Source organism: Ammospiza nelsoni, chromosome W, assembly GCF_027579445.1.
Source record: "Ammospiza nelsoni isolate bAmmNel1 chromosome W, bAmmNel1.pri, whole genome shotgun sequence".
In the NCBI taxonomy this organism is placed as follows: Eukaryota; Metazoa; Chordata; class Aves; order Passeriformes; family Passerellidae; genus Ammospiza; species Ammospiza nelsoni.
The window spans coordinates 4,073,028-4,144,588 of NC_080668.1; the positions used below are offsets into that span (position 1 = coordinate 4,073,028).

At 43.7% G+C, this 71,561-nt stretch overlaps 2 protein-coding genes across 2 annotated transcripts in view; one reads left to right on the forward strand and one right to left on the reverse strand.

The window, feature by feature from the left end:
- The first annotated feature begins 2,658 nt into the window (after positions 1-2,658).
- On the forward strand, positions 2,659-41,252 carry LOC132086198 (acetyl-coenzyme A thioesterase-like). Its single transcript, XM_059491677.1, has 12 exons — positions 2,659-2,767; positions 5,343-5,412; positions 8,678-8,738; positions 9,710-9,809; positions 11,774-11,908; positions 14,377-14,527; positions 25,634-25,750; positions 26,362-26,512; positions 37,443-37,498; positions 37,860-37,920; positions 39,241-39,324; positions 41,115-41,252. Exons 1-12 carry the CDS (start codon positions 2,659-2,661, stop codon positions 41,250-41,252), a joined length of 1,233 nt encoding a protein of 410 aa, XP_059347660.1.
- Positions 41,253-53,243: 11,991 nt separating this feature from the next.
- The window catches only part of LOC132086098 (acetyl-coenzyme A thioesterase-like), a 20,765-nt gene continuing 2,447 nt past the window's right edge, over positions 53,244-71,561 (reverse strand). Inside the window, exons 2-7 of the mRNA XM_059491558.1 lie at positions 71,255-71,324; positions 67,929-67,989; positions 66,864-66,957; positions 65,518-65,525; positions 64,737-64,894; positions 53,244-53,334 (exon numbers count right to left, since the gene is read on the reverse strand). Of these exons, the coding sequence (XP_059347541.1) occupies positions 53,325-53,334; positions 64,737-64,894; positions 65,518-65,525; positions 66,864-66,957; positions 67,929-67,989; positions 71,255-71,324 (401 nt within the window). The 3' untranslated portion in view covers positions 53,244-53,324. The remainder of the gene's footprint in view (positions 53,335-64,736; positions 64,895-65,517; positions 65,526-66,863; positions 66,958-67,928; positions 67,990-71,254; positions 71,325-71,561) is intronic.

Here is a 71,561-nt window from a genome sequence, read left to right on the forward strand (position 1 = left end):
CCACTCAAGTTTATTCTTTTCACACCTCTCCCTTGCTCAGACCTTCATCTCATTTGCTCAGTTCCCTCTTCATCCTCCACTCCATCTCCCCTCCAGGAAAGGTCAATGCTCTGCAAAGTTTTCATTGTCCAAAAAGGGTTAAAAGCTCCTACAAGAGGCCAGACTCCTCTTCTCCCTGCATCGTGTCCCCCTCCCCCGTTCTCCACAGGCCGGGTAGTGCTGGCAGCTCATGATATAAAATTTCAAGGTAACAGTCCAGTCCCAGGCACTGGCCCTCTCTCTCTCTCTCTCTCTATCTCTCTCCCCATCTCCCAAAGAAGGGAGGGGGGGGGGGGGGGGCCGGGGGGGACGGAACTGCCCAATGGCTCTCGGTGTCTCTCTCTTCCACCCGTGGGCCAGGCCTACCTCCCATCTCTGTCCCAGGCCTGGCCAAGCTCACGGCCGCGTGGCTTTCCCCTCTCCTGCCCAGCAGCGGACAGCTGGGCAGGGGAGGTCTGACTGGCTCCCCTCGCAGAAATCCCAAGAGGGCTTCCCGGGGGGCAGCTCTGCTTTTAACCTCTGTGTTCTCAGAGGCGTATCCAAATCCCAGTGGCCAAACCAGGTGCCAATATTAAAATCAGAGCACCCATTGGTGGTGTGACCACAGCATCCGAGAATTCCTGTCAAACCACGTCATTGTTAGAGGTTAAAGCTGGATCTTTAACAATGTTTAAATGAACAAGTGTTCATGATGTAAACTCATAGATGTATGTTTCTGAGAAACATGGGGAACCCTCTCTGGAACAGTAACTACAAGGAGGAAAGGTTGTAAGGAAGGGCTACAGAAAACAGTCCTGGTGCTGCAGTGAAACCGCACAGCACAATCGTCAAATATAAGCCTTGCATTCTTTCCTGAAAACCATTTACAGTTTATACCCTCTGCTACATTGCAGTAAAACATCTGCCTCACCAAGACTAAAAAGCCCAGGCACTGAGCATCCCCAAAGCAGCTGAGCCTTCAGCAGCAATAACACTGTATCCATGGCAAAAGTAAAACCTTGACCCTCTCGACAGCTCAGAAGCTCTTCCTCAGCAGAGCTTGTATTTTCACAGTGTGCAGGGGCAGCAGTATCCTTATCAGCCGTGTGAGGAGGAGGAGGTAAGAGGAGGAGCTCTTTGTGGGCTCTCGAGCTGTTGACTCCTGCAGGAATATGTGACCAGGGCCATGGCCACAGAGGTGGGAATCCAAAAATCCATGCTGGTTCCGCTGCCTTTGGAATGGGAACGTGCCTGCCCTGGATGCATCTGTTGGGATGTCAAGTTGGTGACAGCACGAGAGGGCACGGCACCAAAAGAGAAATAAAAATGAAAATATGAGCCAGTTTTGAGGCATTTCAGTCACAGTGGAAAGACAAAACCTAGCTGTGGCTGCTGCCAGGAGGTGAGGTGACCTCAGGAGTCCTGGGGCAGGAGTGGAGGGAACATCCAGTCTCTGGTGCCCTGGCACCCCCTTCACTGGAGCTGCTCAGCCTGGAGAGGTGAAGGCTGCAGGGAGACCTGAGAGCACTCTCCAGTACCTAAAGTGTCTAAAGAGAGCTGGTGAGAGACTTTGTACCAGGGCAGGCAGTGGCAGAACAAGGGGGAAGGGCTTCAAACTGAGATAGTAGGTGAAGATGGGATATTGGGAATTAGGAATTGTCCCCTGGCAGGGCGGGCAGGCCCTGGAACAGGGCAGCCCCTGATCCCTGGCAGTGTCCAAGGCCAGGCTGGATATTGGGGGACAGTGGGAGGTGTCCCTGCCATGGCAGGGATGGCACTGTGTGGGCTTTAAGGTCCCTTCCAACCCAAACAAGTCCATGATTCCCCCAGCACTGGCATCCACCCTCTCATCTCCAACACCCCCTTACTCTCATCCTTTTCCCCTCACCCCTGCTACCTCTATCGCCTCAGCCCCAGACGCTCCTTTCCCCTCATCCCAGATACCCTCTTCCCCTCAGCACCTCACTCACCCTCGGCCCCGCATCCTTAAATGCCCTTTCCCCTCACCCCGGGCCCTCCTTTCCCCTCAGCCTGGGCTCCCTTTCCCCTCACCCCAGGCTCCCTTTCCCCTCAGCCCGGGCTCCCTTTCCCCCTGTTTTGCAGAGAAAAGAAGAAACCTCACAACTTTATAAAAGTTGTAAAGCCCGGTATGTTTATTTACGACACGCGCAGGACGCAAGTCCCCCAACAAGGCATGCGTGCCTCTGAAGACCTCGGGTCTTCTTTTATCCCCCTTCCAAATGCATATGCATACAGGTACACAATAAGTTCATACATATTCATTCCGTGTGACATTTAGCACCAGTTCTTCTTTATCAAAGGAATTTCTAAGTCGGGGGCAAATTGACCTTGTGGTCTTTTCTGTTTTTCTTTCTCTGTCTCCTTGCTGTCTCGGCATGCAAGTTCTTCCTTCAGCTTTGGCCTCACAGACTTTTCACCTCTCTTAGACACTTCACCTAATTCAGAATGGATCTTTACTCTGTCTCACCCTCACCACGGGCTCACCTTCCCCTCAGCCCGTCCCGCCTCCGCGGGGAGGCCGGTGGAGGCGATTCCGCCCTATGCCGCGGCGCCGGGCCGGCCGGTCCCCCCCATGGCTGAGGTGGCGGCGCTGCCGGCCGGAGCGGGCAGCGTTCCTCCATGGCTGTGTACATGTGCCGGGCCTTGCTGCCTGCCCACGCCGGGCCCTGCGGGGAGCTGGGCGCCGGGCCGCTGCTGCGATGGATGGACGCCGCCGCCTGCCTCGCAGGTACGGCCAGCGGGGCCCGGCCCCTGCTCGCCCGGGAGTGGGAGGGGACAGCCCTAGCCCTGCGGGAGGCTGGAAGGAAGGTGTCAGCCCGTGGAAGGGAGAGAGGGCATTGGAGGTAGCACCAGGTAGGGTGGAAGGGGCCACAGTGGTCATCCTGTCCTGCCTCAGAGTCACCCCAGAGCCCGGGACACGGGATTGTACAGACACTGCTGGGACGGGTCCGGTGAGCTCCGCTCCGCACCCTCTCTGGGCAGTGTGTTCAGTGTTCACTGGAAAAGTTCATCATAGAATCACAGAATCCCGCTGAGATGGAAGGGACCCACAGGATCACCCAGCGCCACCCCTGCCCTGCACACACATCCCAACAATCCTACCCTGGGCATCCGTGGGGTGCTGTCCAAACTCCCCTGGAGCTCTGGCAGAGCCTGTTCAGTGCCCCACCACCCTCTGGGGGAAGAACCTTTCCCTCATCTCCACCCTGACACAGCTCCATGTTCAGATGGAACTTCCAGGGCATCATTTTCTGCCCCTTGCCTCATGTCGCATTGCTGGGTACCACCAAGCAGAGCCTGATCCATGTTCTGACACCTTTTTTTGACATTTGTACATGTCCAAAAGGGATGAAGGGATGAAGGACCCTCTCACTCATCTCTTCCCGAGGCTGAGCAGATCCAGCTTCCCTTGAGAGGAGGATGCTCCAGTCCCCCAGTCATTCTGGTAGCCTGCACTGGACCCACTCCAGGAGCTCCACGTCTTTCTCGAAGAGCCCAGGAGATTTGGGGTGCAGTTAGGAACAGACACCACAAGGGTGAGGCGTCAGATGGCATGGGAGAGCGAGGAAGGTGGTGGGAATGTGAGGATGAGGAGAATTTTAAAAAGGAGCAGCAGAAGGGAAGAAAAGAGGTGGTAAAAGATAAGCAACAGAAGGAAGGAAAGTACTAATTTAAGATTATTTGCACTTGTGTGCCAAACAGAAGGACGGGTGCCACTGCCTTGGCAGGGGATTGGACTAAATGGTCTCCAGAGGACTCTTCCAGCCCTAACTATTCTGGGATTCCGTGGTTCTGTGAAACAACCACAAATCCAGCCAGCGTGCAGAGCCCTCCATGCCTGCATGTATCTCGGCTTCCAACGCTTCTAAACCACCCTCACCAGCTCGTACAAGTGACGGGTGAGCACTGTGAGCGCGGGGGAAGCACAGAGCGAGAGCCTGGCGGCGAGCAGCGATCCCGGTGCACGGATCAGCAGCCACTCCAGAGCCTGGCTGGCGGCGTTCCGGAGCCCCTGCCAGGGTGCGGGGTGCGGGATGCGGGGCCCGGGGTGCCGAGATGCGGGGCTGGCTGTCCCTGCTGCGGTGACACTGCAGTGCCGTGCCCGAGCAGGGGTCGCACCCACATCCCCCAAAAGGAGCACGCCTCTTCTCTCAGGTGTATGAGGGAGTGATTCCGTTCCAGCCCCTCAGTGTTTTAACCCTCAGAAGGGATTTTTTGAGCAGAGGCTGTGCTTTCCTCTCGTATTTTCAGAGGGAGGTCTTCAGATTTTGATATGAAACCTCTGATTTCTCTGAGCTCCTCATGTGATGCTCACTAAAAATACGGGGCTGCTTGGGAGTGAGAGCTCTTGCCTGTTGTGCAGTGCTGTTTTCCAGGCTTCCTGCTGGTCCCCTCTCTTGCCTCTGACACTCAGGACTTTGGAGCAGAGGTTCTCTGTGTTTATACAGCTCCTAGTACATTGCAGATCTACCTTTTGACTGGAAGCTCTAGGTGCTATGGTCAAATAAATAATATATCATATTACCTTGCTGAAAAAGTTAACTACCAGGTGATGAAATATTAACAGTAAATAAGATGTTTACCTCTTTTTCACAGCCAAATGTACCCCAGGGAGATGACTAACAGTTCAAATTTAGGTGAAAATATTTTACAGTAGGTGAATTCTGGTTTTGAATTTTCTAAATCTTGTTTGTCTTTGTTTTTATTTAATTCCTGCATTTTTGTTGCAGCACTAAGGACATGTACTTAGCTGCTTTCCACTGTTGTGACTGCACTTATAAGCTACTTTTTTTACCTACTAATAAGTAGGTTTTTCTCCTGTACCTCAGAATCCTCCGCTGACATAAAACTTTCCCATGGATTGCCCTAGCTGATGCTCTTGACATATTGTTTTGAGGGAGAATGATGAGCTTTCTGTGAGCTTGGTAATACTTTGTGACTCTTTCTGTCATTCAAAATGCTTGTTAAGGCTCTCTTACCAGAATGTTCATTTTTAGAAAAAGACCTTAGGTGTAAGTTTTCAAACTGAGTAAGTTAGTCACTATCATCTAGTCTCGTCTCCTGAGGTTGCCCATAAATACAAACACCCTTTACAACAGAATCATTACCAAAAAAATGTAGACTTTAATCTTATTTAGCTTCTCTTTTTCCTAAGGGGCGCACTGCAGAGTTGCATTTTGGTGCTCACAGGAAGAAGAGGGACCTGCTGCATGCAGTCCCTGCCTGTCAGGCACCAGCCCACGGGTGAGTAGCTGCCTGCAGGTGCAGAGTGGTAACCGTGTGCCCCTGTGTCTCTTTTGAAGCTGAGAAACATGCTGGGGTGTCCTGCGTGACAGCGTCCATGGATGACATTCAGTTTGAAGAGGCTGCCAGGTACAAACCAACTGACAACAGTCAGATGTTTCCGTTCTGCAGACTCTTATTTGGCAGAGATAAACTGAGGCATTATAAAATGGGAGAGAGCAGACCTGTGAACTCACCACAGCCACAGGGCTGAGTCTCAAAACTGCTCTTTTCTACCTGTGATAGCCTGACCCTTCCAGAGAGCAGATCCATCTCACAGGGCAGAAATAAACTCTTGTTAACTTCACTTGGCAGTTGAGATGCCTGGTGAGAAAATGATGGCCCAGTGGTCTCTGGCTCTGGGGAATGGCTGCAGGCCACTGCTTATCTCTTTTAAATAAGCAATATTACCTATAAAACTTACTGTTATCAGTGTTTTTATTGCTGCAAGGTCTCTTTCGGTTCATTTCTTAACATCTTTCTCTTTCAGCTATTTTATAAAAAAGATAAATGTTTTACATTCACTGAGCACTGAATTAACTGAGTCTACAAGATAACACAGGACTGAACTTGTTTTACCATTTCTCATGGTTTTCAATGGGATAAAAGACACTGTAAGAGGAAATGGGCCCTTTATTCCTAAACCACACCTTTACAGAAACCTAAAGGTTTCTTTGTGGGTTTTGTGTGGTTTCACACAGAGCAATCTGGGAATTAGGGAGTGGTTAGATGGGATAGACCTGGTTGCATAGAGCAGTGCACATGCAGTTTTTGTGGCTGTGAACACAGCAACACTGGCTGCCAGAGGTACAGATGATGGCAGTTAAAAACTGTTCATAAGTGTAAAATAAGCATCCACTCAGACTTGAGACTGTTAGGGCAGTGCCCATTAGAGCAAGAACTAACGCCAGTGACAAAAGACAACACAATCATACCAATTCTGGAACTCAAAAGAGAATTTCTTGGTGTGTTTCACAATATTGAAATGTTCGTACTGCCTGGAATTGCTCTGTGTTTTTAATTTTGTCTTTAGGAAAAAGTCCTGTTTGTGAAAACTGATCAAAGTTAGGGTAATGTTTCCCTTTCAGGTGTAATAGTTCAGGGTTAGTAGCTTCAGAGCCCTTTTCTGTCTTGTTTCATGAGAGCAGAACAGAGCTGCTGGAATATGATGAAAATACTTTTCCTTCCAAATTTGTTTCTGAATATTTCTCTTTTTTTTCTCCCTTGTAATACCAATGTTCCATTTGTAACAAGAATTTCAGGTACTGATCTTGTAACTGTGAAAGAAATTATTTAAGAAATTATTTTTCTCTGCCAGGTCATCCCTAACATCCTTCTTGTAGCTTAATGTGCAATTTCCTAAATTTTGCCAGATCTAGTTCATTATACAAACATTTTGCATAAATAAAGGAGTTCTTGCTTCTCTCTCTGGTAAATTAATAAGATAGTTTTTAAATAAGTGGCTTACTGTAAGGTTTATTTACCTAAACCAGGTGGCTAAATCTTCTGCAGGGATTAAGTCTTCTGTGTTTATTATGTAAAGAGAAATTGCCACACATCTATATAGTTCAAAACTTAGCCTTATACCATGATAACATCTTCCTTTTCTTGCAATACACAGCAGTTCAGTTGACACATCTGATTTTAAATTCCATTTATTTAAATTTTGTTAGTTTTCTGTCTGTGAATGATAGTCACTTCATTCTGGTAAATTTCTGACAGTTTTAAGTGGAAGTGTGGTGCTGTGTGACTTCTGCCCCTGCAAATCTGTAGCTCTGACCACTCTCCTTTCTGGGAGGGAGCTGGTGGCTCCCTCAGCTGTGCGGTTGGGAACAATTGCCTTAACAGTTCTGCTTTTTCTTTGCAATAAATAATGCAAAAACTTCTGAAATGATTTTGAGCATCTCCTGCAGAAGCTAATGAGGGCTGTGCACCTGCAGATGGTCTTGGTTCTTTGCACTGACCATTTCCCCTGCCCTGTCCACCCAAAGGATTCCACCTGTGTTCTTGGGTGAGTACAAGAAAGAAATTTGCTGTGTAAAAAATTGCTGCGTAGTTTGTTGTTCCTGTCAGGTCCTCTGCAGGAGCAGGTTTCCTATTTCCCATTTCCCATTCTACTTCTGCAGTGGAACAAGCAATTTAAGTAAGCCTTTACCTTTAAATGTCCCAACTTCATTCATTTAAATTAGTAAGCAGCTATTATTATTGTTGTTGTTGTTGTTGTTATTTTTAAATAAACTGGGGTGGCAAATGTGCAAAATCCTTTGCTGTGAATGTTTTGTCAGTACCCAAGTGCTCTGAGTTACATTTTACTTCAGTCTTGGCTGTAATTAGCTCCACTTTTCCTGCCCCAGGGCTGCTCTTCAGCATTTGTAGCTCAGTTTGAATTTCCTGGAGGCAGTGGCCTGACACCCTTCTGTTTTGGCCGTGGCTCTGGCTTACCCTGCACACTGTGTCCTTTTACTTACTGCTCACTGGGAAAACTTGAGGGCAAACTGCCTTCCTGCCACCCTCTCAGCACTGCTTAGGGCTGGGATTTGAGGGCTTTGGAAACAAGGCTTGCTCCTGTTTTCAACATGGAGCAGGTGCTTTAGGAATTCCAGAAGGAAAGAAAATACCTCCTCATTTAAATTTGTTTTGATGACACAATAAGGAGAATTTAAAAGGTAATATATAATAAAATAAATAATATAATAAAAATTAAAATATAGATAATATAATGAAATCACATTCGATAATTGTCTAATAATCCAGAATCTCTAGAATTTTTACCAGATAATAAAGTAAAAATTCTGTTTAGTTGTTTTATGTAGGTAAATGGGGAAGAGTGGTTTTCAGAGGGATGATGTTAGCACAGAAGGGAAAAGCAGTCCTGTTCTTGGCCAAGACTTGGAACACAAACTCTCTCCCCATCCAAGAGCACTTTTTCCCTGGGGTTATCTCCTCGTGTGCACATACCTGTGTGCCAGAGGTGCTTGTGGAGTGTATCTGAGTGCTCCTGCAGCTGTATGTACTCCGTGATTTCTGCAGGATGTGCTTGTGAGCAAAGCCAGAATTCCTGGGTGTACCTGAGCACACCCGCTGCCATTCAGACACCAGCAGAGAGAAGGAATGTTGCCATTAAGGTTGTGCAGTGGCTCTAATTTTATTGACCAAGTCTGACTGGAGAATAACAGTGTTGAATTGAACACAGTGAAAAATTCACTTTTTTTCAGTGAATTCTCAGTGCAGTGTGGAAGACACAGACTGATTAATGAGATGTTCTTTACCACTTTTAGAAGTACACAGAGAGGCAGGTTCAAGCCCTTATAAAGCTGCATGTTTGCCTTCTATAAGGTCTTACTCTTCTTAACAGGGTTGGACAAATTATTGCCATCAGAACAAAGGTGAACAGAGCATTCAAAACCAGCATGGAGGTAAGAGATCAGCACACTTTTTTTCTAAAGGTGTCGAAGGAATAGAGCAGAGGTGGGAGCAGCAGAGGAGCACAGCGTGGCTCCAGGTTTATTTGCTCCAGATATTTGCAGATATCTGAACAATAAAAACTGCCTAATGGCACTCCTTTCAGAGTGTTGCAGTTGTGTGTTTCCTGTGAAATAATCCATGTCAGAGTAGCAACTGGGCCCTGAAGAATTGAAGCTTTTGGCAGGTGTAGTGGGCAGGATGGGAGAGGTGGTGTTGGTCCAGGCCAGATCCACAGAACAGGTGAAGTTCAAATCATTTTAGAGACTTTTGATACAAATGTACATATGTCAGGTGTACACATGATCCTAATCTTCATACTGCAGTCAGTGTGCAATGCCTTGCCTGATCACTTCAAATCAGAACTGAACTTTGGGGATGCTTTTTGTGCATTGTGCCTGTGTTCAAATCCCATTATTATTAATGGGAGTGATGCATCTCACAGGTAATGTATTCCAAAAGTTTCTAAAAATTAGAAAAAACCTAATTTTGATGTGTGTCAGGCCTATGCCACAGGATCGAATCCAGTGTTTCATATTCAAGTGTTTCATTTTGCTTTGCACCCCTAAGCACACTTTTTTTGCATGTACAGATCTTAGGAACTCATTCAGATGGGGATTCCAAATGCCACAGAAGAAAATGGAAGAAAATATCCATAACACTACATCTAACTGTCTTTCCTGTTTTTATAATTCTACCCTACAAGTGATGCTAAACAAACATAAAATTTGTGCTACTAAAAAACCTTTCAGAGCTGACTGAATATTGTGATGACCAGAGATGTATCAGTGATTAGAGCAGGTTTTTTACCTTTATGCTTTAGGTGTAAGGGACTGATAAAAACTGCACTGTATTGTCTCAAATCAACTGACTATGATGTAAATACCTTTTTTGTCTCCTTCCTCCACCACCTTCTTCCTTGTAGGTTGGCATCAAGGTGACAGTACAGGATGTTTTGACTAATGCTGAAAAGATTGTGAGTGTGGCATATGCAACATATGAGGCCAAACCAGTTGGTGGTGGAAAAATATTTTTCCTGTTTTCTCCTAAGCTTGGAGCGACTGAGTTTCTGTGAAATAACCCAACTTTTCTGGTTGTGAAACACAGCAGAAACAATGTTTATTCTGATCAGTGATAGGAAAAAAGCATGAAGTTCAGACTTTATAAGATAGAGTCTGGGGGTTTATTTCTAATTTGCTTCTCTGAAATGCTTAGGTTGTTGTTATTACTACTACTACTACTACTATTATTATTATTATTATTATTATTATTATTATTATTATTTCCATTTCTATTTCCACGTCCTTTTGCACATTTGTTCATTATACAAGTGAGGTCTTTGTGAAGGCTACGGTATTGACAGAGGCAAGCAGTGAAAGGGAGATCCTTGTGAGTCTCTCTCCTTTTCAGAAGTTGATTGCAGGGTGGGCTTTTTTATCCTTCACTTCCCCTCTTGGGGAGGTTGTTCAGACATCACTGCTCAGACAGAAGACGTCATTATTTTTAAGCTCACTTCCAATCTAAATTGGTTCTTTGCCATTTATGTTGATTGGTTTTCACTTCAGAGCTGTTTTTCTCCCCAGTGTTTGGAAATCAGTCATGGTACCATTGGCCTTCACATCACTGTGCCAGACAGGCACAGTCTTTTTAGAATTTTCTTGTAGGGAAGGCCAGACACTCCTCAGACTCTCTTAACAAACTCCCTTTGCATGTAAAATTCTGCTTTCTTGAATGTCACATCATGGATCTGACTTTCCTGTCTCACTGCATGTGTTATGACAGCACATCTGGCTGTTAAACATCCACTGGAGATTGGCAGAGTCATCCCATGAGCAATTAATACATCCAATCACTACAGCTCTCTCTTCTGTGAGGATGTGCCACAGTTTGAAGAAACAGACTAGAGCAGTTTTACTAAAACTAAAGCCCAGCTCTTGTCTCTGAAGGGCTAATGGCTAAATTTCTACCCTGATAGCACAAAAATATTATCAAGAATTGTTTGTTACTAGTTTGATATCGTACTCAAACCATAAACCTGTTTACCTTTTGCCCAAATTTCTGGGGAGATTAATTCAGGATTAAATTGGAGATGATTAATTAAGATTAGGCTTAAGACAGGAATGTCCCAGAGGGAGTTTGAGAGTTCAGTTCAAATTCCATGACAAACTAAAATCTCAGAGAGACTGAAGAATATTTTTTTCAAATCCACTTTTCTGAACAACTGTTTCTAAGGTTGTACAGAGAGAATGTCAATATAACCACCATCTTAATTTTTTAACTTGGCCACGTGGGAAAATCTAGGAAGCTCTTGAAAAGGGCTGGAAAGGAGGCAATGAATCTGGAAGAGGGTTAGAGGCAAGAGGCAAAGGCTGAGAAACATTAGTGGCTGCACTGCAAGACACAAAATGTTGAATTTGTCTGTGGTGCGCTGCTTTGTGCATTATTTTAATGCTTCTGAGGCTAGGCCTTCTAGACAAATCTCACAAGTGATTGTTCAGATTATTCACCTGTGGTGTAATTACCCAAATGTAGTAATTTTCTTAAAATTACTACATTTGTTTTGGATGCAGCTTGTAATTGAACTGAAATACACAGGAATTTGCACTGACACCACTGACCGGTGCAACTGAATTTATTTTCTGGTTCAAAATTTCTATCCTCAAACCTTCATATTAAGTTCATATTTTCCTGTCCTTTTCATTTATTTTTTTTCTTAAATGAGAACTGTCTTAAACACTGTGTGCTCTCATCGATGCTTGTATTTAAAAGCTAAAAGCACTTTGTCATTGAGTTTTAATGAATGATTCTGAAAGGATAATGCAGAATCTCTTGAACTTTATACCCCATGTTAGTTGTATTATTAAACTTGTCATCTTGGACAGCTGATAGGAAGAAGTAGAAAATGCTGATGCCATTTTAAGTTCAAAGTGCGCTTTGTTACGATTGTGAAATTCGGAATTGCTGTATTTTTTTCCCTCTCCATTTGCACAGGTTGAGTTAAAACCTGTACAGCTTCTGTCTGCAGAAGACCACCTGGAGCACATCCTGGCTATTGAGAGGAGAATAATCCATCTGGGCTATGTCCAGGTCTTTCAGAAGCTGATGCAGGAGAGCAATAAGGAAGGTGTATTTTCTACTCAGCACAGAAGGTAAAACGGAAGGGAGGAAGGGAGGAAGGGAGGAAGGGAGGAAGGGAGGAAGGGAGGAAGGGAGGAAGGGAGGAAGGAAGGAAGGAAGGAAGGAAGGAAGGAAGGAAGGAAGGAAGGAAGGAAGGAAGGAAGGAAGGAAGGAAGGAAGGAAGGAAGGAAGGAAGGAAGGAAGGAAGGAAGGAAGGAAGGAAGGAAGGAAGGAAGGAAGGAAGGAAGGGAGGAAGGGAGGAAGGGAGGAAGGGAGGAAGGGAGGGAGGGAGGGAGGGAGGGAGGGAGGGAGGGAGGGAGGGAGGGAGGGAGGGAGGGAGGGAGGGAGGGAGGGAGGGAGGGAGGGAGGGAGGGGGGGAGGGGGGGAGGGGGGGAGGGGGGGAGGGGGGGAGGGGGGGAGGAAGGGAGGAAGGGAGGAAGGGAGGAAGGGAGGAAGGAAGGAAGGAAGGAAGGAAGGAAGGAAGGAAGGAAGGAATCTCCTTGTGGTTGGGGTGTCAGGTAGAAGAGTCTGTGCCACATTAGTGGATAGAGGTGTGTTAGGCAGTTATTCAGTTTCTTTGTCTCTCAGAAATTCCAGATGTAAAAACACAGGGTTCAAGGCCAGGTGTGCATTAAATAGATGTGAAATGCAGATCTTCATGTGGTTCTGTGTGTGGGGTTTCACAGGTCACACAGAACTCAGCAATAAACACAGCAATAAACTTCTGTGACACTAGTTGTGATGTAGACAGAAGCATGACATTCACTCAGGCTTATGGCCATGTCTTTGCCAGAAAGGAAAGTAAGAACTATGTTTATGCCCTGAGATGATTCCCAACAAGCAGAAGTTTCATTATGTGGAGGTCAAAACAGGTAAAAAAGTTAGAAGAACTGAACGAAGAAACAGGTTCTTCTTTATTTATGGTAGTAATTTCTGTTCTTAAAGAAAGTTGTGCTTGTAAGTTGTTGTGTTCCCTCACAAAAGAAATTACTCAGAGCAGTTGGGAAAATATGCTGGTATTTAGAAAATCTGAGCTGTAGCTCCATGTATAAATAACAGACATTATGTGGTTTTACTGAGGAGAGATTAAACCTGTTATAAACAAAGATCTAACCTTAGTAAGACTTCGTAGAACTGCAGAGTCATGTTTGGTACAAGAAAACAAGGTATTTGTTTTCATGGTAACTGTCTCACAGGGTACAGTTTAATAACCTGAGTGACAAATCAGAGGTCGATGGGTTTTGTCTCCACTGCCTTTCCTGGAAACTTCTTTGAAGGATATTATTGTAGCACTAATTCACCTCCTTAAGGAGACAGAACAAGCAGAGTGGGAAAAGAGAGGAGAGAACATTGTGTGTAAAGGCTGCGAGGTAGCAGCATATGTACAAATCATACCCTGAAAGTTAGGTTTATTTGACGAGTGGATCTTAGGGAACACCTTGAGTAGGTCCAAGGTACAAGTTAGTCATATGTTTCCACACACTTACATAATCACAAAGTTAGCTAATTATGCCACAAGTCAAAAGTACAATTCAGGTCAAGCAGCTCCTAGCACAGATAGGCACTTTTAAAATTGCTTGATGTGATCTCATGCCTAAATCTTCCTGAAAAACACCACTGAAAAGAATTGAGATTAGAGTGAGGATGCAAGGCTAAACACTTGAAAATGACATCAGAAATGCTCAGGTAATACAAGGTAGTTCAGATCCTCATTTCAGTCATTTCATGCAGGTGTTGTCTCAGGCAATTACAAAATTTGTAAGAAGGTGAAATAATCAAGTCCTGCTCTAATCTTAATCCAACACACCTGTACAGGTGCCCATCACACACAGTGCAGAGTCTTTGACAGACATTTGAGTTGGTGCTGAACTGCTCTGACAGCCCCTGAAAGCCAGCACACGCTGGGGCTTCAGCTGCTGCTCCCCTGCAGGACCTGCCCCTGACAAAGGGACACAAAACTGCTCCTGCCACAGAAACTGCTCCTGCCACAGGGACACAGAACTGCCCCTGACAAAATGACGCAGAACTGCCCCTACCAGAGTGACACAGAACCATCCTGACAGAGGGACAGGAACTGCCCCTGACAAAATGACACAGAACTTCCCCTGACACAGAACTGCCCCTGACAGAGGGACACAGAACTGCCCCTGACAGAGGAATTGCCTCTGACAAAATGACACAGAACTGCCCTGACACAGGGACACAGAACTGCCCCTGACACAGGAACTGCCCCTGACAGAGGGACACAGGAACTGCCCTTGCCACAGAGATGTGGGGATGCACTGAGGGCTGACAGCAGCAGCTCCTGGGAGAACAGAGAAAATGTTCAGCTTCTTATTGCTTCCCTTGCAAACCACAAGGCTCTTCTGTGCCTTTCTGTTTGTCTTCTTTTTGCTGAGTCTGAACAAGCTGCTCTCTTTACCAGGTGTGCTTTCTTCTGAAAGCATTCATTGATGCATTGCTGCTCTGTTTCAGATACTTGTGAAGACAAAGATGCAGTTTCAACTGAGCATACCCACGTACAGAGCACTGAGCTTGTCCTGCCTCCTCATGCAAACCATCATGGAAACACTTTTGGTGGCCAGATCATGCCTTGGATGCAGACAGTGGCAAGCATTTCAGCAAGGTACTTTCCTACAGTATTGTCTCAGCATGTGGTTCTAAGTGGATGTGCTTTTAATGTTAAAGGTTTCACAGGGATTTATTTTATGAAGAATACAGACCCAGGCCTTTGTGACTTGTCTTCCTCCTCACATTACAGGAGGCCTTTGAACTATTTAAGTGGTACATCTCTCACAGCATGCCATGCCGCTGAGACTCAGACATTATTCAGTTACACATACAGAGCCTAAGGCAAAAGAGGCTGTGTTACCTTCCTGGGAATCTTTGCAGAAAACTAACATTGGATACAGGAACAGAAACCTGCTCTCCTTGTGCTTGGTGCAGTGTTTTAGAAACAAAGTTAGTTGTTTAACCAGGATCAGACCAATACTCACCCTGTATCAAGTGACATCCAAAAATGAACAGCCTGCTAGAACTTAAGTCTGCAGATCCTCGTGATGCCAGAAGAAAAATAAGTCAGAGAAAAAGGATCCACATAAACAGGCTCTGTTTTTTGGTGTGTGCACAGAATGGATTCATAACCCTCAGCAAGTCACTTGACCTTTCAGTCCCTCTGAGTTGCACATCCTATGGCTTGCAACAATTTTAGCAGTTTAAAGAGCTTGGGCATCTTCAGGTAAAGAGAACAAAATATGTTTTGTGACGCTACCTGCCAGTGTGACCCAGGCACATAATCACTTATTTCCTCTTCCCTGGAGTCAAACCGTTGTTTGTCTCCCTTCCTGTTCCTGGACACCGCACAAAGCTTCTTTGTAAGCAGCACTCAAGTTTCAGTCTAAATTCTCCTTGCATACCGAGTGACCTAATTCACTGCAGGGACATTAGATATGTTTTCTCTTTTTATCTTTAATAATTAAATGACTTCTCCATTCATTATTCATATGGTTTTGATTTGTAGCCAGTGGTTGTACTGATAACAACAGATTTTCTGTAGTGGTTGGATAAACAACTTGTTTTAGTAACAACAGAGTGCACTGACCTTACCCCCATGTGCAATTCCAGTGGCTTGAAGGGACTGTTGCAGATTTTTGCCATAATATGACTCAGAATATTTACCTGTCTTCAGCTGATAAATTTTACCTTGTGGGAGTCACATTTTGATTTAAAAAAGGAAGGGAGACATCAGCAAACAGAGTACTGGACAAATTTTCTTCAAACTAATTAATGTCAAACATGATTACTCATGTTGAGAATTTCAGGAATAAAAGCTGGTCTCAGAGGCTGGTTGAAAGCAGAGATGATGTCGTTTTTGCTTGAGAAGTAACTACTCTCACTATGAACCTTTTGTGAGGCCAGAGTTAGACCCCACCTCTAAGAGTTTCTATGGCCACAGACTGTGATAGAGGAGCAGGAGAGGAGGGATAAGCCTGAAAAAATAAATTTCTAAGGGCATTTTAAATGTTACTCACTCTCCTTCTCACTTCCCCACCACCTTTTTTTGGTCAATACATAAAAATCCTGCAGATAGCAATAAAACCATTTGAATATTAGTAATATTAGCTTGAACTTGATGGATACTTTCTTATTCCTTACATTTGCAATAAAAGCATTAATGGTGTACTTTTCCAGGAAAGAAATGAATATTTAAGCCTGATTTCTGGTTTGTTCCTCTCCTCATCATTATTGTGTTGGCATCTTTAGAGTGAACATTGTAAATAAAATCAACGCTTAGCATTTTAAATCAGAGGAGCAAATTATTTTAATTTAATTACAAAGTAATTAAAATGTATTAGACTATTGAAGAGATGTACCAGTCAGTTAATTAGCTGCAGATAATTGTGTGCATTTAAAAATACCGGTACATTAGTTTTCAAAGTGCAGTTGAGTTAAAAGCTACAAGTGCTACAAAGCTGTATTTTCAAATTTAGAAAACTTCACCATGGAACAATCTATCCTAGATATGCACATGGGCTCCTTACTGAGAGCAGTGTGTTGCTAAAAATAAATGTCATATACTGTGTATTGTCCCCTCTTCCTGTGATGCACAGACATCCCAGTAGAAAGTGAGGGGCTTTGAATACATGCAGAACTGATGAAGAAACCTGATTTTTGCCTGCTCCAGAGAGCTTGGAAACAATATTCTTTTCACTCAGACTGCATCTGGTAGCCATGTGAGGGTTTTTTAATTCTCATTTCATATCATACTAGCAGAAACCATCTAAAACCAAGCAAAAAGTACAAATATTAAGACTAGAGACCTTGACATGGCATTGCTTGGACACTGTCCCTGGTGCTCAGCCTTTCTGCTCAGGTTTCCTTTAATTGTTTAAAGGCCTTAAGGTCTGGTATTTTTTCGCTGCTCAGGAGCCTGCTCCCTGTGCAGTCCTACAGAAATAAATGAAACTGTGAGGTAAGTGGTTACTCTGTAGGTAAGGGATTCATGGTCTGGCTTTGAGAGAGGGCAGTCTCAAGCAGTGAGAATTAATTGGTGTTTGTAAAACGTGCTGGAAATGAAACAGCATGACATAAGTGGTGTTATGATGGTTGAAGCTCGAGTTACATGCTCTTGGAGCTGACCATGCTAGCATGGAGTAGATCGGTGTAATTTAGTGACCTTCCAGGTCCTGCAAACCCTGTTTCTGTGGTCAGTCACGGCGGCTGTGCTTGTAGCACAACTGTGTGTTTTGGTCTGTCTGTCTGAGTGTTTTGCGGAGAAAAGAAGAAACCTCACAACTTTATAAAAGTTGTAAAGCTCGGTATGTTTATTACGGCGCCGGACACATGCGGAGAATACTCTCCTCAAAAGGCATGCGTATCTCTGAGGATTCCAGGTCTCCTTTTATCTCCCCTTCCAAATACATATGCATACAGTTTCACAATAGGTTCATACATATTCATTCCGCGTGACATTTATCGCCAGTTCCTCTTTATCAAAAGAATTTGTAGGTCAGGGCAGATCGACCTTGTGGTCATTTCTGGTTTTTTCTCTCTGTCTTCTCACTATCTCTGACCTGCAGTTTTTCCCTTCTGCTTTGGCCTCACAGACTTTTCACCTCTCCTAGACATTTTACCTAATTCAAAATGGATTTTTGCTCTCACTCCCCCCTTTCCTAGGAAATAAGTCAATTCTTTTACTTAATGCAAACCCTTATGATAATAAGTGTCTCTTAATGCTTTACCATGTATGTTTTACAAAGAGGTCAATACAGCTATTCATTGTAGTATTCTCCAGTTCCAAATTAACAATATAATAGATGATCCTAAGCTTATCCCAACTAATATTAACAAAACTACAGTGGGATGACACAACTTATTAAAGATTCCATTTGCAGTCGGTGACCACCCAAAGATCACATCCCAACAGTGATGATCCACATTTTGTTTTATTCTTTGTAGAACTCTGGTTATCTCTTTTGTATCATGTTGGACAGTAATTAAGGTTTTCTTTCCACTTGCTTGGATTTCCTTCAAGATCTCCAGTAGGTCTTGGTGCTTAATTAATTGTTTTACTAATGTACGGTTCATCCCAATAGGGGTAGATGATAGTCTGTGATACATTGTGTAATTGGTTTTGATCAGCTGGTGGGATGTCACTGGTACCGAATACGAAAAATCACACCCGATAACCTTAACAAAATTACAAATACAGAAATTAGAATGATTTCTACTAGACAGAATAACATCATTGCTATCAATTTTTACAGCACCACAAGCAGTTCTCAGGCATACACACCCTTTTCCAGTATATACGAGCACAGTTTTCTGGTCAGTGACTGGATGAATTTCAAAGTGGCAAATACTCTGTTCAGTGTCTAGACACACATCTTGGGCATTAATAGTATTGCTTTCACAAATGAATCCCATCTGTTCTCTAGTAATGCAGGATTCTAAGTTTACTGTTTGCCACTTTTCATTCATCTTTCGTGCCCACACTCTATGTTCTGAAGGGTATTGTTTTTTCATGGTTTAATCTTAGTGCAATGATGGGATGGATAACATAAACAGTGGCATTACGTATGGTAAGCACAAAGGCAGTGGCCACATTAGAAGCAGGATCATAGGTGAAATTCACCATCGTCCACCAGGATTGAAACTTCCTTTCAAAATCAGTTGCATTATCCCAAACAATTCTCCAAATTTCAGCTGCAAAATTACCTTCACCCCTTTCCCGTATGATCAGAGCTGCTGTTGCCTGCATCCATAACTGTGCTTGTATACAACTGAAAGCTAAAGACACATTATCTTGAACTGTACTAAGTGCTTCTACTATTAACTTGTGGTCTTGGTCCCTGGCCGTTTCTCACTTTGGCAGTACTTTTGAAATCTGCCACTGGCTAGTTCCTGATGCCAATAGAGATGACTGTAAAGGCTGATTCAATTTTGTTAGGCTTCCTGCTGCAGTGGCCAGTTTATTCATCAGTATTTCTGAATCAATTCCATTTAAAACTCGTAATCCTGTCCCTAATATGCCAGTTAGATCCTTTCTTATTCTGCTCCTGAGATATGCCTGTCTTTGTAACCATGTTGTCCAGCCCTCAAAGGATGTTTTTAGGAAGGAGGAGCAGGCTGGTTGGATTTTTGAGAGGTTAATTTGCATTATCAACTCCACACGTTTGAGAGACCATTCTGGATTGAATAATAGTTGTTGTTCACCTACATTCCTCGCTACGTAGGGGCCTATTTCATACACCTCAGCTTCAAGTTTGGGTAGAGTCTGAACTAACTATTTGAGTCTTAGTATGGGTTGCATAAGGTCCTGCTGTGGTAAAGAGTGCAGTGTCTACTTTGAACTTAAATGAAAGCCCAATAGCATCCTGAGCCCAAAGGCAAGTCACTTCTACAGGCCGTATTAAAGTGAAATTACACCAACAGTCTGATTCACTTAGGCTATCACAAACTTCCTGGTGTTTGTATACACCAGGAGAGGTTGCAACACTAATTTCGTTTGGTCTCTCATTAGCCGACCCATTTATCATCCGGCACCCTACCTCTACCTTGATTTCTTCTCCTCTGATCCCTTGAAGTGTCCACAGTTCCTGTTCCTGCCATTCCTGCTCCTCATATACCTGATCCCCGTGAATTACTACAGTGGATAGGTTTAAATCTTTTATCTCAGAAGGTTTTCCCATGGATCCAGTATACTGATTAAACGCCTGGGACCAAGGCCATTCAGCATTGCTTTGGATAGAGGTACTCTCTAGTTCTAAAACTTCAGTTATAATTACATACAAAACAATTCTGTAAACTAAAGTATGAACTACTCCCAACCGCAATATACTCATTTTGCCCGAATAAGTTTTAGTCTCAGTTCATTCTCTTCTGGTATCACTCTCCAAGGGACTTCTAGGGCTTTCTTCACTCCAGAGTGATGGATCCAGGCATTCTGCTCCTTGATTTTGATTGCAGTGAAGGTGGTGAGAAGTACTTGCAGTGGTCTCTCCCACTGTGGTTCGGAAGTCTTCTCTGTAAGAGACTTAACATATACATCATCCCCAGGCTATCTAACTCCCTGCTCCAAGTTCCAGCCACATGTTTCTCAATTTCTCTGAGCTGTTTGCTTAAAGCCACCATGTAGGTGGACGTTCTCGACATTCCCTTTGTATTCTATATGATCTTCTATAAGGCATTTCAAAAGGATTCAGCATTCCTTTAGCTCAAGGTTTAGTTCAAATTTGCAATAGTGCTAGTGGAAGAGCTTGGGGCTAGGGTAGATTAACTTCCTGCCCCAGTCTTATGATTTGCTGCTTAATCAAATGATTCATTTTCTCTACCTGGCTACTTGATTGGGGCAGTATGAAGTTCTTAATCTATGCCCAGGTGGCCACTAATCTGTTGCACTGCTTTGGAAATGAAATATGATTCTTTATCTGAAGATATCGTGGCTGGAACTCTGAAGCGTGGTATTATTTCTTGTAAAAATAATCTGGTCGCCTCTTGAGCTTTGACAGTTCTGGTGGGGAATGTTTCTGGCCACCCTGAAAATGTATCTATCAATACCAGTAAATGCTGATACCCCCCGTTCCTTGGGAGTTCTGAAAAGTTAATTTGCCACTGCTGTACAGGCCCATGGCCTCTCCCAGTCTGACCGAGTTTCGGCCGGGGGGTATTTTGGGGTTAGTCTGGAGGCAAGGATCACATTGTCGGCTTACCTGAGTGATAGTGACATGTAAATTCCTGACAACGATTCTTTCAATCAGATATATGTTCTAGAAAGCCTGTGGAAATTACTACTTCCAAGTCAACATTCGTTTCAATGCACACTGTATCACTGGCAGCCTTGGTCATTTTGAGAAAGGAGCCACACTCTATAAAAAGCTTTTAAGTAGTTAGGCCCTAGTGTGTTTTCTAGTGCTCTTCCTTCACTAGTAACCACAAAAATGGGAGGAGATTACTAGCTCTCTTTCAATGGTAGCCCACCCCTTGCAGTTGTACGACTCTTTTGATTAGTACTATTGTATTATGGCTTACCTTCAAGGAAAATCTGTCCATAATTACCTCACCCTTTGCTGCTTTCTTTGCCTCTCCATCCGCCAGCTCATTTCTTTCTTCCAATCTTAAGCTCACTCTCTGGTGTGCCTTAATATGCTTTTTCAGGAAGCTGAACTGCTTCCAGCAGCTGGATTGTCTCTTCTTTCCCTGTGAGGCCAGCAGTCCCCTCTCCTTCCAGGTGGCTCCATGTGCATGCACAACTCTGAATGCCTTTTGCTGTTTCTAAGGCATGGGTCAATGCATTTATCTCAGCCTTCTGTGCAGAGGTACCTATTGGTAAGGGTCAAGACTCTATTACCTCTCTGCAGGTAGTCACTGTTTACTTTTCATGTCGTTTTCCACTGGCAATGTAGCTCCTCCTGTCAGTGAACCAGGTCTGTGCATCGTCCAAAGGAGTGTCCTTTAAGTCTGGGCGGCTGGAGTAGGTAGCTTCAATGGTTTCTAGGCAATCATGGTGTACTGCTTCTCCTTGATTCCACTGAGAAAAGAAGCTGGGTTGACAATATTAGTCACCATTATCTCTACATCATCTTGCTCTACCATGATGGCCTGGTATTTCAGAAACCTCAGTGGTGAAAGCCAGTGGCCACCCTTTACTTCTAGTACTGCGGACACTGTGTGGGACACTAGCACAGTCATTTTTGTCCTAAGGTAGACTTGCGTGCCTCTTGAATATTCAGCACAACTGCTGCTACAGCTCTGAGGCAACCTGGCCATCCTTTGGCTGTTGCATCTGGTTGCTTAGAGAAGTAAGCAACTGCCTTTCAGTATGGACCCAAGTCCTGAGCCAATATTCTCAGGGCAATTACTTGCGTGGAAAAATAGAAAGAATGGTTTACTTACATCTGGAAGTTTCAAAGCTGGAGCCGACATGAGGGCACTCTCAAGCTGGTGAAAGGCCCGTGTGGCGTCTTTTGTCCACTGGAGGTCTCTGTTTCCATCGGCAATAAGAGCATACAGGGGTCTGAGGAGCAGTCCATATTATAAACCCACAGCTAGCACCACCCTGCCATGCCTAAGAGGGTTCGGAGTTCCTTCGTTGTCTGGGATTTCGGGGTTTGGCATATGGCTTCCCTGCCCTAAAGTCTGCTGCTCAGCACTCACTTCTTACCCCAGGTAGATTACCTTCTGTTTCACTACCTGTGCCTTTTTCTTTGAGACTCTGCATCCTTGGAGTCCTAGGGATTTCAAAAGGCTTACCGTCCAGCCTTCTCTCGCTTTCCTCATTTGAGTGGCTACTAGAAGATCATCCACGTACTGCAACAGCCGCCTTTCCTCTTGTGGAGCTTCCCAGGACTCTGGGTCTTCGCAAGCTGTTCCCCAATCAGAGTGGGGAATTTTGAAGCCTTCAGGCACATGGACTATGTGAGCTTGTGTTTGAATGCAAAAATTTTCTGGCTGGCTTCGTGGATAGGGAGGCAAAAGAAGGCATCTCTTAGGCCTAAAACAGTGAACCAGGTTAGCTCAGGTGTTAAACAAGTTAGTAAAGTATATGGATTTGCTACCACAGGGTATAAATTCTGTGTTATCTTATTGACAGCCCTTAATCCAGTACTATCAATTATTTGGCTTATTCCTTCCTTATCTTCCTTTTGAGGGTACTACTCAACTCTCACTGGCTGTGTTCTTTCCTTAAGCTTGATAACCATGGGGGGGCATTTTTCACTCTCCCTGGTACAGCAGAGTCCCATACCCTCAAAAACACTTATTTACTTATTCTAATATCTCCTTACTAATGTCTTTCTTAACTTCAGTGTCTGTTAAGGTTAAGCCTAACATCTTTATATCATTTGCCTCCAGAGTAACCTTTCTCATTTGAGAATGTTTAGCGAATTGAGCGAATTGTACAAAAGCTTCTAAGTACACATAGTACACGTTACTTTAAAGGTTTGCCAAAGTAGGCCTTCTCAGACTGGCCAGTTGTTCAGTTGTTCCCCACACTACAACATAAACATTCTCCACAGGTACTGAAGCTTTATTTAAAACGGAATATGTAGCCCTTGTGTTGACTAAAATTCTTCCCTTTTGCGGAGGTCATCTTTATCCTTCGTCCCTTACCTCGGGAGGAGCCTTTAACAAATCATATGTACTCAATTTGCAAACTGTAATCGCTTTGCATTTCAGCATGATAATCTTTGCTTGACTTCATACGTTTCTATCTTATGCTGTATGCTGAACAACACGTTTCATTTGCTTTCTCTTTGCCCTGCTTTCCTTTTCAAGGGCCAAGACCAGAGGGCGGTCTGATCTCACAGTCTCTTTGCCATTCTGGGTGATTTCTTAAAACAAAAAGCCATATCAGCATACAAAAACCCTATCCCATTTGTCTTCCTATTTTAAAACAGTGCTAACTGCAATGAAGTATTATAAATCTTTTTATTTTCTGAGCTGCTCTTACTGGCAACCTTCTCCCAGTGAGCCCCTCCTAAAAGGGGCTAATTTAGGAACCTCTTTGCTCTGGTCAGTTCTCATTATCTCTTTCTCCTTGCCCTATTTCGCTTCCACCCAAATGTCTCTTTATAAAGCTTCAGAGTAGTTTCTCAGTCTTCCTCCTACACACACACAGCTCTAGGTGGCAGGTATCAGATGTGATTTCCACACACGAGCCTTAAGATCATAGGTTCTTCATCAGCTTGATCAGAAACCTGTGATTTACACTCGGGGCATGTGCCCTGACACTTATTAGAACAGCAATACCAGCGTTTCTCACAAACACCGCACTGCAATAATACCTGCACATCCAGCTTTTTCCCACAGGTCATTCCAGGTTTCCCTGGGGAGACAGGGCAGCCAGAGCTGTCCCTGTGCTCAGGGGACAGCCACTGTAACCTCATGCAGTGTTCCAGCCTCTTGATGCACCAAAGGCTCCCCAAAATTGCCCTCAAAGGCAGGCTATTCTGTTTGTTACAGAGATCTCTAAATCCCTACAGCACACTGTTCCCAGTCCAGACTTGCTATGGTAAACTAATTTATCTCTTCTATCTAAACTCCGTTTTACAAAATATCAGTCTTTTCTAGTTCTCTTCTTGCCCAATCTAATTAAGCACTGTGTCTACTTACACTTGTTTTACTGCCTTGCAAAAAAGGCTGGGCTCGTCACAGCCGAAAGTATGATATGCACACAGACACAGACACACATGCACCCCTCCCCTTTATCTCAAATTCACTAGAGCCAAGGCTTGAGTTGCTGTGAGGGGGAGAATTCTTGGAATTCCTTTAATTCGCTTTATCGTAGTTAAGCATAAATCACCATACCATAGTTCTTCTCTGTAAAATGCAACTCTTGTTGCAACAAAATCTTAAAATCTCCACAAACACTACTATACGATCTGAGAATCAGATTACCACAATGCAGCGGAAGAAAATCACCACACAAAATCACTGGGAAAGGGGGTATCTCTCAAAGTGCCCACTCTTCTCAACACAACACAGCATACCATAATTCAGCATTTACTCACATCAGTTTTTCCTGGACACAATCAAAATAACAGCACACAGTCTAGAGATCTAGTCCAAACATCCATGGCAAAGGAACTCTCTGAGCTCGTACTCACGGTTAAAATGTACCAAATTTACACAAATCACTACATTTAAACACAATAAATACCATCACTGATCTTCCTCCACTCGCTTTTCCGCGGGGCAATTCTCTCCCTGCCCCCACAGCCTGCTGCAGCCAGTGCCTCAGGCCTCACTTGGCAGCTTCAAACACGGGTAGTACTCACCACCCCCCCACACTGTAGAGCACTGTAGATCTACTTTCTTTTATACACCATACACTTATACACTTGCACGATTACAAACACAGTGCACTGACCACAAAATGCATTAAACATGCAGCGACACAGTGTCCGGACACCAAAAATACACACAAAAACAAAACACACGCGGGTTCAGCAGTTCTGCTCTATCAGAGCACTGAACCCCCAATACACACATACATGGGTTCACCTGACCCACCCGCAGGGTCACAAGCGGTCTGCTCTATCAGAACGATGAACCCCGTCTCTACTGTAGCTGCTCCATCAGCTGTACTCAGAGGTCTCTGAGTGATTTACTCACTAGCTCTCTTTCCCCCCCGGGGGCCCCTCAGTACATACCGTATCTTCCTCTGCAGGCCAGCAGGTCCTTGTCTGTCCTCGCAGGAGGGAAGTCGAGACGAGCGGAGCCCCACCAGGAAAAAAAATCCTAGGGCATGCCTTGGAGGTTCGTCTATCCCCTCTGCCCCTGTGGGGACAGAGAACTCCCAGTTAGGCTTGCCCTAATGTTTTGCGGAGAAAAGAAGAAAACCTCACAACTTTATAAAAGTTGAAAGCTCGGTATGTTTATTACGGCGCCGGACACATGCGGAGAATACTCTCCTCAAAAGGCATGCGTACCTCTGAGGATTCCAGGTCTCCTTTTATCTCCCCTTCCAAATACATATGCATACAGTTTCACAATAGGTTCACAGATATTCATTCCGCATTACATTTATCGCCAGTTCCTCTTTATCAAAAGAATTTGTAGGTCAGGGCAGATCGACCTTGTGGTCGTTTTTGTTTTTTTCTCTTTTTCTCCTCACTATCTCTGGCCAGCAGTTTTTCCCTTCAGCTTTGGCCTCACAGACTTTTCACCTCTCCTAGACATTTTACCTAATTCAAAATGGGTTTTTGCTCTGTCTCATGTGTTTTTGTTTCAACCCCCTGTGTCGTTCACACCCCATCCTAAAGGCAATTAACATGTTCAAATTCTGGGGGCCGTCCTTTGTGGGTGACCGCCTGGTCTTCAATGCCATTTTCAACACTTTCCACAACAGGTAAAGCTCCTCCTCTCTTGTCTCCCTGGGCATCTCCAGTGCCCGCCTACACTGTGTGTTTCATGTTTCATCAGTAGGATTTTTATTAGTCAATTAATTATTTTTCAGGTGGGACTTTGAGGCATGTATCTGTAACTGCCTATATGTGTCCACTTTTTTGTTTCACTTTTATCACTGGAAGTTTTTTAAAAAAAAAATTATTCTCTGACTTCCAGTTTAAGGATCATTTTTCACCAAATCCCACTCCTGCAAATTCAGACTATAAATATTCCTCTGAAATGTAGGGATTTTCAAGGGCTGAGTTGCTCCCAGAGAATTGACTCTTCAGAAGATTGCAGCTTCTTGCCAGGACCTTCCCATCTTGGCATTTATTCACAGACTGCATTCTATTTATTGCTTATTTTTGGTAACGCTATTTAGCTACTGCCATAGTTTATTTTATTTCAAAGGTGTGCCTGCCCAGATTGAGCAATTGATTTGCTATGCTACAGGAGGTATTTGAGTCAGGCTTCCTGCGCACCTGCAGGTACTGCAGTCCTCTCCAGAACGTCTCAGGGCTGCTTCTGCACCACTGGCAGCAGTTCAGTGATTTATTTAAACTGTCCTTTCAGTGTAGAAGTTGGTGTGCGTGTGGAGGCTTACAATTGTGAGGAGTGGATCCAGGACCAGCCGTGGCACATCACCAATGCATTTCTCATTTTCAGTGCTTTGGATGACAAAGGGGAGCTGCTCACCTTCCCCAGGGTCAAGCCCACTACTCAGGTGAGCTCTCAGCAGTGGGGTGGTCACCACAGCCTTCCTGGGGAAGCAAGGATCAAACAGGGCACTGCAGTGCATCTTCTTGTGAAATAAACAAGGGCCAGGAGACTTCTTCTCCTTTTTAATGCCTTTATTAAAAGTGATCAGCTCAGGATTGGGCGGCTCGGCGGGTCTGCAGCGTCCCATCGTCTCCCAGGGCGACTCAGAGGAGGAGGATATGCGCAGCTCTGTCCACCAGGGGCAGAGCTAGGGGAATTCGGTCCTCGTGGGAGCCTTTAGGGATGTCCCCGTCAGATGTTGCCCCTCCCATTCCGTCAGCTTGGTCTCACCGCCGGGGTCAACTCCCATGGTCAGGGCGAGAGGGTCCGAAGGTGTTCCGCGTCTCTGCAGGCTCAGCACTCGGCTCCTCACGTCCAGACATCACTCCAGTCTCTCAACTCTTATTTGGCTCGTTGTTTTTGGGGTTTTCTCCGTGCAGTGGGGGACCCATGCTGCATTGTGGTCTTGGAGTCACTTTGCATAACCCCCCCCCCTACCTTCTCAGGTGTCTTCACTATGAGAAAGGTACAACTTCGCCTAGGGAAGGTCCCCACCCGTTACAGTCTCAGGAGAAGGGCCATTAACTCGCCCCAGCCAGGGCTTTTACTAATACAAAAACAACCATCAACGACAACGACCCGTGATTACAATAACAAAACACGCAGAACTTCGGCAGGGCCAGTGATCTGGCTGCCTTTTTGTAACCTTTTCTCACAAAAAAAAATATTAACCGAATTTTTGTTCATAACAGTCCCCCCTCTTTTTCTTTGATCGAGCTTAAATTTTAAGCTCGCATCAACTCCTGATTTTTGTTTTGAATCTACTATAAATCTCTTGTGCACTTTGGTAATCATGGTTACTTAACCTTGTTACTTTCCTTGGTTTCTTCAGGTTTGTCTTCACGGCAAACACTATTTTACTGAAACAGATAAATAAGCATAGTAAAAATAGCAATCCTCCAAGTACACACACAGCGAGAAAAACTACCTTTTCCCACACATCCTTTTTGAAAATCTCCAGGTTCTCCCACCCACTGGGATCAAGTGTAGGAGTTTGATCTTCATTATTTACACATGCTAATCTTTTTATTTCGTTTGAAATGTTCTTAATAATTGAATTCTTTATTTTTAATACTGCCTGGAGCCGGATAACTTTGTTTAACATGGATATTGGGGTCCGAATTTGGCTTTTACAGTCTTGGATTTTCTCAATTTCTATTCCACTTTGCTTGTTCTGTTTAATTTCTCCCAAATCATTATATATATGAACTCCCAAACTTGATCCAGTTTCTTTGGGTAATAAGAAAATTGGTTTTATCACTCTAGCGGTGCAGCTGCCAGATGAGATCAAATCTAGGGGTTTAAGGCTCCCCTGAAATGTGTTCCAAAAGGGGTTTATCTCTTTTCCAGTACTCATATAAATACTTGTAAGAAACAGTTTTTCTTACCATTCTCACCATTTCTTTGCTTTTTACTAGATCTGCTGAGCTTGTTTCAGCAGTATCCCATTCAAAGCACAACCAGGCTTCCCCTATAGGGCACTCTCCTAGGAGTGGCTGCCTAAGAGTGGCAGTATTGTATGCTATCCAATACACTCTCTTATTTTTCTGATAAAGGACCAATTGGGAGAGGTTAACACAATCAGGGTTAGAACTGATGTGGACTCTCGACAAGGAGCTCACTTCCTCCTCACAGAGGGGTTGGTAGCATTCATTGCACGGCTCAGCTGGGCTCCCCTGAGCACCACCAGCAATCAGAGCCATCATTACTACCCTTCCCAAGAGTCCGGTATGGGCCATCTTCCTGCCCACCCGGCCTTGCCTCTTGGGGAATTTTTACTGAGGAAAAGCTTCCAAGCTCTTTAGAGTCCCTTCTACCCGTTTCTCTGGTTAAACCTCTCTTGGTCTGCTCCCTGCCAATTTTCGTTTCCCCTCCCAGGGGAGTGTTCTGTAGAGGATTAACCTGGAGTCTTTAGAAATAAATTGGGGAACTTAACCAGAATTACTTATTTACAGTCTTAAACTTTTTACCAACATAGTTTACACAGAACAGTTTTGAAACATTTTAAGCAATATTAGAACTCTTAACAAACAATTTTTTCCACACAGTTCAGTCTTTTTGACTCCTCCTTCTGAGAGTCAACTTTAAATCCTTTGGTCCTTTTACCACAGTGTACTCAGGTGATTTAGCTTGTGAAGCAGATGAATCTTGTCCAGCGCCGGGGGGGTGAGAGTGGTGTAGACTCTGGTCCAATGCCAGAGGGGGAAGCTGATGTTGGATCCGGTCCCGTACCTGGGGGTGAGACTGGCCCTTTTATTCTTGTGATATGAGTCCAACCTTTTTCTTTGGTCCGCACAGCTGAATTTGTGATCAGGAGCACCTGGAAGGGGCCTTCAAATTTAGGCATTAATGTTCCCGTAGTCCATGATTTTATCAAAACCCAATCTCCTGGACTAATGTTGTGAACTTTTGTGTCGAGAGGGGAAGTTTGAGGAAGGTATCCTTTCTTTCTAAGTCCCTCCAGAGTTCTTCCAATTATTTCTAAATACTTTCTGGTAGCTTCTTCCCCTTCCAGATAGTCTCCTGTGCTATAAGGTGTTAACAAGAATGGCAGCCCAAACATCATTTCATAAGGTGAAATTCTTATGTCAGCCCGAGGTCTTGTTCTGATGCGCAACAGCGCTAGGGGCAAACACTTCAGCCAATTCATCTTTGTTTCTTCAATCAATTTAGTTAATACATTTTTGAGAGTTTTGTTCATTTGCTCAACCCTCCCAGAACTCTGGGGGTGCCACGGAGTATGCAACCTCCATTTCATTCCTAAAGCCTCAATTATATTTTGTAATGTTTGGGACACAAAATGTGGACCTCGGTCTGAGTCTATGGTGTTCACAATACCATATCTGGGGATAATATTCTCTAGGATTGCTTTTGCCACGACTTGAGCTGTTTCCCTCCTGGTCGGGAAGGCTTCTACCCAGTGTGTGAGATGATCAACTATAACCAGTAAATATCTGTATCCTTGCACTGGGGGCATTTCAGTGAAATCTATCTGTATGCTTTCGAAGGGTCTCAAGGCTAATTCCCTTCCTCCAGGTGCTACTTTTCTCATAACTTTCTGGTTCACTTTTTGACAAATGATACACCCTCTGGTAACAGCTTTAGCCAGGCTATATACCCCGATGCATAGGTTATTTCTTAGGAAATGATCACATAGTCCTTGGACTCCCCCAGTGAGTTAATTTATGTAGCTCTGTTAGCACTGTCCGAGCCAGTGCTTTATTCAAAAACACCCGTCCATCTGAGGTTAACCACTCTCCCTGTTGTCCTTGATGTAACTTTAAATCTTTTATTGCTTCTAATTCTTCTTCACTAAATATAGGTTCCTCCCCTTTTTCAGGTGTCATTTTTGTCTTCAAAATTTTTACTGGATCTCCTGGTTCTAGAGCTGCTTCTTTGGCTATCTGATCAGCCAGTCGGTTTCCTTTAACTTCTAAACTGTCTCCTCTTTGGTGCCCCTTTATATGGACCACTGCTATTTCTATAGGTTTTTGTAGGGCCTCTAGTACTGATCGCACTAGGTTCTCATGGGCTAAGCTCTTTCCCTTTGAACTTAAATACCCACGTTCCTCCCATATTTTTCCAAATGTATGAACTGTCCCATATGCATATTGGGAGTCCGTATAAATGGTTCCCCGGTCCCCCTCCAGTAAGTCCAGTCCCCTTTTCAGGGCATATATTTCACAACTTTGGGCTGACCAGCTTGGGGATAGTTTCCCTTTTTCTGCAATTTGTAATGTTTCTCCATCTACAATGGCATAACCTGAAGCTCTTTTTCCATTTACTACCCTCGAAGAGCCATCTATGAATAAGCTTCTTCCAGTTGCTAGAGGCTGATCTTCCAAATCTTCTCTTACTTTTGTTTGGAGATAAACCAATTCTAGACAGTCATGTTCTAAATTCTCTATAGGCTCTCCCATTAGGAATTGTGCTGGATTGAGGGCATTTGATGTGATAAATTCTAAGTCCTCTGTATTCATTAGTATTATCTCATATTTTAATATTCTAGCATCGGTTAACCACTGCAGAGCTCTCTGTCTCAGTACTGCCTTAAGATCATGAGGAGTATGCACTTTAATTTTTCCCTGTAAGGTCAATTTTTGAGTCTCCTCTATCAGGATTGCAGTTGCTGCTACTGCCTGTATACAAACTGGCCAGCCTCGAGCCACTGGATCTAACAATTTGGAGATGTATGCCATGGGTTTCCTGCACCCTCCCCACTCCTGAGTTAATACTCCATAGGCTATCCCTCCTTCTGCACTCACAAACAGGTCAAAGCCCTTTCTGAGGTCTGGTAAGCTTAGGACCGGGGCAGAAGACAATTTGTTTTTTAAGTTTTCCAATTGTTGATCATCTTCATCTGTCCAAATTAGGGGTTCTGGATCTACTAGTTTATTATACAGAAATTTCACACTCTGTGTGTATTGATCCAACCATAACTTACAATATCCAAACAAGCCCAGGAGTTTTCTCACATCTCTTTTCGTTTTTGGGGCCGGGAGAGCTAAAATACCTGAAATCCTGTCAGGGCTTAGTTTCTTATACCCTCCCCCTATTATGTGCCCCAAGTATGTTACTTCTGATTGCACAAATTGTAGTTTCCCTTGGGAAACTTTTAGTCCTTTCTCCCCCAGAAAATTCAAAAGTTTAATACTAGTTTGTCTGACCTGATCTTTTTCCTTTCCTGATACCATCAGGTCATCAACATACTGCAAGATCTGCACTTCTTGTTCAGGGACAAATTGTTCCAACAAACTCTCTAAAGCTTGTCCAAAGAGATTGGGGGATTCAGTGAACCCCTGTGGTAATCGGGTCCACCTTAGCTGTTGCCTCCTTTTCGTACTCGGGTCCTCCCATTCAAAGGCAAACCAATCCCTACATTCTGTTGCCAGAGGACACGCCCAGAAAGCATCCTTCAAATCTATGACAGTGAACCAAGCATGTTCTCTTGGAATTCTGCTTAGGAGACTATATGGGTTGGGCACAACTGGATGTCTGGCAATGGTTCTTTTGTTGACTTCCCTCAAATCTTGTACCAGCCTATATTTCCCTTCAGCCTTTTTAACTGCCAGTATAGGGGTATTATGTGGTGACATGCAGGGTTCTAAAATTCCCTCCTGCAACAGTTGCTCAATGACTATAGCAAGCCCCTTCTTTCCTTCTAGGGAAATCGGATACTGTTTAACCCGTATGGGTGAGGTATCATCCTGCATTTTTATTGTTATCGGTGGAATGTCTAATAAGCCTCTCTTTCCCCCCTCAGCCCATACCTCAGGATTTATTTCTGCAACATCTCCTTGAGACAGCTTCATCACTTGTACTACCATTCTCCCTTCCCTTGGAACAATCCCAACCCCCAAATGGACTTGCAGATCCCTTCCTAACAAACTTTTTTCTAAGTTAGGCAGATAAAGAAAATTAGCTTTACATTGCCTTGAGTTTCCAATTATTTTCACTTCTTCAATCACCGATGCTCTAAATGGTCTCCCCTCTGCACCCAATACTTCACAAAATTGTCTCCCAATTTCCATACCTTGTGGTATTTTGTTGACACAGGACTTATCTGCCCCTGTATCAACCAAAAATTCAAATTCCTCATTTAGGGGTCCCACTTCAAAGTTTACCAAGGGCTCTTCTAGATGTTTCATCGGGTCCCCTATAGTAAAAAGCCCTTGACACCCCTAGTCCTCCCCCTTAAGAATCCTTCCTAAATTGTCCTGTTCCTTGGCTATTGCCTCATCGAGACTGAGCTTTTTACAAAACCTCCTGATGTGTCCTGCCTCCCCACAGTAATAACACTGTCGTCCTCTCAAAGGAACTTCTTGAGGTCTCTCCGTCCTTCGTGCACCGGTCAGTACTGGCCTTCCTCTGCCTCCTCCTGGTGGTGGACCTGCCCACCCTGCACTTTCTCTAGCTACAGCAACCATGATCTTAGCCTTGGCCTTTACTTTTTCTTCCTCCCTCCTTAAATACACCTTCAATGCCTCCTTTAATAACTCATTAATGTCCTTCTCTTGCCAGTCTTCCATCTTTTCCAGTTTTCTCCTTATATCAGGCCAAGATTTGGTAACAAATTGGACTTTTAGCAGCATTTGACCTTCTGAGGTGTCTGGGTCTATTCTAGAGTACAACTGGAAATTCCGCCTTAGGCGATTAAGCCAGGCAGCAGAAGCTTCATCTTTCTCCTGTGTACCCTCAAATGCCAATTGGGTATTAGTTCCTTTGGGAACTGACTCTTTGATCCCCCGTATTATCAAAGACCTATATTCCCTCATGGCCTTCCTCCCCTCCTCCTGATTAGGGTTCCAGTTGGGCTCTGTTAGTGGCAACTTCTGTTCACCTGTTGGCACCTGGGGTCCTGGACTGTTATCTTTCTCCCAAATTTTTATGCCAGCCGCCCTTATCATCTGGACCTCTTCTGGGGAAAATAATATACTCAGGATGGAATTCATCTCCCCCCAAGTGTAGATATTTGGACCTAGAAATTGATCCACTTGGTTGGCTATGCCCACTGGGTCCTCAACTAAATGCCCCAACTCTTTCTTGAATCCTCTCACCTCAGAAGCAGTTAGGGGAGCATTCACAAAGCCGACACCTCCCGCTATTCCTCCCATAGGAACCTCTCTGAGGGGAAAGAGCTTCTCTGCCGTGGAGGTCTTGGATCTGGTACTACAGTAAGGCCCATCTTCAGATGCCAAGCTACTTTGAGGGTTCTCTGGGTTACCCTGAACTTCCTGCACATCATCAGGTGTATTTGCTGATAGCTGTTTACTGGGCGAGGAGACATTTGTGTCCCAACTAGGAGGAGGTAAAGGAACAGCAATAGGAGGGGGAGAAGAGCCTGAGTAGATATTAAGCGGAGCTGGAGAAGGGGTGGAGAATACAGCAGGTGGAGTAGGTGCTTGTGGTGGTGCAGAAGGAACTGGAGGAGATACTGGGTTCATCATAGCAGAAGCTGAAGAGGTAGAAGAAGGAGTTTGAGCAGGTGGTAATGAGATGGCAGCTGAGGGAGGAACCGGACCTGCCATTTGAGGTGCTTGAAGAAGAGGATTATAAGGTGGAGGGGCAGAAGGAGGCAAATAATCCAGGGGGTCCCATCTTCTACTAGTTCTATCATCCCCTCCTTCATTCCCCTCTTTCTTCCTCTGTACCTTACAAATTCGCACCCCTTCATCCTCAACAGCACTCTTTAACCAGCAAGCCACATACAGTAATTGCTCAGGATCAGTATCGCCTCGAGCTGTCAGATAATTATTTAATTGTTGACACATCCACTTATCCTTGGTCCCACACCAAGGCCATCCTCCTTGCACCTCTAATTCTGGCCACACTTCCATACAATAATGGATCATTTTCACTTTATCTAATCCCTCCGTGGCCTCTATAGAATCCCATTTCACTAACAGTTCCCCTAAGGGACTACTAGGAGGTATATCTCTCAGTCTCTTGCCAGTCTTTTTACTACTACAACATCCCGTTTTTCAGGTCTCAATAAAAAAAATCCCAAAGGTGCCTCTACTGACCGGGAAACCCTTCTTTGAGGAGCCCCAGCCTCCTCCACTGAACTTCAAATTTCTGCCTGACGCTCAGGACTTTATACTGAAACAACTGCCCAATCTCTTGATTGCCCAACTTCCCAGCGTCAGGTCTTACATCTATCGGGACTTAAACACACGAAGCCCCGGCCAGGAATCCGGGTCGTGCCTGACACCCTCAGTCAGGAAAAACAACTGCCTGATTTTTTAGTTTGCCTAACCTGCCAATTTTTAGGCTTCACCGTATCAGGACTTAAAAGCAAACCGCAGCCTCCTTCGCTGGGGTTTGTGCCTGACTCCTTTGTCAGGACTTACTTTGCCTGCAGGGCTTGTGAAACACCCGTATCCTTCTCAGGACTGACAAATCTTACTCGAATCCTTCTCGAGACTTACAAAAGTGCCTGACCTCCCTTTGTCAGGACTTTGGGGTGCGTGCCACTCATACACAGTAATTCACTCCACACGCCCGGAGTGGGGGGTCTGTTGAAGTGAGGGGGAGAACGACCATCCTATAATGCATCGAACTCCAAATTTATTGATCGATCAGTCACTTTAAATAACAGTGTTAATTAACTTCATGCATATTCCAAAATACAGCTTTATGATAGGCTAACAGAGAAAACTCTAACCACTCCTTTTGTTTTACAATACCGTTGATTGTTTACATCAAACAAAATCAGTGTTCTCACTGTGATACGAACGGTTCTCAAAACTTCCATAACTGTTCCCAGGGTGCCATCTTTTCCCAGAGAGGATGTTACCTTTGTTATGGGAAGACTGCCTGAGAACTTTATTGTTTATGCAAGGATGCCTGAGAGAGACTAATTGTTTATAGAAGTCAGGCTGGAAACTGCTTTGAAACTGCTTCACAGCTACCTGTTACTTTTCTCTCAGCTGCATGGCCTCGTGGCCTTTTTCTTTAAGCCATGCTTGAACTAAACTCCCGACAGGGGTCCCTTTATTCCCCCTTGGGAGATGACTTCGCTCACGCTAATTCCACTCACGTCCCCCTGTTCCTGGCCGCTTTTCTCGCGAAAAGCCGGAACCGCAGTACTGAGGGGTCCACTCTCGCTTCGAAGGTCCGGCTGCCGGCCCTCATCTCACTCACACACACATGCACACGTCTCCCACTCCCGCCACCGAGTTTCTCACCAGTCCAGTGCTCCTCTGCGTCGCTGTCCTGAGCCGGTCCCTCTGGTCCTGGTAGCCAGCTGTCCTCTGAAGATCCAAGATGGCCAGTCCTGAGTCCTCTTGCGGCGTGGCTATCCCGGACGAGAGCCCCCAGCTGAAATGAACAAGGGCCAGGAGACTTCTTCTTCTTTTTAATGCCTTTATTAAAAGTGATCAGCTCAGGATTGGGCGGCTCGGCGGGTCTGCAGCGTCCCGTCGTCTCCCAGGGCGACTCAGAGGAGGAGGATATGCGCAGCTCTGTCCACCAGGGGCAGAGCTAGGGGAATTCGGTCCTCGTGGGAGCCTTTAGGGATGTCCCCGTCAGATGTTGCCCCTCCCATTCCGTCAGCTTGGTCTCACCGCCGGGGTCAACTCCCATGGTCAGGGCGAGAGGGTCCGAAGGTGTTCCGCGTCTCTGCAGGCTCAGCACTCGGCTCCTCACGTCCAGACATCACTCCAGTCTCTCAACTCTTATTTGGCTCATTGTTTTTGGGGTTTTCTCCGTGCAGTGGGGGACCCATGCTGCATTGTGGTCTTGGAGTCACTTTACATAACCCCCCCCCTACCTTCTCAGGTGTCTTCACTATGAGAAAGGTACAACTTCGCCTAGGGAAGGTCCCCACCCGTTACAGTCTCAGGAGAAGGGCCATTAACTCACCCCAGCCAGGGCTTTTACTAATACAAAAACAACCATCAACGACAACGACCCGTGATTACAATAACAAAACACGCAGAACTTCGGCAGGGCCAGTGATCTGGCTGCCTTTTTGTAACCTTTTCTCACAAAAAAAAATATTAACCGAATTTTTGTTCATAACACTTGCAGGAGAGAAAAGCTCCAAATGAAGTGCTTGCCCTCGAGTGAGAGGCTTGTTATTGTTAGCTTTAGTCTTCCAAAAGTGAGAGGCTCCGTGGAGGGTTCTCATGACTGGAGATTCTGTGGTTGATGGGCAGAGAAGAAAAATCTGTTGTGTTTGGAGATTTTTCCACTTTTCTGTGTCTCGTGCAAGTTCCACTGACTGTAGGTGAAATTTATAAGTATTCAGTGAATACTTATTTTTATAAACCCTTAAAAAGACGAGAATAAGATGAGTGAATAAAGATATTGTATTCATATTGTATTCATATTGCTGTCATTATATTTCTAGAGTCCCATACCTTTCTGGCTGGTTTTCTCATGAGCACCTCTTCCCAGCAATGTTGCTCCTGCTGCTTGGTCAGGACTCTCAACCCACCCCCTTTTATCCTAGCTGCCTTCACGAGCCACAGCTGCTGCCCAATTAAGGACTTCACAGCTGTAGCTCATTTAGAACTACTAGGATTGGGGCACAGCCACTTACACAATACAAATATTTTACAAGGACTCCTACTACATAAAGAAGTCTATGGGAATCGAATCCCATGATGTGGGTGCGCTTTTCAGTTGCTTTGACATGGAGATCTCAGTTCATGTTTCCCTGAAAGTGGTTCATGAAGCACTTAAAGCAGTTTGAATGCTATTGTTGAATTATTTGCTGTGTTAACACCTGTCACTAATCTTCCTGCTCCAGTTACAAGAATTTTAGAGAGCCAGTCTAGGCAAAAATGAAATTATTTTTTAACATCAGAGACCTTATTTTTTATAGGATGGGAAGTAGACAAATGAATCAAGATGTCTTATGTCCTCACTGGGGCAGTAAGTTTCACTACTGCCCATTGCAGGCTGTCCCAAGAGGAGAAACTGACTTTGAAAAATACAATTTTCCTTTGTGCTTTGAACACCAGATGATGATAAATTAGGTTAATAGTTTATTTGGTGGGTGGCACATTTAGAAAGAGCAGAATGTGTGTGGTGCACTGCCCAGCTGCAACTGCTTTAGGACCAAAGAGCACCTGGAGGATGCTACAATAATACAACTCTTCTATCACATTGGTTTTGTTCAGATTTCAGAGAATATTGCTAAGGCAAAAAGTAAACCACTAGTTTTCTTGGGTTAGCCTGTAGAAAGGCCATTGCACAATTACTCTTTATTTGTGTGTATTTCTGCTCTGGCATTTGCCCATCTGGAATAAATAATTTTTAGTTGTCATTTTTCAGGCTTTGTTCTAAAATAATGAGATTTGTTGCTCTCTGGTTCACTTTTCATGCAGGATGGTGTGAGGAGGTACCACAAAGCTATTGCCAGGAGGAGGATTCTACTCACCAGGTATTACTGGGTCACTGGCAGGTCTTGATTTTGAAAACTTAATTTCATAATCCTCTAAATAAAGTAATTAAACTCCCCTTAACATATATATGACTGTTATATGGCTTACATTTACAAATAATTTTGTTTCAGTGGCACTGAAATTGTTAAGAGGCTTCTTGTCTCAAAACTACTTTGCTCTGGAGGTTATTGTGTTTCACTGTCTTTCTTGGAAAGAAAAAGCAGTCATTGCAAACCAAAAATTGATAAAGTACCTGTATTTAGAAGACACTTAAGCCTATAGAAAGTGATTTTTCCTAGCATACACAGGCGTGTACAGAACCAGTTTATGCTACTGTGTCTCTCTTTAATTATGTTTTAGAAAATGCATGCTATCTGCTAAAGGAGACAAGCCTTCTGATGCCTGGGAGACAAGCAACCAGGTAATCTGTAGGTGCATAAAAAGCTGTATTTGTGCACCTTTTGGGTGTGTGAAGCAGCTGTTCAGGCTGTGGCAGTGCAGGTGGACCCTCTGAAGTTTTGTGGTAGTCGTGAGGAATGGATGGGTGTGTAACACAGTGAAATTTCTCTTTTAAAAAGAGGGAGTAGATGATTCACTACTGATCCAAGAGTGAGTTCAATAGAAAGGATAGAAAATTGTCTTTAAAACACGTGCATACAAGTGATCCCTTAAGGTCTCCTGCAGATTTATCCCTCAATGACCCCAGCTGTTATAAAATGAATTCTGAATTAATTTTATTATTCTTCAGAATAAGCTGAATTCTCCTGTAGAGGAAGTAGTTTGGGGTTTTGGTTTTTGTCTTTATCCAGCCACAGAATGTCTGAAAAATTGCAGCGAGGAAACCATTTAGTAAGTGCTAAAAGTGGGGGGAGAGATAGCACCAGAGAGATGAACACTGGAACAGCACAAATCTGTGGAAAGAGAGGTGAAATCATGTTCATTCCCAGATTCCCTGCACCAAGTGTCTCTGGTTTGGACATGCTGGGCCACTGACTGTGTCCATGTCCTGCAGTGAATGGTGTTGAATCTGAATTTAGGTGGATTTATAGATAAGTTAAATGTTGTTTCAGTGTCCAGTTTTTGTGGCTAAAGCAGCTTTTTTTCCCTTTTTGTTTTTTTCTGCAGAGCAACAAATGTAAATATGCACACAATGATAAAAATTGCTTGGTTAAGATTTATTTCCTATGAAATCAAAACCTGTCAATAAAGACTCTAAGGCTGTATTCTCTTTATAGAGTGGTTAAATGAGAACTCCATCCACTGTAGCCAAGCATAAAGAATGGCTATATTTGCATTTTCTTTGCTTCTGAGCCTGCTGTGAAAAACAATTGCCGAGATGGACCCAGCTTGGTAGCAAAGAAGAGGTTAATTTTCGAGTAGAATCTAATTGCTTAAGAGGAAGATGGACAAAACCATTAATTCAGTGGTCTGAGAGGTTATCTGTATTGTCTCCCTGGTGGTAAAAGTTGTTCTTCACAGCTTTATAACTGGAGAAGCTGAAAATAATGTTTTGTTGTCCTTTAATTAAGATTGTTGTGCCAACAGCCGTGTGAGTGCATCAGGAAGCCACTGGAAGTGTTTTAATTCAGAAACTACTGAAGTGTGTTTTCACTTACAAGGAAAATAAACATTTGTTTGCAGTTGAAGTATAATGATGGGAAAAAAGAACACCTCATTTCTGCAATGTTCAGTGAAATGCACCCTTACCCCTCCATTTACAGACACGTGTCTTGTGTTTCAGGCATATTTGAGTTACAGCAACATAGCTGCACTGACACACCTGGCAGGAAAACCAGGGTGGGACATAACCAAGACTCTGGATAATGTAAGTGTAGAAAAGAAATTACAGACATCTGAAAGCAAAGCACCTCCTTGTTGTGAAGTGGTGTTATAAACCCAAAATCAGTGAGGACACCTGTGCAAACCAGTTCTAGCAGAGGAAGATGCTGCTAGGAAAAGCAGAAGAAAGTCAAGGGAAAACAGGGTGTTAACCCTGTTGCAGTGCATGTTTTCCAGAAAATGGAGAGACATCTGGCATCTGCCAAGGCTGAGTTTCTGAAATGTGGTTAGTGACTGGCAGTTTACTTCTAGATCATGTCAATCCAGAGGTGTTTTGGGACAATAAATGACTTTTTCAGTATTTTAGTCTGACCTCCTGTGCATCGCAGGCTGTGAAACATTGCTTAGTGACTCCTGCATGTAGACAATAAGATACTTAAGTAAGGGCAGATACAAATCATAAGGAATTGCAGTGATGGCAAAGCTGCCAGTGCCATGTGTAGGTTGTTCCAGTGGTTAAATATTTCAGTAAACACTGCTGTGCCAAATAAACAGCAGGCAACTCTGGTGCTGGGAAAAGCAAGCTTGAACCAGCTCCTGGAAACAGGCAGAGACAACAACTGGGGTTGTTCCTCCTGGGGAAGAGAAGGCTTTGGGGAGACCTTGAAGCACCTCCCAGTACCTAAAGGGGGAAGTACAAGAAGTCTGGAGAGGGACTGCACAAGGGGGAATGATCCTAAAGTGTAGGTTTGTTCCCTTTTCCCTGCAACTGTAATGACCCCAAGCTGACTTGACAGGTTTTGAAGGTAAAAAATGGCATTCTTGATGTATTTGACACAAAACCACAAGGCTTGTAAGGCTGCAGAGATAATCCAGCTTTGCCAATGTTCACTTAGCAGAGAGGTGTTTTGACAGCTGCACCTCCTGCTTTGTTTTGTGATTTCTCAAGTCTAGAAGACTCCTAGAACAACATTATTTCTGTTCTGTGCCATAGAGGAATATTGATGCAGACCTCATGTAGATGATTTTTAAAGCTCTTTAGCATTTAATTTTACACCAAACTTTACTTCAGCAAAGTGCTTGCTGGATTAAGTTGGGGTTTATTTCCTCTTCCAAGATAGTACAATCCAGAGAAACAGAGAATCTGTGTTGTTGCAGAAATGCAGAAAAAAACAAAAGATTGCTCATTTTTTGATGCAGAAAAAGAAAACCAAAACAACAAAACCTCAACTTGTGATGATGAACCTTATGAATTTTGCATCACTTGCAAATGAACATCTGTTAAACTTCTCAGGATTTGAGAAGCAATAAAGCACATGAATTGGGGAATAAAATTCGCTAATTCTAAACTCTCTGCAGTACCCATCCTCTTCCATTTATGGGGTTTCGTGGAGGTGACAAATCCTTCTTGTGTGTGCATTGTTATGTACAGGTTATTCCTTTGGAATTCTCTGTTTTGGGGTTTAGGCCTATGAATAGAAATAGACCCAAAATAATCAAGGCTAGATAGTACAGGTGGGGGACAAGAGATGCAAAACTGTGATTTTAAGTAGTTATTCAAAGTATCATTAGTTCTGGATGCTCTGGTTCACAGAAGAGAGCAAGGGAGAAAAAAAAGGATATTTTGGAAAGGGAAGTGCTGGGTTGCTCTAGGGGCAAGAGGGATAAGCCAATGTGTGGCTGATTTGCCTGGACGAAGGCGTGTGGCATTTCCCGGGAACTCCTGAGAAAATCTGCCTGAAGTCCTAAATGTGTAACATTTATGCATCTAAACATTTGCACTAATAATTCTTTGTTTTAAATACATGCTGCCTAATTTTTTTTATTTTTTCCCAGGTGAAAATCTGGACCCACGAGGAGGGTGCTGTGCTGTCATTCAAGGTGGAGATGCAAGTGAAGGTTCCATCCCACGTGGCCTTCTCCCTTCTGTCCAACATCAGCCTCCGCCAGCGCTGGGACAGACACTTCCTGTGAGACCCTGCCCTGTCACAGACATCTTTTGTGAAAAATCCTTTCTTGGGATCTTTCTCCCTTCTGAGAAGCTGTGGCCTCAGCAACAAAGTGTAAACAATGGCTATCTGCAGTTGTGGAATGTAACAGGTGGATCCGTGATTGGTCTCCTGTGGATGTTTGGATTTACTGACCCCTCACGGCAGAGCTGGGTCTCGCTCTCTGCTGAGACACAGACCTTTGTTATTCATTCTTTTCTATTCTTAGCTTAGCTAGCCTTCTGAGAACCTTTCCTTCTTTTTCTTTTTAGTATAGTCATAATGTAATATATAGCATAAAATAATAAATCAAGCCTTCTGAACATGAGGTCAACATTCTCGTCTCCTCTCTTCACCTGCAACCCTTGTGACCACTGTCACAATTGGTGAACCCCGAGTGACTGAGGAGGAAAAACCATCAATTGGTGACCCCTCGTCTGAAGAGCAAATCATCACTTGATGAGACCCCAGAAGAGCAATTGCTGCACTGGGTAAAGCCCGAATGTGTGGCATTGAGATGGTTGCTTCACAAGTGACCACAGAAGTGGATTCTAGCCAGGAGCTGAAGAACTGAAGATCCTGATTTGGACAGAGTTCACAGCCAAAGCTGACCACAAGGAGAACCTTCTGAAAAGCCTCCAGGAGAATGGCTGGAAAGCTCACCACCATGCAGATGGCCAGAGCATGCTGGACTCTTTCAAAAGGTACTGTTGGCTTTTCCCTTCCTGATGATCCTGGCCATGGCAGGTTTTTAAAGGAAAGTGAAAATTTTCCAGGATAGAAATCCATTTTACTTTAAGTGAAATGTACATTTTTCAGTTGAGTCTATGGTTAGAAATTGTAGTTATTTAGCCAGACTGCAAGGCCTAAGCTCAGTGAAGTTGCTTCAATGAAGGACAGAGATAAAGGGGAGGAGACAGAAGATGATAGAGAGAGAAAGGGACTGCTGTAAGGGCAAGTCAGCCTGACCTCGGAATTCTTTCTGATAAAAAGGAACTAGTGGTAAAAGTCACATGAAACCCATAAAAATGAAGATGTATGAACCTATTGTGAAACTGTATGCATATGTATTTGGGAGGGGGATAAAAGGAGATCTGAAGTTCTCAGAGGTACGCATGCCTTTTGAGGAGACTTTTCTCCGCATGTGTCCGGCGCCGTAATAAACATACCAAGCTTTACAACTTTTATAAAGTTGTGAGGTTTCTTCTTTTCTCCGCAAAACATTATGGCGAGCCAAGCCAGGAGCTCTCTGTTCCTGCAGGGGCAGGGGGGATAGACGGACCTCCAAGGTGTGCCCTAGGATTTTTTTTCCTGGTGGGGCTCCGCTCGTCTCAGCTTGCCTCCTGCGAGGACAGACAAGGACCTGCTGGCCTGTGGAGGAAGATACGGTATGTACTGAGGGGCCCCTGGGGGGGAAAGAGAGCTAGGGAGTAAATCACTCAGAGATGTCTGGGTCCAGCTGATGGAGCAGCTATATTAGAGACGGGGTTCATCGTTCTCATAGGGCGGACCGCTAGTGATGCTTGGGGTGGGTCGGGTGAACCCGTGTATGTGTGTATTGGGGGTTCAGTGCTCTGATAGAGCAGAACTGCTGAACCCGCGTGTGTTTTGTTTTTGTGTGTGTGTGTGGGGGGTGTCCGGACACTGTGTCGCTGCATGTTTAATGCATTTTGTGGTCAGTGCACTGTGTTTGTAATCGTGCAAGTGTATAAATGTATGGTGTATAAAAGAAAGTAGATCTACAGTGCTCTACAGTGTGGGGGGGTGGTGAGTACTACCCGTGTTTGAAGCTGCCAAGTGAGGCCTGAGGCACCGGCTGCAGCAGGCTGTGGGGGCAGGGAGAGAATTGCCCCGCGGAAAAGCGAGTGGAGGAAGATCAGTGATGGTATTTATTGTGTTTAAATGTAGTGATTTGTGTAAATTTGGTACATTTTAACCGTGAGTACGAGCTCAGAGAGTTCCTTTGCCATGGATGTTTGGACTAGATCTCTAGACTGTGTGCTGTTATTTTGATTGTGTCCAGGAAAAACTGATGTGAGTAAATGCTGAATTATGGTATGCTGTGTTGTGTTGAGAAGAGTGGGCACTTTGAGAGATACCCCCTTTCCCAGTGATTTTGTGTGGTGATTTTCTTCCGCTGCATTGTGGTAATCTGATTCTCAGATCGTATAGTAGTGTTTGTGGAGATTTTAAGATTTTGTTGCAACAAGAGTTGCATTTTACAGAGAAGAACTATGGTATGGTGATTTATGCTTAACTACGATAAAGCGAATTAAAGGAATTCCAAGAATTCTCCCCCTCACAGCAACTCAAGCCTTGGCTCTAGTGAATTTGAGATAAAGGGGAGGGGTGCATGTGTGTCTGTGTCTGTGTGCATATCATACTTTCGGCTGTGACGAGCCCAGCCTTTTTTGCAAGGCAGTAAAACAAGTGTAAGTAGACACAGTGCTTAATTAGATTGGGCAAGAAGAGAACTAGAAAAGACTGATATTTTGTAAAACGGAGTTTAGATAGAAGAGATAAATTAGTTTACCATAGCAAGTCTGGACTGGGAACAGTGTGCTGTAGGGATTTAGAGATCTCTGTAACAAACAGAATAGCCTGCCTTTGAGGGCAATTTTGGGGAGCCTTTGGTGCATCAAGAGGCTGGAACACTGCATGAGGTTACAGTGGCTGTCCCCTGAGCACAGGGACAGCTCTGGCTGCCCTGTCTCCCCAGGGAAACCTGGAATGACCTGTGGGAAAAAGCTGGATGTGCAGGTATTATTGCAGTGCGGTGTTTGTGAGAAACGCTGGTATTGCTGTTCTAATAAGTGTCAGGGCACATGCCCCGAGTGTAAATCACAGGTTTCTGATCAAGCTGATGAAGAACCTATGATCTTAAGGCTCGTGTGTGGAAATCACATCTGATACCTGCCACCTAGAGCTGTGTGTGTGTAGGAGGAAGACTGAGAAACTACTCTGAAGCTTTATAAAGAGACATTTGGGTGGAAGCGAAATAGGGCAAGGAGAAAGAGATAATGAGAACTGACCAGAGCAAAGAGGTTCCTAAATTAGCCCCTTTTAGGAGGGGCTCACTGGGAGAAGGTTGCCAGTAAGAGCAGCTCAGAAAATAAAAAGATTTATAATACTTCATTGCAGTTAGCACTGTTTTAAAATAGGAAGACAAATGGGATAGGGTTTTTGTATGCTGATATGGCTTTTTGTTTTAAGAAATCACCCAGAATGGCAAAGAGACTGTGAGATCAGACCGCCCTCTGGTCTTGGCCCTTGAAAAGGAAAGCAGGGCAAAGAGAAAGCAAATGAAACGTGTTGTTCAGCATACAGCATAAGATAGAAACGTATGAAGTCAAGCAAAGATTATCATGCTGAAATGCAAAGCGATTACAGTTTGCAAATTGAGTACATATGATTTGTTAAAGGCTCCTCCCGAGGTAAGGGACGAAGGATAAAGATGACCTCCGCAAAAGGGAAGAATTTTAGTCAACACAAGGGCTACATATTCCGTTTTAAATAAAGCTTCAGTACCTGTGGAGAATGTTTATGTTGTAGTGTGGGGAACAACTGAACAACTGGCCAGTCTGAGAAGGCCTACTTTGGCAAACCTTTAAAGTAACGTGTACTATGTGTACTTAGAAGCTTTTGTACAATTCGCTCAATTCGCTAAACATTCTCAAATGAGAAAGGTTACTCTGGAGGCAAATGATATAAAGATGTTAGGCTTAACCTTAACAGACACTGAAGTTAAGAAAGACATTAGTAAGGAGATATTAGAATAAGTAAATAAGTGTTTTTGAGGGTATGGGACTCTGCTGTACCAGGGAGAGTGAAAAATGCCCCCCCATGGTTATCAAGCTTAAGGAAAGAACACAGCCAGTGAGAGTTGAGTAGTACCCTCAAAAGGAAGATAAGGAAGGAATAAGCCAAATAATTGATAGTACTGGATTAAGGGCTGTCAATAAGATAACACAGAATTTATACCCTGTGGTAGCAAATCCATATACTTTACTAACTTGTTTAACACCTGAGCTAACCTGGTTCACTGTTTTAGGCCTAAGAGATGCCTTCTTTTGCCTCCCTATCCACGAAGCCAGCCAGAAAATTTTTGCATTCAAACACAAGCTCACATAGTCCATGTGCCTGAAGGCTTCAAAATTCCCCACTCTGATTGGGGAACAGCTTGCGAAGACCCAGAGTCCTGGGAAGCTCCACAAGAGGAAAGGCGGCTGTGGCAGTACGTGGATGATCTTCTAGTAGCCACTCAAATGAGGAAAGCGAGAGAAGCCTGGACGGTAAGCCTTTTGAAATCCCTAGGACTCCAAGGATGCAGAGTCTCAAAGAAAAAGGCACAGGTAGTGAAACAGAAGGTAATCTACCTGGGGTAAGAAGTGAGTGCTGAGCAGCAGACTTTAGGGCAGGGAAGCCATATGCCAAACCCCGAAATCCCAGACAACGAAGGAACTCCGAACCCTCTTAGGCATGGCAGGGTGGTGCTAGCTGTGGGTTTATAATATGGACTGCTCCTCAGACCCCTGTATGCTCTTATTGCCGATGGAAACAGAGACCTCCAGTGGACAAAAGACGCCACACGGGCCTTTCACCAGCTTGAGAGTGCCCTCATGTCGGCTCCAGCTTTGAAACTTCCAGATGTAAGTAAACCATTCTTTCTATTTTTCCACGCAAGTAATTGCCCTGAGAATATTGGCTCAGGACTTGGGTCCATACTGAAAGGCAGTTGCTTACTTCTCTAAGCAACCAGATGCAACAGCCAAAGGATGGCCAGGTTGCCTCAGAGCTGTAGCAGCAGTTGTGCTGAATATTCAAGAGGCACGCAAGTCTACCTTAGGACAAAAATGACTGTGCTAGTGTCCCACACAGTGTCCGCAGTACTAGAAGTAAAGGGTGGCCACTGGCTTTCACCACTGAGGTTTCTGAAATACCAGGCCATCATGGTAGAGCAAGATGATGTAGAGATAATGGTGACTAATATTGTCAACCCAGCTTCTTTTCTCAGTGGAATCAAGGAGAAGCAGTACACCATGATTGCCTAGAAACCATTGAAGCTACCTACTCCAGCCGCCCAGACTTAAAGGACACTCCTTTGGACGATGCACAGACCTGGTTCACTGACAGGAGGAGCTACATTGCCAGTGGAAAACGACATGAAAAGTAAACAGTGACTACCTGCAGAGAGGTAATAGAGTCTTGACCCTTACCAATAGGTACCTCTGCACAGAAGGCTGAGATAAATGCATTGACCCATGCCTTAGAAACAGCAAAAGGCATTCAGAGTTGTGCATGCACATGGAGCCACCTGGAAGGAGAGGGGACTGCTGGCCTCACAGGGAAAGAAGAGACAATCCAGCTGCTGGAAGCAGTTCAGCTTCCTGAAAAAGCATATTAAGGCACACCAGAGAGTGAGCTTAAGATTGGAAGAAAGAAATGAGCTGGCGGATGGAGAGGCAAAGAAAGCAGCAAAGGGTGAGGTAATTATGGACAGATTTTCCTTGAAGGTAAGCCATAATACAATAGTACTAATCAAAAGAGTCGTACAACTGCAAGGGGTGGGCTACCATTGAAAGAGAGCTAGTAATCTCCTCCCATTTTTGTGGTTACTAGTGAAGGAAGAGCACTAGAAAACACACTAGGGCCTAACTACTTAAAAGCTTTTTATAGAGTGTGGCTCCTTTCTCAAAATGACCAAGGCTGCCAGTGATACAGTGTGCATTGAAACGAATGTTGACTTGGAAGTAGTAATTTCCACAGGCTTTCTAGAACATATATCTGATTGAAAGAATCGTTGTCAGGAATTTACATGTCACTATCACTCAGGTAAGCCGACAATGTGATCCTTGCCTCCAGACTAACCCCAAAATACCCCCCGGCCGAAACTCGGTCAGACTGGGAGAGGCCATGGGCCTGTACAGCAGTGGCAAATTAACTTTTCAGAACTCCCAAGGAACGGGGGGTATCAGCATTTACTGGTATTGATAGATACATTTTCAGGGTGGCCAGAAACATTCCCCACCAGAACTGTCAAAGCTCAAGAGGCGACCAGATTATTTTTACAAGAAATAATACCACGCTTCAGAGTTCCAGCCACGATATCTTCAGATAAAGAATCATATTTCATTTCCAAAGCAGTGCAACAGATTAGTGGCCACCTGGGCATAGATTAAGAACTTCATACTGCCCCAATCAAGTAGCCAGGTAGAGAAAATGAATCATTTGATTAAGCAGCAAATCATAAGACTGGGGCAGGAAGTTAATCTACCCTAGCCCCAAGCTCTTCCACTAGCACTATTGCAAATTTGAACTAAACCTTGAGCTAAAGGAATGCTGAATCCTTTTGAAATGCCTTATAGAAGATCATATAGAATACAAAGGGAATGTCGAGAACGTCCACCTACATGGTGGCTTTAAGCAAACAGCTCAGAGAAATTGAGAAACATGTGGCTGGAACTTGGAGCAGGGAGTTAGATAGCCTGGGGATGATGTATATGTTAAGTCTCTTACAGAGAAGACTTCCGAACCACAGTGGGAGAGACCACTGCAAGTACTTCTCACCACCTTCACTGCAATCAAAATCAAGGAGCAGAATGCCTGGATCCATCACTCTGGAGTGAAGAAAGCCCTAGAAGTCCCTTGGAGAGTGATACCAGAAGAGAATGAACTGAGACTAAAACTTATTCGGGCAAAATGAGTATATTGCGGTTGGGAGTAGTTCATACTTTAGTTTACAGAATTGTTTTGTATGTAATTATAACTGAAGTTTTAGAACTAGAGAGTACCTCTATCCAAAGCAATGCTGAATGGCCTTGGTCCCAGGCGTTTAATCAGTATACTGGATCCATGGGAAAACCTTCTGAGATAAAAGATTTAAACCTATCCACTGTAGTAATTCACGGGGATCAGGTATATGAGGAGCAGGAATGGCAGGAACAGGAACTGTGGACACTTCAAGGGATCAGAGGAGAAGAAATCAAGGTAGAGGTAGGGTGCCGGATGATAAATGGGTCGGCTAATGAGAGACCAAACGAAATTAGTGTTGCAACCTCTCCTGGTGTATACAAACACCAGGAAGTTTGTGATAGCTTAAGTGAATCAGACTGTTGGTGTAATTTCACTTTAATACGGCCTGTAGAAGTGACTTGCCTTTGGGCTCAGGATGCTATTGGGCTTTCATTTAAGTTCAAAGTAGACACTGCACTCTTTACCACAGCAGGACCTTATGCAACCCATACTAAGACTCAAATAGTTAGTTCAGACTCTACCCAAACTTGAAGCTGAGGTGTATGAAATAGGCCCCTACGTAGCGAGGAATGTAGGTGAACAACAACTATTATTCAATCCAGAATGGTCTCTCAAACGTGTGGAGTTGATAATGCAAATTAACCTCTCAAAAATCCAACCAGCCTGCTCCTCCTTCCTAAAAACATCCTTTGAGGGCTGGACAACATGGTTACAAAGACAGGCATATCTCAGGAGCAGAATAAGAAAGGATCTAACTGGCATATTAGGGACAGGATTACGAGTTTTAAATGGAATTGATTCAGAAATACTGATGAATAAACTGGCCACTGCAGCAGGAAGCCTAACAAAATTGAATCAGCCTTTACAGTCATCTCTATTGGCATCAGGAACTAGCCAGTGGCAGATTTCAAAAGTACTGCCAAAGTGAGAAACGGCCAGGGACCAAGACCACAAGTTAATAGTAGAAGCACTTAGTACAGTTCAAGATAATGTGTCTTTAGCTTTCAGTTGTATACAAGCACAGTTATGGATGCAGGCAACAGCAGCTCTGATCATACGGGAAAGGGGTGAAGGTAATTTTGCAGCTGAAATTTGGAGAATTGTTTGGGATAATGCAACTGATTTTGAAAGGAAGTTTCAATCCTGGTGGACGATGGTGAATTTCACCTATGATCCTGCTTCTAATGTGGCCACTGCCTTTGTGCTTACCATACGTAATGCCACTGTTTATGTTATCCATCCCATCATTGCACTAAGATTAAACCATGAAAAAACAATACCCTTCAGAACATAGAGTGTGGGCACGAAAGATGAATGAAAAGTGGCAAACAGTAAACTTAGAATCCTGCATTACTAGAGAACAGATGGGATTCATTTGTGAAAGCAATACTATTAATGCCCAAGATGTGTGTCTAGACACTGAACAGAGTATTTGCCACTTTGAAATTCATCCAGTCACTGACCAGAAAACTGTGCTCGTATATACTGGAAAAGGGTGTGTATGCCTGAGAACTGCTTGTGGTGCTGTAAAAATTGATAGCAATGATGTTATTCTGTCTAGTAGAAATCATTCTAATTTCTGTATTTGTAATTTTGTTAAGGTTATCGGGTGTGATTTTTCGTATTCGGTACCAGTGACATCCCACCAGCTGATCAAAACCAATTACACAATGTATCACAGACTATCATCTACCCCTATTGGGATGAACCGTACATTAGTAAAACAATTAATTAAGCACCAAGACCTACTGGAGATCTTGAAGGAAATCCAAGCAAGTGGAAAGAAAACCTTAATTACTGTCCAACATGATACAAAAGAGATAACCAGAGTTCTACAAAGAATAAAACAAAATGTGGATCATCACTGTTGGGATGTGATCTTTGGGTGGTCACCGACTGCAAATGGAATCTTTAATAAGTTGTGTCATCCCACTGTAGTTTTGTTAATATTAGTTGGGATAAGCTTAGGATCATCTATTATATTGTTAATTTGGAACTGGAGAATACTACAATGAATAGCTGTATTGACCTCTTTGTAAAACATACATGGTAAAGCATTAAGAGACACTTATTATCATAAGGGTTTGCATTAAGTAAAAGAATTGACTTATTTCCTAGGAAAGGGGGGAGTGAGAGCAAAAATCCATTTTGAATTAGGTAAAATGTCTAGGAGAGGTGAAAAGTCTGTGAGGCCAAAGCAGAAGGGAAAAACTGCAGGTCAGAGATAGTGAGAAGACAGAGAGAAAAAACCAGAAATGACCACAAGGTCGATCTGCCCTGACCTACAAATTCTTTTGATAAAGAGGAACTGGCGATAAATGTCACGCGGAATGAATATGTATGAACCTATTGTGAAACTGTATGCATATGTATTTGGAAGGGGAGATAAAAGGAGACCTGGAATCCTCAGAGATACGCATGCCTTTTGAGGAGAGTATTCTCCGCATGTGTCCGGCGCCGTAATAAACATACCGAGCTTTACAACTTTTATAAAGTTGTGAGGTTTCTTCTTTTCTCCGCAAAACACTCAGACAGACAGACCAAAACACACAGTTGTGCTACAAGCACAGCCGCCGTGACTGACCACAGAAACAGGGTTTGCAGGACCTGGAAGGTCACTAAATTACACCGATCTACTCCATGCTAGCATGGTCAGCTCCAAGAGCATGTAACTCGAGCTTCAACCATCATAACACCACTTATGTCATGCTGTTTCATTTCCAGCACGTTTTACAAACACCAATTAATTCTCACTGCTTGAGACTGCCCTCTCTCAAAGCCAGACCATGAATCCCTTACCTACAGAGTAACCACTTACCTCACAGTTTCATTTATTTCTGTAGGACTGCACAGGGAGCAGGCTCCTGAGCAGCGAAAAAATACCAGACCTTAAGGCCTTTAAACAATTAAAGGAAACCTGAGCAGAAAGGCTGAGCACCAGGGACAGTGTCCAAGCAATGCCATGTCAAGGTCTCTAGTCTTAATATTTGTACTTTTTGCTTGGTTTTAGATGGTTTCTGCTAGTATGATATGAAATGAGAATTAAAAAACCCTCACATGGCTACCAGATGCAGTCTGAGTGAAAAGAATATTGTTTCCAAGCTCTCTGGAGCAGGCAAAAATCAGGTTTCTTCATCAGTTCTGCATGTATTCAAAGCCCCTCACTTTCTACTGGGATGTCTGTGCATCACAGGAAGAGGGGACAATACACAGTATATGACATTTATTTTTAGCAACACACTGCTCTCAGTAAGGAGCCCATGTGCATATCTAGGATAGATTGTTCCATGGTGAAGTTTTCTAAATTTGAAAATACAGCTTTGTAGCACTTGTAGCTTTTAACTCAACTGCACTTTGAAAACTAATGTACCGGTATTTTTAAATGCACACAATTATCTGCAGCTAATTAACTGACTGGTACATCTCTTCAATAGTCTAATACATTTTAATTACTTTGTAATTAAATTAAAATAATTTGCTCCTCTGATTTAAAATGCTAAGCGTTGATTTTATTTACAATGTTCACTCTAAAGATGCCAACACAATAATGATGAGGAGAGGAACAAACCAGAAATCAGGCTTAAATATTCATTTCTTTCCTGGAAAAGTACACCATTAATGCTTTTATTGCAAATGTAAGGAATAAGAAAGTATCCATCAAGTTCAAGCTAATATTACTAATATTCAAATGGTTTTATTGCTATCTGCAGGATTTTTATGTATTGACCAAAAAAAGGTGGTGGGGAAGTGAGAAGGAGAGTGAGTAACATTTAAAATGCCCTTAGAAATTTATTTTTTCAGGCTTATCCCTCCTCTCCTGCTCCTCTATCACAGTCTGTGGCCATAGAAACTCTTAGAGGTGGGGTCTAACTCTGGCCTCACAAAAGGTTCATAGTGAGAGTAGTTACTTCTCAAGCAAAAACGACATCATCTCTGCTTTCAACCAGCCTCTGAGACCAGCTTTTATTCCTGAAATTCTCAACATGAGTAATCATGTTTGACATTAATTAGTTTGAAGAAAATTTGTCCAGTACTCTGTTTGCTGATGTCTCCCTTCCTTTTTTAAATCAAAATGTGACTCCCACAAGGTAAAATTTATCAGCTGAAGACAGGTAAATATTCTGAGTCATATTATGGCAAAAATCTGCAACAGTCCCTTCAAGCCACTGGAATTGCACATGGGGGTAAGGTCAGTGCACTCTGTTGTTACTAAAACAAGTTGTTTATCCAACCACTACAGAAAATCTGTTGTTATCAGTACAACCACTGGCTACAAATCAAAACCATATGAATAATGAATGGAGAAGTCATTTAATTATTAAAGATAAAAAGAGAAAACATATCTAATGTCCCTGCAGTGAATTAGGTCACTCGGTATGCAAGGAGAATTTAGACTGAAACTTGAGTGCTGCTTACAAAGAAGCTTTGTGCGGTGTCCAGGAACAGGAAGGGAGACAAACAACGGTTTGACTCCAGGGAAGAGGAAATAAGTGATTATGTGCCTGGGTCACACTGGCAGGTAGCGTCACAAAACATATTTTGTTCTCTTTACCTGAAGATGCCCAAGCTCTTTAAACTGCTAAAATTGTTGCAAGCCATAGGATGTGCAACTCAGAGGGACTGAAAGGTCAAGTGACTTGCTGAGGGTTATGAATCCATTCTGTGCACACACCAAAAAACAGAGCCTGTTTATGTGGATCCTTTTTCTCTGACTTATTTTTCTTCTGGCATCACGAGGATCTGCAGACTTAAGTTCTAGCAGGCTGTTCATTTTTGGATGTCACTTGATACAGGGTGAGTATTGGTCTGATCCTGGTTAAACAACTAACTTTGTTTCTAAAACACTGCACCAAGCACAAGGAGAGCAGGTTTCTGTTCCTGTATCCAATGTTAGTTTTCTGCAAAGATTCCCAGGAAGGTAACACAGCCTCTTTTGCCTTAGGCTCTGTATGTGTAACTGAATAATGTCTGAGTCTCAGCGGCATGGCATGCTGTGAGAGATGTACCACTTAAATAGTTCAAAGGCCTCCTGTAATGTGAGGAGGAAGACAAGTCACAAAGGCCTGGGTCTGTATTCTTCATAAAATAAATCCCTGTGAAACCTTTAACATTAAAAGCACATCCACTTAGAACCACATGCTGAGACAATACTGTAGGAAAGTACCTTGCTGAAATGCTTGCCACTGTCTGCATCCAAGGCATGATCTGGCCACCAAAAGTGTTTCCATGATGGTTTGCATGAGGAGGCAGGACAAGCTCAGTGCTCTGTACGTGGGTATGCTCAGTTGAAACTGCATCTTTGTCTTCACAAGTATCTGAAACAGAGCAGCAATGCATCAATGAATGCTTTCAGAAGAAAGCACACCTGGTAAAGAGAGCAGCTTGTTCAGACTCAGCAAAAAGAAGACAAACAGAAAGGCACAGAAGAGCCTTGTGGTTTGCAAGGGAAGCAATAAGAAGCTGAACATTTTCTCTGTTCTCCCAGGAGCTGCTGCTGTCAGCCCTCAGTGCATCCCCACATCTCTGTGGCAAGGGCAGTTCCTGTGTCCCTCTGTCAGGGGCAGTTCCTGTGTCAGGGGCAGTTCTGTGTCCCTGTGTCAGGGCAGTTCTGTGTCATTTTGTCAGAGGCAATTCCTCTGTCAGGGGCAGTTCTGTGTCCCTCTGTCAGGGGCAGTTCTGTGTCAGGGGAAGTTCTGTGTCATTTTGTCAGGGGCAGTTCCTGTCCCTCTGTCAGGATGGTTCTGTGTCACTCTGGTAGGGGCAGTTCTGCGTCATTTTGTCAGGGGCAGTTCTGTGTCCCTGTGGCAGGAGCAGTTTCTGTGGCAGGAGCAGTTTTGTGTCCCTTTGTCAGGGGCAGGTCCTGCAGGGGAGCAGCAGCTGAAGCCCCAGCGTGTGCTGGCTTTCAGGGGCTGTCAGAGCAGTTCAGCACCAACTCAAATGTCTGTCAAAGACTCTGCACTGTGTGTGATGGGCACCTGTACAGGTGTGTTGGATTAAGATTAGAGCAGGACTTGATTATTTCACCTTCTTACAAATTTTGTAATTGCCTGAGACAACACCTGCATGAAATGACTGAAATGAGGATCTGAACTACCTTGTATTACCTGAGCATTTCTGATGTCATTTTCAAGTGTTTAGCCTTGCATCCTCACTCTAATCTCAATTCTTTTCAGTGGTGTTTTTCAGGAAGATTTAGGCATGAGATCACATCAAGCAATTTTAAAAGTGCCTATCTGTGCTAGGAGCTGCTTGACCTGAATTGTACTTTTGACTTGTGGCATAATTAGCTAACTTTGTGATTATGTAAGTGTGTGGAAACATATGACTAACTTGTACCTTGGACCTACTCAAGGTGTTCCCTAAGATCCACTCGTCAAATAAACCTAACTTTCAGGGTATGATTTGTACATATGCTGCTACCTCGCAGCCTTTACACACAATGTTCTCTCCTCTCTTTTCCCACTCTGCTTGTTCTGTCTCCTTAAGGAGGTGAATTAGTGCTACAATAATATCCTTCAAAGAAGTTTCCAGGAAAGGCAGTGGAGACAAAACCCATCGACCTCTGATTTGTCACTCAGGTTATTAAACTGTACCCTGTGAGACAGTTACCATGAAAACAAATACCTTGTTTTCTTGTACCAAACATGACTCTGCAGTTCTACGAAGTCTTACTAAGGTTAGATCTTTGTTTATAACAGGTTTAATCTCTCCTCAGTAAAACCACATAATGTCTGTTATTTATACATGGAGCTACAGCTCAGATTTTCTAAATACCAGCATATTTTCCCAACTGCTCTGAGTAATTTCTTTTGTGAGGGAACACAACAACTTACAAGCACAACTTTCTTTAAGAACAGAAATTACTACCATAAATAAAGAAGAACCTGTTTCTTCGTTCAGTTCTTCTAACTTTTTTACCTGTTTTGACCTCCACATAATGAAACTTCTGCTTGTTGGGAATCATCTCAGGGCATAAACATAGTTCTTACTTTCCTTTCTGGCAAAGACATGGCCATAAGCCTGAGTGAATGTCATGCTTCTGTCTACATCACAACTAGTGTCACAGAAGTTTATTGCTGTGTTTATTGCTGAGTTCTGTGTGACCTGTGAAACCCCACACACAGAACCACATGAAGATCTGCATTTCACATCTATTTAATGCACACCTGGCCTTGAACCCTGTGTTTTTACATCTGGAATTTCTGAGAGACAAAGAAACTGAATAACTGCCTAACACACCTCTATCCACTAATGTGGCACAGACTCTTCTACCTGACACCCCAACCACAAGGAGATTCCTTCCTTCCTTCCTTCCTTCCTTCCTTCCTTCCTTCCTTCCTTCCTTCCTTCCTTCCTTCCTTCCTTCCTTCCTTCCTTCCTTCCTTCCTTCCTTCCTTCCTTCCTTCCTTCCTTCCTTCCTCCCCCCCTCCCCCCCTCCCCCCCTCCCTCCCTCCCTCCCTCCCTTCCTTCCTTCCTTCCTTCCTTCCTTCCTTCCTTCCTTCCTTCCTTCCTTCCTTCCTTCCTTCCTTCCTTCCTTCCTTCCTTCCTTCCTTCCTTCCTTCCTTCCTTCCTTCCTTCCTCCCTTCCTCCCTTCCTCCCTTCCTCCCTTCCTCCTGAAATAAACAAAGGGCCAGGAGACTTCTTCTCCTGTTTAATGCCTTTATTAAAAGTGATCAGCTCAGGATTGGGTAGCTCGGCGGGGCTGCAGTCTCCCGTCGTCTCTCCCAGGGCGACTCAGAGGAGGAGGATATGCACAGCTCTGTCCACCAGGGGCAGAGCTGGGGATCAGATCCTCTTGGGAGCCTTTAGGGCTTGATCCCATAAGATGTTGCTCGGTCCGGGTCTCCAGACCCCCCCAGTCCTGGCTCGGGGGATCTCGAGGACAGGGTGAGGAACGATGAAGGTTTCCCGCATCTCTGCAGGCTCAGCACTTGGTTCCTCACGTCCAGACATCACTCCAGTCTCTTAACTCTTAGGTGGCTCGTTGTTTTTGGGGTTTCTCCACGAGTTTGGAGATGGGGGTCCCACAAAGCATTCTGGTCTTGCGAGTCACTTTGCATAACCCCCCCCACCTTCTCAGGTATCTTCCCTATTCTGAGAAAGGTAAAACTTAGCCTTGGGCAAGGTCCCCACCCAGGAGAAGGGCCATTACCTCGCCCCAGCCAGGGCTTTTACTAATACAAAGACAACCATTAACGACAACGACCCGTGATTACAATAACAAAACACACAGAACTTGGGCAGGGCCAGTGGTCTGGCTGCCTTTTTGAAACTTTTTCTCATAAAAAATATTAACCGAGTTTTTGTTCATAACAGTCCCCCCTCTTTTTCTTTGATCGAGCTTAAACTCTAAGCTCGCATCAACTCCCGATTTTTGTTTTGAATCTACTATAAATCTCTTGTGCACTTTGGTAATCATGGTTACTTAACCTTGTTACTCCCCTTGGTTTCTTCAGGTTTGTCTTCATGGCAAACACTATTTTACTGAAACAGATAAATAAGCATAGTAAAAATAGCAATCCTCCAAGTACACACACAGCGAGAAAAACTACCTTTTCCCACACATCCTTTTTGAAAATCTCCAGGTTCTCCCACCCACTGGGATCAAGTGTAGGAGTTTGATCTTCATTATTTACACATGCTAACCTTTTTATTTCGTTTGAAATGTTCCTAATAATTGAATTCTTTATTTTTAATACTGCCTGGAGCTGAATAACTTTGTTTAACATAGATATTGGGATACGAATTTGGCTTTTACAATTTTGGATTTTCTCAATTTCTATTTCACTGTGCCTGTTCTGTTTAATTTCTCCCAAATCATTATATATAGGAACTCCCAAACTTGATCCAGTTTCTTTGGGTAATAAGAAAATTGGTTTTATCACTCCAGCGGTGCAGCTGCCAGACAAGATCAAATCTAGGGGTTTAAGGCTCCCCTGAAATGTGTTCTTAAAGGGGTTTATCTCTTTTCCAGTACACTCATATAACAAACAATTTTTCTTACCATTTTCACCATTTCTTTGCTTTTTACTAGATCTGCTGAGCTTGTTTCAGCAGTATCCCATTCAAAACACAACCAGGCTTCCTCTATAGGGCACTCTCCTACGAGTGGCTGCCTAAAAGTGGCAGTATTGTATACTATCCAATACACTCTCTTATTTTTTTGATAAAAGACCAATTGGGAGAGGCTAACACAATGAGGGTTAGAACTGATGTGGACTCTCGACAAGGAGCTCACTTCCTCCTCACAGAGGGGTTGGTAGCATTCATTGCACGGCTCAACTGGGCTCCCCTGAGCACCACCAGCAATCAGAGCCATCAGTACTACCCTTCCCAAGAGTCCGGTATGGGTCATCTCACACAGCCTGCCCACCCGGCCTTGCCTCTTGGGGAACTTTACTGAGGAAAAGCTTCCAAGCTCTTTAGAGTCCTTTCTACCCGCTTCTCTGGTTAAACCTCTCTTGGTCTGTTCCCTACCAATTTTGGTTTCCCCTCCCAGGGGAGTGTTCTGTAGAGGATTAACCTGGAGTCTTTAGAAATAAATTGGGGAACTTAACTAGAATTACTTATTTACAGTCTTAAACTTTTTACCAACATAGTTTACACAGAACAGTCTTAAAACATTTTAAGCAATATTAGAACTCTTAACAAACAATTTTTTTCCCACACAGTTCAGTCTTTTTGACTCTTCCTTCTGAGAGTCAACTTTAAATCCTTTGGTCCTTTTACCACAGTGTACTCAGATGATTTAGCTTGTGAAGCAGATGAATCTCGTCCAGCGCCGGGGGGTGAGAGTGGTGTGGACTCTGGTCCAATGCCAGAGGGGGAAGCTGATGTTGGATCCAGTCCTGTACCTGGGGGTGAGACTGGCCCTTTTATTCTTGTGATATGAGTCCAACCTTTTTCTTTGGTCCGCACAGCTGAATTTGTGATCAGGAGCACCTGGAAGGGGCCTTCAAATTTAGGCATTAATGTTCCTGTAGTCCATGATTTTATCAAAACCCAATCTCCTGGACTAATGTTGTGAACTTTTGTGTCGAGAGGGGAAGTTTGAGGAAGGTATCCTTTCTTTCTAAGTCCCTCCAGAGTTCTTCCAATTATTTCTAAATACTTTCTGGTAGCTTCTTCCCCTTCCAGATAGTCTCCTGTGCTATAAGGTGTTAACAAGAATGGCAGCCCAAACATCATTTCATAAGGTGAAATTCTTATGTCAGCCCGAGGTCTTGTTCTGATGCGCAACAGCGCTAGGGGCAAACACTTCAGCCAATTCATCTTTGTTTCTTCAATCAATTTAGTTAATACATTTTTGAGAGTTTTGTTCATTCGCTCAACCCTCCCAGAACTCTGGGGGTGCCACGGAGTATGCAACCTCCATTTCATTCCTAAAGCCTCAATTATATTTTGTAATGTTTGGGACACAAAATGTGGACCTCGGTCTGAGTCTATGGTGTTCACAATACCATATCTGGGGATAATATTCTCTAGGATTGCTTTTGCCACGACTTGAGCTGTTTCCCTCCTGGTCGGGAAGGCTTCTACCCAGTGCGTGAGATGATCAACTATAACCAGTAAATATCTGTATCCTTGCACTGGGGGCATTTCAGTGAAATCTATCTGTATGCTTTGGAAGGGTCTCAAGGCTAATTCCCTTCCTCCAGGTGCTACTTTTCTCATAACTTTTTGGTTCACTTTTTGACAAATGATACACCCTCTGGTAACAGCTTTAGCCAGGCTATATACCCCGATGCATAGGTTATTTCTTAGGAAATGATCACATAGTCCTTGGACTCCCCAGTGAGTTAATTTATGTAGTTCTGTTAGCACTGTCCGAGCCAGTGCTTTATTCAAAAACACCCGTCCATCTGAGGTTAACCACTCTCCCTGTTGTCCTTGATGTAACTTTAAATCTTTTATTGCTTCTAATTCTTCTTCACTAAATATAGGTTCCTCCCCTTTTTCAGGTGTCATTTTTGTCTTCAAAATTTTTACTGGATCTCCTGGTTCTAGAGCTGCTTCTTTGGCTATCTGATCAGCCAGTCGGTTTCCTTTAACTTCTAAACTGTCTCCTCTTTGGTGCCCCTTTATATGGACCACTGCTATTTCTATAGGTTTTTGTAGGGCCTCTAGTACTGATCGCACTAGGTTCTCATGGGCTAAGCTCTTTCCCTTTGAACTTAAATACCCACGTTCCTCCCATATTTTCCCAAATGTATGCACTGTCCCATATGCATATTGGGAGTCCGTATAAATGGTTCCCCGGTCCCCCTCCAGTAAGTCCAGTCCCCTTTTCAGGGCATATATTTCACAACTTTGGGCTGACCAGCTTGGGGATAGTTTCCCTTTTTCTGCAATTTGTAATGTTTCTCCATCTATAATGGCATAACCTGAAGCTCTTTTTCCATTTACTACCCTCGAAGAGCCATCTATGAATAAGCTTCTTCCAGTTGCTAGAGGCTGATCTTCCAAATCTTCTCTTACTTTTGTTTGGAGATAAACCAATTCTAGACAGTCATGTTCTAAATTCTCTATAGGCTCTCCCATTAGGAATTGTGCTGGATTGAGGGCATTTGATGTGATAAATTCTAAGTCTTCTGTATTCATTAGTATTATCTCATATTTTAATATTCTAGCATCGGTTAACCACTGCGGAGCTCTCTGTCTCAGTACTGCCTTAAGATCATGAGGAGTATGCACTTTAATTTTTCCTTGTAAGGTCAATTTTTGAGTCTCCTCTATCAGGATTGCAGTTGCTGCTACTGCCTGTATACAAACTGGCCAGCCTCTAGCCACTGGATCTAACAATTTGGAGATGTATGCCACAGGTTTCCTGCACCCTCCCCACTCCTGAGTTAATACTCCATAGGCTATACCTCCTTCTGCACTCACAAACAGGTCAAAGCCCTTTCTGAGATCTGGTAAGCTTAGGACCGGGGCAGAAGACAATTTGTCTTTTAAGTTTTCCAATTGTTGATCATCTTCAACTGTCCAAATTAGGGGTTCTGGATCTACTAGTTTATTATACAGAAATTTCACACTCTGTGTGTATTGATCCAACCATAACTTACAATATCCAAACAAGCCCAGGAGTTTTCTCACATCTCTTTTCGTTTTTGGGGCCGGGAGAGCTAAAATACCTGAAATCCTGTCAGGGCTTAGTTTCTTATACCCTCCCCCTATTATGTGCCCCAAGTATGTTACTTCTGATTGCACAAATTGTAGTTTCCCTTGGGAAACTTTTAGTCCTTTCTCCCCCAGAAAATTCAAAAGTTTAATACTAGTTTGTCTGACCTGATCTTTTTCCTTTCCTGATACCATCAGGTCATCAACATACTGCAAGATCTGCACTTCTTGTTCAGGGACAAATTGTTCCAACAAACTCTCTAAAGCTTGTCCAAAGAGATTGGGGGATTCAGTGAACCCCTGTGGTAATCGGGTCCACCTTAGCTGTTGCCTCCTTTTCGTACTCGGGTCCTCCCATTCAAAGGCAAACCAATCCCTACATTCTGTTGCCAGAGGACACGCCCAGAAAGCATCCTTCAAATCTATGACAGTGAACCAAGCATGTTCTCTTGGAATTCTGCTTAGGAGACTATATGGGTTGGGCACAACTGGATGTCTGGCAATGGTTCTTTTGTTGACTTCCCTCAAATCTTGTACCAGCCTATATTTCCCTTCAGCCTTTTTAACTGCCAGTATAGGGGTATTATGTGGTGACATGCAGGGTTCTAAAATTCCCTCCTGCAACAGTTGCTCGATGACTACAGCAAGCCCCTTCTTTCCTTCTAGGGAAATCGGATACTGTTTAACCCGTATGGGTGAGGTATCATCCTGCATTTTTATTGTTATCGGTGGAATGTCTAATAAGCCTCTCTTTCCCCCCTCAGCCCATACCTCAGGATTTATTTCTGCAACATCTCCTTGAGACAGCTTCATCACTTGTACTACCATTCTCCCTTCCCTTGGAACAATCCCAACCCCCAAATGGACTTGCAGATCCTTTCCTAACAAACTTTTTTCTAAGTTAGGCAGATAAAGAAAATTAGCTTTACATTGCCTTGAGTTTCCAATTATTTTCACTTCTTCAATCACAGATGCTCTAAATGGTCTCCCTTCTGCACCCAATACTTCACAAAATTGTCTCCCAATTTCCATACCTTGTGGTATTTTGTTGAGACAGGACTTATCTGCCCCTGTATCAACCAAAAATTCAAATTCTTCATTTAGGGGTCCCACTTCAAAATTTACCAAGGGCTCTTCTAGATGTTTCATCGGGTCCCCTATAGTAAAAAGCCCTTGACACCCCTAGTCCTCCCCCTTAAGAATTCTTCCTAAATTGTCCTGTTCCTTGGCTATTGCCTCATCGAGACTGAGCTTTTTACAAAACCTCCTGATGTGTCCTGCCTCCCCACAGTAATAACACTGTCGTACTCTCAAAGGGACTTCCTGAGGTCTCACCACCCTTCGTGCACCGGTCAGTACTGGCCTATCCTTGCCTCCTCCTGGTGGTGGACCTGCCCACCCTGCACTTTCTCTAGCTACAGCAACCATGATCTTAGCCTTGGCCTTTGCTTTATCTTCCTCCCTTCTTAAATACACCTTCAATGCCTCTTTTAATAACTCATTAATGTCCTTCTCTTGCCAATCTTCCATCTTTTCCAGTTTTCTCCGTATATCAGGCCAAGATTTGGTAACAAATTGGACTTTTAGTAGCATTTGACCTTCTGGGGTGTCTGGGTCTATTCTAGAGTACAACTGGAAATTCCGCCTTAGGCGATTAAGCCAGGCAGCAGGAGCTTCATCTTTCTCCTGTGTACCCTCAAATGCCAATTGGGTATTGGTTCCTTTGGGAACTGACTCTTTGATCCCCCGTATTATCAAAGACCTATATTCCCTCATGGCCTTCCTCCCCTCCTCCTGATTAGGGTTCCAGTTGGGCTCTGTTAGTGGCAACTTCTGTTCACCTGTTGGCACCTGGGGTCCTGGACTGTTATCTTTCTCCCAAATTTTTATGCCAGCCGCCCTAATCATCTGGACCTCTTCTGGGGAAAATAATATACTCAGGATGGAATTCATCTCCCCCCAAGTGTAGATATTCGGACCTAGAAATTGATCCACTTGGTTGGCTATGCCCACTGGGTCCTCAACTAAATGCCCCAACTCTTTCTTGAATCCTCTCACCTCAGAAGCAGTTAGGGGAGCATTCACAAAGCCAACACCTCCCGCTATTCCTCCCATAGGAACCTCTCTGAGGGGAAAGAGTTTCTCTGCCTTGGAGGTCTTAGATCTGGTGCTACAGTAAGGCCCATCTTCAGATGCCAAGCTACTTTGAGGGTTCTCTGGGTTACCCTGAATGTTCTGCCCATCAGCAGGTGTATTTGCTGATAGCTGTTTATCGGGTGAGGAGACATTTGTGTCCCAACTAGGAGGAGGTAAAGGGACAGCAATAGGAGGGGGAGAAGAGCCTGAGTAGATATTAAGCGGAGCTGGAGAAGGGGTGGAGAATGCAGCAGGTGGAGTATGCACTCGTGGTGGTGCAGAAGGAACTGGAGGAGATACTGAGTTTGTCATAGCTGAAGCTGAAGAGGTAGAAGAAGGAATTTGAGCAGGTGGTAATGAGATGGCAGCCGGGGGAGGAACCGGACCTGCCATTTGAGGTGCTTGAAGAAGAGGATTATAAGGTGGAGGGGCAGAAGGAGGCAAATAATCCAGGGGGTCCCATTTTTTACTAGTTCTATCATCCCCTCCTTCATTCCCCTCTTTCTTCCTCTGTACCTTACAAATTCGCACCCCTTCATCCTCAACAGCACTCTTTAACCAGCAAGCCACATACAGTAATTGCTCAGGATCAGTATCGCCTCGAGCTGTCAGATAATTATTTAATTGTTGGCACATCCACTTATCCTTTGTCCCACACCAAGGCCATCCTCCTTGCACCTCTAATTCTGGCCACACTTCCATACAATAATGGATCATTTTCACTTTATCTAATCCCTCCGTGGCCTCTATAAAATCCCATTTCACTAACAGTTCTCCTAAGGGACTACTGGGATGTATATACCTCAGTCTCTTGCCAGTCTTTTTACTACTACAACATCCCATTTTTCAGGTCTCAATAAAAAAAATCCCAAAGGTGCCTCTACTGACCGGGAAACCCTTCTTTGAGGAGCCCCAGCCTCCTCCACTGAACTTCAAATTTCTGCCTGACGCTCAGGACTTTATACTGAAACAACTGCCCAATCTCTTGATTGCCCAACTTCCCAGCGTCAGGTCTTACATCTATCGGGACTTAAACACACGAAGCCACGGCCTAAGAATCCGGGTCGTGCCTGACACCCTCAGTCAGGAAAAACAACTGCCTGATTTTTTAGTTTGCCTAACCTGCCAATTTTTAGGCTTCACTGTATCAGGACTTAAAAGCAAACCGCAGCCTCCTTCGCTGGGGTTTGTGCCTGACTCCTTCTGTCAGGACTTACTTTGCCTGCAGGGCTTGTGAAACACCCGAATCCTTCTCGGGACTGACAAATCTTACTCGAATCCTTCTCGAGCCTTACAAAAGTGCCTGACCTCCCTTTGTCAGGACTTTGGGGTGCGTGCCACTCATACACAGTAATTCACTCCGCACGCCCGGAGTGGGGGGTCCCTTTATTCCCCCTTGGGAGACGACTCACTTGCGCTAATTCCACTCGCGTCCCCCTGTTCCTGGCCGCTTTTCTCGCGAAAAGCCGGAACCGCAGTACTGAGGGGTCCACTCTCGCTTCGAAGGTCCGGCTGCCGGCCCTCGTCTCACTCACACACACATGCGCACGTCTCCCACTCCCGCCACCGGATTTCTCACCAGTCCAGTGCTCCGGTGCTCCTCTGCGTCGCTGTCCTGAGCCGGTCCCTCTGGTCCTGGTAGCCAGCTGTCCTCTGAAGATCCAAGATGGCCAGTCCTGAGTCCTCTTGCGGCGTGGCTATCCCGGACGAGCCCCCAGCTGAAATAAACAAAGGGCCAGGAGACTTCTTCTCCTGTTTAATGCCTTTATTAAAAGTGATCAGCTCAGGATTGGGTAGCTCGGCGGGGCTGCAGTCTCCCGTCGTCTCTCCCAGGGCGACTCAGAGGAGGAGGATATGCACAGCTCTGTCCACCAGGGGCAGAGCTGGGGATCAGATCCTCTTGGGAGCCTTTAGGGCTTGATCCCATAAGATGTTGCTCGGTCCGGGTCTCCAGACCCCCCCAGTCCTGGCTCGGGGGATCTCGAGGACAGGGTGAGGAACGATGAAGGTTTCCCGCATCTCTGCAGGCTCAGCACTTGGTTCCTCACGTCCAGACATCACTCCAGTCTCTTAACTCTTAGGTGGCTCGTTGTTTTTGGGGTTTCTCCACGAGTTTGGAGATGGGGGTCCCACAAAGCATTCTGGTCTTGCGAGTCACTTTGCATAACCCCCCCCACCTTCTCAGGTATCTTCCCTATTCTGAGAAAGGTAAAACTTAGCCTTGGGCAAGGTCCCCACCCAGGAGAAGGGCCATTACCTCGCCCCAGCCAGGGCTTTTACTAATACAAAGACAACCATTAACGACAACGACCCGTGATTACAATAACAAAACACACAGAACTTGGGCAGGGCCAGTGGTCTGGCTGCCTTTTTGAAACTTTTTCTCATAAAAAATATTAACCGAGTTTTTGTTCATAACACCTCCCTTCCTCCCTTCCTCCCTTCCTCCCTTCCGTTTTACCTTCTGTGCTGAGTAGAAAATACACCTTCCTTATTGCTCTCCTGCATCAGCTTCTGAAAGACCTGGACATAGCCCAGATGGATTATTCTCCTCTCAATAGCCAGGATGTGCTCCAGGTGGTCTTCTGCAGACAGAAGCTGTACAGGTTTTAACTCAACCTGTGCAAATGGAGAGGGAAAAAAATACAGCAATTCCGAATTTCACAATCGTAACAAAGCGCACTTTGAACTTAAAATGGCATCAGCATTTTCTACTTCTTCCTATCAGCTGTCCAAGATGACAAGTTTAATAATACAACTAACATGGGGTATAAAGTTCAAGAGATTCTGCATTATCCTTTCAGAATCATTCATTAAAACTCAATGACAAAGTGCTTTTAGCTTTTAAATACAAGCATCGATGAGAGCACACAGTGTTTAAGACAGTTCTCATTTAAGAAAAAAAATAAATGAAAAGGACAGGAAAATATGAACTTAATATGAAGGTTTGAGGATAGAAATTTTGAACCAGAAAATAAATTCAGTTGCACCGGTCAGTGGTGTCAGTGCAAATTCCTGTGTATTTCAGTTCAATTACAAGCTGCATCCAAAACAAATGTAGTAATTTTAAGAAAATTACTACATTTGGGTAATTACACCACAGGTGAATAATCTGAACAATCACTTGTGAGATTTGTCTAGAAGGCCTAGCCTCAGAAGCATTAAAATAATGCACAAAGCAGCACACCACAGACAAATTCAACATTTTGTGTCTTGCAGTGCAGCCACTAATGTTTCTCAGCCTTTGCCTCTTGCCTCTAACCCTCTTCCAGATTCATTGCCTCCTTTCCAGCCCTTTTCAAGAGCTTCCTAGATTTTCCCACGTGGCCAAGTTAAAAAATTAAGATGGTGGTTATATTGACATTCTCTCTGTACAACCTTAGAAACAGTTGTTCAGAAAAGTGGATTTGAAAAAAATATTCTTCAGTCTCTCTGAGATTTTAGTTTGTCATGGAATTTGAACTGAACTCTCAAACTCCCTCTGGGACATTCCTGTCTTAAGCCTAATCTTAATTAATCATCTCCAATTTAATCCTGAATTAATCTCCCCAGAAATTTGGGCAAAAGGTAAACAGGTTTATGGTTTGAGTACGATATCAAACTAGTAACAAACAATTCTTGATAATATTTTTGTGCTATCAGGGTAGAAATTTAGCCATTAGCCCTTCAGAGACAAGAGCTGGGCTTTAGTTTTAGTAAAACTGCTCTAGTCTGTTTCTTCTCCAAACTGTGGCACATCCTCACAGAAGAGAGAGCTGTAGTGATTGGATGTATTAATTGCTCATGGGATGACTCTGCCAATCTCCAGTGGATGTTTAACAGCCAGATGTGCTGTCATAACACATGCAGTGAGACAGGAAAGTCAGATCCATGATGTGACATTCAAGAAAGCAGAATTTTACATGCAAAGGGAGTTTGTTAAGAGAGTCTGAGGAGTGTCTGGCCTTCCCTACAAGAAAATTCTAAAAAGACTGTGCCTGTCTGGCACAGTGATGTGAAGGCCAATGGTACCATGACTGATTTCCAAACACTGGGGAGAAAAACAGCTCTGAAGTGAAAACCAATCAACATAAATGGCAAAGAACCAATTTAGATTGGAAGTGAGCTTAAAAATAATGACGTCTTCTGTCTGAGCAGTGATGTCTGAACAACCTCCCCAAGAGGGGAAGTGAAGGATAAAAAAGCCCACCCTGCAATCAACTTCTGAAAAGGAGAGAGACTCACAAGGATCTCCCTTTCACTGCTTGCCTCTGTCAATACCGTAGCCTTCACAAAGACCTCACTTGTATAATGAACAAATGTGCAAAAGGACGTGGAAATAGAAATGGAAATAATAATAATAATAATAATAATAATAATAATAGTAGTAGTAGTAGTAGTAATAACAACAACCTAAGCATTTCAGAGAAGCAAATTAGAAATAAACCCCCAGACTCTATCTTATAAAGTCTGAACTTCATGCTTTTTTCCTATCACTGATCAGAATAAACATTGTTTCTGCTGTGTTTCACAACCAGAAAAGTTGGGTTATTTCACAGAAACTCAGTCGCTCCAAGCTTAGGAGAAAACAGGAAAAATATTTTTCCACCACCAACTGGTTTGGCCTCATATGTTGCATATGCCACACTCACAATCTTTTCAGCATTAGTCAAAACATCCTGTACTGTCACCTTGATGCCAACCTACAAGGAAGAAGGTGGTGGAGGAAGGAGACAAAAAAGGTATTTACATCATAGTCAGTTGATTTGAGACAATACAGTGCAGTTTTTATCAGTCCCTTACACCTAAAGCATAAAGGTAAAAAACCTGCTCTAATCACTGATACATCTCTGGTCATCACAATATTCAGTCAGCTCTGAAAGGTTTTTTAGTAGCACAAATTTTATGTTTGTTTAGCATCACTTGTAGGGTAGAATTATAAAAACAGGAAAGACAGTTAGATGTAGTGTTATGGATATTTTCTTCCATTTTCTTCTGTGGCATTTGGAATCCCCATCTGAATGAGTTCCTAAGATCTGTACATGCAAAAAAAGTGTGCTTAGGGGTGCAAAGCAAAATGAAACACTTGAATATGAAACACTGGATTCGATCCTGTGGCATAGGCCTGACACACATCAAAATTAGGTTTTTTCTAATTTTTAGAAACTTTTGGAATACATTACCTGTGAGATGCATCACTCCCATTAATAATAATGGGATTTGAACACAGGCACAATGCACAAAAAGCATCCCCAAAGTTCAGTTCTGATTTGAAGTGATCAGGCAAGGCATTGCACACTGACTGCAGTATGAAGATTAGGATCATGTGTACACCTGACATATGTACATTTGTATCAAAAGTCTCTAAAACGATTTGAACTTCACCTGTTCTGTGGATCTGGCCTGGACCAACACCACCTCTCCCATCCTGCCCACTACACCTGCCAAAAGCTTCAATTCTTCAGGGCCCAGTTGCTACTCTGACATGGATTATTTCACAGGAAACACACAACTGCAACACTCTGAAAGGAGTGCCATTAGGCAGTTTTTATTGTTCAGATATCTGCAAATATCTGGAGCAAATAAACCTGGAGCCACGCTGTGCTCCTCTGCTGCTCCCACCTCTGCTCTATTCCTTCGACACCTTTAGAAAAAAAGTGTGCTGATCTCTTACCTCCATGCTGGTTTTGAATGCTCTGTTCACCTTTGTTCTGATGGCAATAATTTGTCCAACCCTGTTAAGAAGAGTAAGACCTTATAGAAGGCAAACATGCAGCTTTATAAGGGCTTGAACCTGCCTCTCTGTGTACTTCTAAAAGTGGTAAAGAACATCTCATTAATCAGTCTGTGTCTTCCACACTGCACTGAGAATTCACTGAAAAAAAGTGAATTTTTCACTGTGTTCAATTCAACACTGTTATTCTCCAGTCAGACTTGGTCAATAAAATTAGAGCCACTGCACAACCTTAATGGCAACATTCCTTCTCTCTGCTGGTGTCTGAATGGCAGCGGGTGTGCTCAGGTACACCCAGGAATTCTGGCTTTGCTCACAAGCACATCCTGCAGAAATCACGGAGTACATACAGCTGCAGGAGCACTCAGATACACTCCACAAGCACCTCTGGCACACAGGTATGTGCACACGAGGAGATAACCCCAGGGAAAAAGTGCTCTTGGATGGGGAGAGAGTTTGTGTTCCAAGTCTTGGCCAAGAACAGGACTGCTTTTCCCTTCTGTGCTAACATCATCCCTCTGAAAACCACTCTTCCCCATTTACCTACATAAAACAACTAAACAGAATTTTTACTTTATTATCTGGTAAAAATTCTAGAGATTCTGGATTATTAGACAATTATCGAATGTGATTTCATTATATTATCTATATTTTAATTTTTATTATATTATTTATTTTATTATATATTACCTTTTAAATTCTCCTTATTGTGTCATCAAAACAAATTTAAATGAGGAGGTATTTTCTTTCCTTCTGGAATTCCTAAAGCACCTGCTCCATGTTGAAAACAGGAGCAAGCCTTGTTTCCAAAGCCCTCAAATCCCAGCCCTAAGCAGTGCTGAGAGGGTGGCAGGAAGGCAGTTTGCCCTCAAGTTTTCCCAGTGAGCAGTAAGTAAAAGGACACAGTGTGCAGGGTAAGCCAGAGCCACGGCCAAAACAGAAGGGTGTCAGGCCACTGCCTCCAGGAAATTCAAACTGAGCTACAAATGCTGAAGAGCAGCCCTGGGGCAGGAAAAGTGGAGCTAATTACAGCCAAGACTGAAGTAAAATGTAACTCAGAGCACTTGGGTACTGACAAAACATTCACAGCAAAGGATTTTGCACATTTGCCACCCCAGTTTATTTAAAAATAACAACAACAACAACAACAATAATAATAGCTGCTTACTAATTTAAATGAATGAAGTTGGGACATTTAAAGGTAAAGGCTTACTTAAATTGCTTGTTCCACTGCAGAAGTAGAATGGGAAATGGGAAATAGGAAACCTGCTCCTGCAGAGGACCTGACAGGAACAACAAACTACGCAGCAATTTTTTACACAGCAAATTTCTTTCTTGTACTCACCCAAGAACACAGGTGGAATCCTTTGGGTGGACAGGGCAGGGGAAATGGTCAGTGCAAAGAACCAAGACCATCTGCAGGTGCACAGCCCTCATTAGCTTCTGCAGGAGATGCTCAAAATCATTTCAGAAGTTTTTGCATTATTTATTGCAAAGAAAAAGCAGAACTGTTAAGGCAATTGTTCCCAACCGCACAGCTGAGGGAGCCACCAGCTCCCTCCCAGAAAGGAGAGTGGTCAGAGCTACAGATTTGCAGGGGCAGAAGTCACACAGCACCACACTTCCACTTAAAACTGTCAGAAATTTACCAGAATGAAGTGACTATCATTCACAGACAGAAAACTAACAAAATTTAAATAAATGGAATTTAAAATCAGATGTGTCAACTGAACTGCTGTGTATTGCAAGAAAAGGAAGATGTTATCATGGTATAAGGCTAAGTTTTGAACTATATAGATGTGTGGCAATTTCTCTTTACATAATAAACACAGAAGACTTAATCCCTGCAGAAGATTTAGCCACCTGGTTTAGGTAAATAAACCTTACAGTAAGCCACTTATTTAAAAACTATCTTATTAATTTACCAGAGAGAGAAGCAAGAACTCCTTTATTTATGCAAAATGTTTGTATAATGAACTAGATCTGGCAAAATTTAGGAAATTGCACATTAAGCTACAAGAAGGATGTTAGGGATGACCTGGCAGAGAAAAATAATTTCTTAAATAATTTCTTTCACAGTTACAAGATCAGTACCTGAAATTCTTGTTACAAATGGAACATTGGTATTACAAGGGAGAAAAAAAAGAGAAATATTCAGAAACAAATTTGGAAGGAAAAGTATTTTCATCATATTCCAGCAGCTCTGTTCTGCTCTCATGAAACAAGACAGAAAAGGGCTCTGAAGCTACTAACCCTGAACTATTACACCTGAAAGGGAAACATTACCCTAACTTTGATCAGTTTTCACAAACAGGACTTTTTCCTAAAGACAAAATTAAAAACACAGAGCAATTCCAGGCAGTACGAACATTTCAATATTGTGAAACACACCAAGAAATTCTCTTTTGAGTTCCAGAATTGGTATGATTGTGTTGTCTTTTGTCACTGGCGTTAGTTCTTGCTCTAATGGGCACTGCCCTAACAGTCTCAAGTCTGAGTGGATGCTTATTTTACACTTATGAACAGTTTTTAACTGCCATCATCTGTACCTCTGGCAGCCAGTGTTGCTGTGTTCACAGCCACAAAAACTGCATGTGCACTGCTCTATGCAACCAGGTCTATCCCATCTAACCACTCCCTAATTCCCAGATTGCTCTGTGTGAAACCACACAAAACCCACAAAGAAACCTTTAGGTTTCTGTAAAGGTGTGGTTTAGGAATAAAGGGCCCATTTCCTCTTACAGTGTCTTTTATCCCATTGAAAACCATGAGAAATGGTAAAACAAGTTCAGTCCTGTGTTATCTTGTAGACTCAGTTAATTCAGTGCTCAGTGAATGTAAAACATTTATCTTTTTTATAAAATAGCTGAAAGAGAAAGATGTTAAGAAATGAACCGAAAGAGACCTTGCAGCAATAAAAACACTGATAACAGTAAGTTTTATAGGTAATATTGCTTATTTAAAAGAGATAAGCAGTGGCCTGCAGCCATTCCCCAGAGCCAGAGACCACTGGGCCATCATTTTCTCACCAGGCATCTCAACTGCCAAGTGAAGTTAACAAGAGTTTATTTCTGCCCTGTGAGATGGATCTGCTCTCTGGAAGGGTCAGGCTATCACAGGTAGAAAAGAGCAGTTTTGAGACTCAGCCCTGTGGCTGTGGTGAGTTCACAGGTCTGCTCTCTCCCATTTTATAATGCCTCAGTTTATCTCTGCCAAATAAGAGTCTGCAGAACGGAAACATCTGACTGTTGTCAGTTGGTTTGTACCTGGCAGCCTCTTCAAACTGAATGTCATCCATGGACGCTGTCACGCAGGACACCCCAGCATGTTTCTCAGCTTCAAAAGAGACACAGGGGCACACGGTTACCACTCTGCACCTGCAGGCAGCTACTCACCCGTGGGCTGGTGCCTGACAGGCAGGGACTGCATGCAGCAGGTCCCTCTTCTTCCTGTGAGCACCAAAATGCAACTCTGCAGTGCGCCCCTTAGGAAAAAGAGAAGCTAAATAAGATTAAAGTCTACATTTTTTTGGTAATGATTCTGTTGTAAAGGGTGTTTGTATTTATGGGCAAC

Excerpts from the sequence above, each read along its gene's own strand:
- LOC132086198 (XM_059491677.1), top strand. The coding sequence starts at position 2,659 with ATGGCTGTGTACATGTGCCGGGCCTTGCTGCCTGCCCACGCCGGGCCC. Across the intron at positions 9,810-11,773 it reads CAAACCAGTTGGTGGTGGAA|AGGTTGAGTTAAAACCTGTA; the intron begins AAATATTTTTCC and ends CTCCATTTGCAC. Across the intron at positions 14,528-25,633 it reads GTGGCAAGCATTTCAGCAAG|CCCCCTGTGTCGTTCACACC; the intron begins GTACTTTCCTAC and ends TTTTTGTTTCAA.